This window comes from Arachis duranensis, chromosome 3, assembly GCF_000817695.3.
Source record: "Arachis duranensis cultivar V14167 chromosome 3, aradu.V14167.gnm2.J7QH, whole genome shotgun sequence".
In the NCBI taxonomy this organism is placed as follows: Eukaryota; Viridiplantae; Streptophyta; class Magnoliopsida; order Fabales; family Fabaceae; genus Arachis; species Arachis duranensis.
The window spans coordinates 65,759,458-65,812,774 of record NC_029774.3 but is presented as its reverse complement, the minus strand read 5'-3'; the positions used below and the strand labels follow the sequence as shown (position 1 = coordinate 65,812,774).

The 53,317-nt window shown below is 36.0% G+C and overlaps 1 protein-coding gene across 3 annotated transcripts; it reads right to left on the bottom strand.

The window, feature by feature from the left end:
* Nucleotides 1-11,177: 11,177 nt before the first annotated feature.
* Nucleotides 11,178-44,129, bottom strand: LOC107479483 (187-kDa microtubule-associated protein AIR9). 3 transcript variants are annotated; one of them, XM_021138492.2, is made up of 36 exons: nt 42,835-44,124; nt 42,287-42,358; nt 40,386-40,451; nt 40,215-40,286; nt 40,030-40,095; nt 39,863-39,925; nt 39,700-39,765; nt 31,789-31,888; nt 31,282-31,616; nt 31,058-31,172; nt 30,344-30,464; nt 30,023-30,198; nt 26,217-26,352; nt 26,016-26,116; nt 25,686-25,733; nt 24,639-24,820; nt 24,411-24,528; nt 24,121-24,248; nt 23,204-23,369; nt 22,179-22,297; nt 20,685-20,853; nt 20,495-20,579; nt 20,316-20,389; nt 20,110-20,232; nt 19,504-19,696; nt 19,291-19,412; nt 18,829-19,036; nt 17,145-17,218; nt 16,892-17,030; nt 13,957-14,129; nt 13,416-13,571; nt 13,152-13,283; nt 12,432-12,490; nt 11,858-11,890; nt 11,621-11,752; nt 11,178-11,523 (listed from the first exon to the last, which is right to left on the bottom strand). In XM_021138492.2, exons 1-36 carry the CDS (start codon nt 43,639-43,641, stop codon nt 11,347-11,349), a joined length of 5,106 nt encoding a protein of 1,701 aa, XP_020994151.1. In that variant the 5' UTR covers nt 43,642-44,124; the 3' UTR covers nt 11,178-11,346. The 3 variants fall into 3 exon arrangements, 2 of the variants coding, with proteins under 2 accessions (XP_020994151.1, XP_052114599.1); XM_052258639.1 differs by having other exon boundaries at nt 20,110-20,229; nt 42,835-44,123; XR_002372397.2 differs by lacking the exons at nt 11,178-11,523; nt 11,621-11,752; nt 11,858-11,890; ... (1 more) ...; nt 13,152-13,283; nt 13,416-13,571 and adding an exon at nt 16,420-16,627 and having other exon boundaries at nt 13,992-14,129; nt 42,835-44,129.
* Nucleotides 44,130-53,317: the final 9,188 nt, after the last annotated feature.

The following is a 53,317-nucleotide window of genomic DNA, read 5'->3' as shown; positions in this document are numbered from 1 at the left end:
GCATAGAGTTGATGTTATGACCATTGGTCATTAACTCAGAATAATGATTATTAAGATCGTCCGTTACAAATTTAGAATGAAGAAAAATAAAGTTAAGTTATGACTCATAATTCATAATAAAGACCGAACTATAAAGTGACAGATCAGTTACAAAATTTTGTAAAGAAAGGTGCCGTTCCACTCATCCTTACAATACTTTGATGGAGGATATCAGAATTTTGTCGGGAAGAACCACATAGCGAGATGGAGCCATTCTCTCAGAAAAGTCATTTCTACAACAGACCATCTAGTAAAGAAGGGACAAGACCTCCTTAGGTTGCATATTTTATTTCCTCCCTCTCTGATTTCATGCCTACCTTGTCTTTTGATTTGTTTGAATCTCTCAGATTGAGATGGTCCTGATTTTCTTTGTTTTGTTTGTTCTAGCTCTGTTTTTGGGGTCTATAACCCCCTTTGATTCACTAAAAAAAATCTATGGCAAAAAAGCAAGTTAACAATGCCAAAAGAATAATTTCCTGCCTCATGGTTTATGCCAAAATGTTCTTGTATTAGTAAGCTCTTTGAAGTATAACTCATCCCGAATGAAGTTGAATTGCATCCTCTTTGATAGATAATATACTTCGGTAACAAAGAATACATAGTATCAATACATGTAAAAGGCCCAAAAATTAATAGAGAACAATTATAACTTTGTGAACATCTTATGAAGAAAAGCCTGTTCTTACCTCCTCAAAGCTTTTCTATTTTTATAAGCTTATTACTGGACATATAACCTTTATTCGAGATGGCTACCAATATCCAGTGGCGGAGCATGAAAAAATTTTTTGGAGGGGACAAATAGAAGATAATTGTCAATATACTTTTGATATAGATCCCATTTAAGAAAAACTCGTCTAACATCATCTCTCTGATTTGGGTGATATTGCCAAATTTAAAGCCGTTTTCTAGGGTATCGTTCCAGAAAATTAAGGTCAAACTCATCAGATGCAACACTTTGAACTTTTGAAGGTTGTATCTTACTTTCTTCATGATTCATTAAAGTAGAAGAACTATCTACAGGTGTTGATACTGTAAAAGTTATATGTTCTCCTTCTTGAATATTAGCCTTCCTCTTAAAAATGCATCAATTCTTTGATTTTTTATAACTATTTTATATAAAAATTTGAATATATATCCTGTAAAATATGTAAAAAAGAAGTTAGAAGGACAAATATTAAAATTTATAATATTTATTAATTTTTTTATCAATTTATACAAATACAATAATATCAATACTTATTGAATATTCTAATTTTTTTATCATATAAAAAATTAAATTAAATAAACAGTAAATTACAAAATAATATTAAATTACATAAATAAAAATACCTAATTTTTTATATTTGAACTCAAAAGTAGAAGGAGTGTTACTTATTGAATAGAGAGCTGCGAAATGCGAATACACTCAATTCAATCCGAATCCAACAAGGTTTAAATGTTTTAAACTAAAAACTATTGTGCAATAAAAGCAAGAGATGAAGATTAAACTTTGCTATTTTAAGTCATAATAAAATATTTGAACCAACGAAAGTATTTTTATTTTCTAAAAAAGTACTACTAATTTTTTTAACAAAAGTTTGGGGGGCCATGGCCCCCATATCTTAACTAAGCTCCGCCACTGGTTTTTATATAGATAGAAAATAAAAAATCAAATAGTTTAAAAAATTATGTTTATAGTTTTTTTATGTCCTTCATATTTACAATTTTTTTTTAAATACTTCTAACATTTAATTTTATTTAATTTTGTCTCTAATATTTACAGTTTATTTAACTTTACCCATAGCACTTTCAATTTATATAAAAATTACCATTAGACATTTTTACTTTTTTCACTAATATTTTAAAATGAGTTAATCTCTATTATATCTTACTAATTTTACAACTAAAATATGCCACATGTCACTCTTTTATTGCAATTAAAATCAAATATTTTCTTCCAAAATTAAAGAGCTCTCTTTTTCTCTTTCTCATTCCTTCACACTGTAACACCCCGTTACCCTAAGCCTTACCTCGCGCCGTAAAGTGAAGGATAACAAAGTGTCACGACAGTTATAAGCTAAACGCATAGGTACGAATGGAACGAGACATAACATATATAAAACCTTGTAGATAGCTCTAGGATACACAAGGTAATAATTTAAGTAATATATATATATATAAGTGTGAAATACCAAAATGAGGACTAGTCACAGCCTGCAGAGTTTAGGCCGGCTAATCAAACTGAATACAACAGAGTTTTAAAGTTTAAAACAGCAACAACCTATCTCTCAAAGTTTTTCAGAAGTAAAACCTCTAAGGCAACAACGTTAAATATATCAAAAGTGAGAGTACTACAACAAAAGTAAAGTGAAATAAAACTTAAGGAAAATCATACTCTGCTCTGTCACTACATCTGCAAACTCACTATGGCGGGTTGCAACCTGCATCTCAAAAACAACAACAATATATGGTATGAGAACCGGATGTTCTCAATATGGTAACAGCACTCAGTATATAAGATATAAGGTTTCGGGACGCCAAAGGCAATCTTAGAACTTCTCAACTTGTAAAGATATTCAAGCTTAGAATAAATAAATAACTCAAACCATATATAATAAACAGGATTATCTAAACTTAGAGGATTTCTAACTAGTACTAATCACACCGCTGTATCCCATAGCCTTCACAAACCTAACCTTTATGCGATCCCATCGCCACCGCCTACCGAGCCTCCTCAATCCCAGTAGAAAACACAAGTAATGCAGACAAGTAAAGCACAAGTATAGTACATATATAGCAATTAGAACAATTAGCAAGTAAACATGTGTTTCATTTAGGCATAATAGAAATTAAGCAAAGCAAACAAACAGGTAGAAGATGCATATGATGAATACCTTTCCAATTGGCTCATGATATCATTTGTCGGTCCATAAATACCAACCCAACACATGCTTCCAGATGTAGCCTTCCCACCACTCCCAGAGATATAGGCTTTGCACACTCATGTAGTAGAGAAATCTGCCACGTCGGAGATATAGGCTCCGCACACTCATGCAGCAGGGAGTCTGCTACGCTAGAGATATAGGCTCTGCACACTCATGCGGCAAGGAAGGAAACAACAACAACTATCTCATCATAAATCATTCCAAAGATATAGTGTTGGGCACACTCTTACAGCAGAAAAACTGTCACGTCGGAGATATAGGCTCTGCACACTCATGCAGTAGAAAAACTGCCATGTCGGAGATATAGGCTCCGCACCCTCCCATATAATCCAATAATTTCATCATTTCTTTCCAAGTTCTTAACTCATCATAACCATCACCGGTTTCCAATTTCTCAAATTCATCATAAGCATTCCCATTTCTCAAAAAGCTCTTTAACATATACTTCACAACTTAGCCTTCACCAATTCAAGCTAGGATTTACACGGACCTTCCAAACCTATATCACCGGCTCTAAACTCATAACTAAAATAGCATTTTTATTTCTTTATCGTTTTCTCCCTTTATTCAAGACCCTAAAATTGAAAAAAAGGTTTTAGACAAGTGTTACAGAAGTTTGCAAGCTTGCCAGGAATGTAAAACGGTTAAAAACAAGGTCTTCATTGAAAAATAGGATCATGTGCGTATGCATAGGGTTGTGCATATGCACACCCAGAAGAGTTTTCCCAGCTTGTGCATACGCATGATGTTGTGCGTACGCACAACTTACAAATTTCACAGAGTGTGTGTGCACACTAGAGTGTGCGAATGCTCTCGACAGTAGGCATATCCATGTGTGTGCGTATGCACATTTTCAAAAATTTACAGGGTGTGCATGTGCACAAGGGTATGCGTACACACAAGTAAGAATGTGGCCCCTGTTCAGAGCACGCGCACAGCAGTGTGCGTGCGTACACAATTTCTGCAACATCACAGAAATCAGATTTTTGACACCAACTTCCAACGATCATACCATTTTAAAGCTCTTTGAATTATCTTTAATTTGATACAAAAATCATTCAATTTTAAAAATTGTAGCTCAAGATATGATCTGTCAAAGTTCACCAAAAATCCATTTTTACCAAAAATATCTAAACCTCCATTTTTACCAAACTCTCAAACCAAAATCACTTATTCCACATTCAAAATAGTCCTAATTACCTAAATCACATCAAAGCTTCTAAATTCCATCATTATTCCACTATACAACATCCAAACCTTAATATCCCAATTATCATCATTCATCATCAAATCATATAATCATCATCATTATTATTCCAATTCCTTCCACACAACACCACTACAACATTTATCAATTCCCATCAATAATACCAATCATCAATTTGTTCATCAATATCATAATCAAACTCTAACATACACAACTCATAAAATCTTCATCACAATTCACATGCCACATACACGATCCAATCCACCATTTATTTAATTCAATCATATTTTAAAGTCAACTTGTCTAAGTGTCTCGAAATATTACATATTACATATTATATAAAGGAAATCAAAATCATACCTTGGTGATAAACCCCATTTGTAGGGCTTATCTTATGCTTGATTTAGGGGATTTTATGACCTTTTACCCACATTTATTCAATGAAATAGCATGGTTTTATAACTTCTCCTTTAACTGTGCTTAAGAGTAAAAACATGCTTTTTAGGACTTAAAATATCTAAATCTAATTCTCCTTGATTCCATTAGATGCCTTGATATGTTTCTTAAGTGATTTAAGGTTTAGGAGGCAAAGATTGGATCAAGGAAATGAAGAAAGAAGCATGAAAAGTTGGAGAACTCATGAAGAAATGAAAGAACCGGAAAGCTGTCAAGCCGACCTCTTCGCACTTAAACAACCATAACTTGAGCTACAGAGGTCCAAATGATGCGGTTCTAGTTGGGTTAGAAAGCTAACATCTGGGGCTTCGAAATGATATAAGATTTGCCATAGTTGCTACACGTATGGTGGCGCGCACGCGCATAGTACGCGCACGCGCCGTTGCTGCCACCTGGTTCATCACTTAATGCAACACGTGGCCAGCGATTTTAGAAGCCTTGTGGGCCCAATCCAACTCATTTCTGATGCTATTTAAGCCAAGGATTGAAGGGGGAATGGGGAGACTCTCATACTTTAGAAGCTAGTTACCATTAGTTCATTCACACTCATTAGGATTAGTTTTAGAAGTAGTTTCTAGAGAGAGAAGCTCTCACTTCTCTCTAGGATTAGGATTAGGATTAGGATTAGTTCTTAGATCTAGATTTTAGTACATCTTCTTCTACTTCTATCTTCTCAATTCCTTGTTGTTACATTCATTCTTCTTCCATTCTTTTATTGTAATTTCCTTTATGTTGTTCTTATACTTTGTTGTAGATCTACTATTGTTCCTTCCATTTTCTTTCAATTCAATAAGAGGTATAATTCATACTAAATGTGACTTCTTTACTTTTCTATTGTTGATCTCTTGTTTTTGTAGTTGTATATTCCTTTAATTCTTGCAATTTATGTTGTTTACTTTTATTGCCTTTTATGTGTTTGTTGAAATGCCTCTTCTAGATATAGTATATATTTTGTTCATCTTGGCCTAGGTAGAGTAATTAGTGACACTTGAGTTATCTAATTCCTTTGTTGATTGGTAATTGGAGAGATTGCTAATTGGTTTGGAGTGCACTAAAGCTAGTCTTTCCTTGGGAGTTGGCTAGGACTTGTGGCTCAAGTCAATTCATCCACTTGACTTTCCTTTATTTAGTAAGGGTTAACTAAGTGGTAGCAATGAACAATTCTCATCACAATTGAGAAGGATAACTAGGATAGGACTTCTAATTTTCATACCTTGCCAAGAGCCTTTTATAGTTGTTAGTTTACTTTCTTGCCATTTATCTTTCATGCCTCTTATCAAAACCCCAAAAAATTTACTTTTCATGCTTCTTATCCAAAACCCCAAAACACATCACAACCAATAACAAGACACTTAATTACAATTCCTAGGGAGAACGACTCGAGGTTTGAATACTTCGGTTTATAAAATTAGGGGTTTGTTACTTGTGACAAAAATCTTTTGTATGAAAGGATTTTTGATTGGTTTGGAAACTATACTTGCAACGAGAATTCATTTGTGAAATTCTATACCGTCAAAAATCCAATCATCACTTAGCCGATTTCCACGCAACTCAAAACACCAAGCTCAATCTCAAAGCTCCAAAATCATCAAGCTTACTCCAACAAATATCAAACCTCAATCTAGGATCATAAAACATACCAACATCAAACCTAAGGTTCACTAAATAACTAAACACAAGAGTTTAGTGAAACCTTACCTTACCTACGAGATTAGGGATAAAATCCAACAATATTCCAATGCTAAATCACCCCTAAACAACCAAAATCACAAAACTTACTCAAAAACTAAACCAAAAATGAAGAATTATCAGGGCTGGAAATTGGAGCTTGAGTTTCAATGTCTTATCAACAAAGCTTTTCTTTAAACGAAGAGCTCAACGAGAGCTTTGCGTGGCCATAAACAGCTCGGCAATTAGAGCATCGTAGCTCAAGTTATGGTCACTGGAAGGTGGTTGTGAATAGTGACCAAATCCTCACCTCTCATCTCTTCTCAGTCGGTGCCCCTTTCTTTGTTTTATGGCAAAAAATGAGCTGAAAGCTCATTCTTTGGGCTAAAACCTTTAAGATTAGCGTCCGGTTTTAAATTCTAAATTATTTTTATCCTTTCAAAACATTAAATCAATTTTTAAAACCTTATTTTCCAAAAATACGCAGTACCGGACAGACTAGAGCCGATATTGCCGGCTTAATCACCGATACGCATTTTTACAAAAATCTTTCGCAAAAGATACATTTTCCAACTCAGAAAAATTTATTGAAATCAAATTTCATCTTTTTATTTTCAAAATATCATTTTTATATTTTCGAACCTATTTTGGTAATTAAATTATTATTTTATTAAAACAGCTTTACGTAAAAATTCTGGCTCTTACACACACACTCTATCTCTCTTATATATAATCAACAATGACTACTCTATTAGTCTATCTATTATTCTATTATATCTTACTAATTTTACAAATAAAATGTGACACATGTCACTTTCTCCAAAATTAAAGAGTCCTCTCCTCTTTTCTCTTTCTCTATTTTTCTCATTCATTCACTCACTTTATTTCTCTTATATTATTATTATTATTATTATTATTATTATTATTATTATTATTATTATTATTAATGACTAATTATAAATTTGACAATCAAAATATATAATATAATATTTTCTAATTACAAATAAAATTAAATTAAAATTAAAAGTGAAATATAGCTATATTGTATTACAAATTTGACAATCAAAAAGTGTGTCACATGTCACTCTAATTAAACTTGAGATGAAATATTTTCATCTAAAATTAATAAACTCCCTTTTTCTATCCTCTTATCTACTACTTCTCTCCTTTTCTCTATTTCTCTCGACATTTCTCACTCTATATATAGCTTATAATTTATATTTTATATTAGTAATTTGACAAACCAAGATGTGTTATGATATATTTTTTATTACAATTAAAATAAAATATTTCTCTCCAAAATTAACAAATTTTTCTCTGTTTCTTCTTCTTTTATCTTTCTCTCTCATTTTCTACCTCTCTTTACCTTTTTATTTTACAAAAAATAAAATTCATAAAATAATATAATTCAAATAAATTCATAAAATTACAAAGAATACATTAAATTTATAATTAAATATAATTAAAAAATAATTTTATAATATTATTCACAAAAAAATATATTATTATATTCTTTTTAGTTTTTTATTTAATTTTAAATTTTTACTTCTTATTTTTTTAATCTATATTTTTACTTCTCTTTTTTTAAATATTTATTATACATAATTTGAAGAAATTTCGATCCCAAAATTTGAAGTTACCCGATTGAGACCCCCTAATATTGAATCGTGACTCACATTTGCCCTTGCAGTGATCTCCATTAATGGAATGCTGATGTGGCATGTTAAATTACCATATCACAATGATCAAAATGACACTGTTTCAAAAGCGCACCCAATTTTCACTAAAAGTGACGTCGTTTTGGAGTCTGAGGAGTAAAAAATATTTGGTCTACACCATGATGATCAAAATAGACTATATTTGACTTTTTCTTCTTTTTCTTCTTATTCTTCTATTCTTCCTTTTTTACTTTCGTCTTCTTCTTGTTTCTTCGTATGCGTGACTTTCACAAAAGAAAATTATTTGTGATTGGCATTCATGCTCTCCCAAAATGTTCGAAGAGATTGTTGAAGAACTAGCATCGGCACAGCAACAAAAGCCGAAGAACAGATCAGGAACGAGTAGTGGCGGAGCTTGAAACAAAATTTTGGGAGGTCAGATAGAAGATAATTGTCAAGATATTTTTGATATGGACCCATTTAAGATAACTTGTCTAACATCATCTCTCTAATTTGGATGATATTTCCAAATTTGAAGTTGTTTTCTAGGGTCTCGTTTCAAAGAATTAAGGTTAAACTCATCAGATGCAATTCTTTGAACTTTTGAAGGTTGTATTTCACTTTTTTCGTGATTCATTAAAATAGAAAAACTATTTACATGTATTGATATTATAAAAGTTATATGTTATCCTTCTTGAATATTAGCCTTCCTTTTAAAAATGCATCAATTCTTTGATTTTTCATGATTATTTTGTATAAAAATTGAATATATATCCTATAAAATATGTAAAAAAGAAATTAGAAGGACAAATATTAAAATTTATAATATTTATTGAATTTTTTTTATTCTAATTTTTTATATTTGAACTCAAATAGAGGGAGTGTTGCTTATTGAATAGAGAGTTGTGAAATGCGAATACATTTAGTTCAGTCCAAATCTAACAAGGTTTAAATGTTTAAAACTAAAAACTATTGTGCAATAAAAATAAGAGATGAATATTGAATTTTGGTATTTTAAGTCATAATAAACTATTTGAGCCAACTAAATTATTTTTTATTTTTTAAAAAAGTATTACTAATTTTTTTAACAAAAATTTGGGAGTGATGACCCCTTGTCTTAACTAAGCTCCGCCCGTACCAATATCATATAATTGAAATCCGACACAACAGCTCAGAGCAACCTTATTTTTTTGTTGGGTCATGGCTCATAGCCAACTTTTAGGAAGGCATACACCGTATGTATTACTCGTACTTGGGTTTGTTGATTGCCTAAGGAGTGATTAGATCCTTGTGTGTTATCGTAACCCCAATTAAGTTTATACATATATATTTAAAGAATTACTAGAAGGTATACACGTAAGTATGTTAGTTTAGAAAGTCAAATGATACAAATTAGAACTAGTAGGTTTACCATGTAATTTTACCAAACCTGCTGAAAACTCTATCTGGTTCTCACTTCGTATTTGTTCTCTTGTATTTGCTTTCTTGTTTCTACACATATGGTAACAGTGATGATCTTCATCTACTTACCGAACGAAGATGAGTTACGTAGGGTCATGGAAGATCATTCCAATTTATAAAGAACTCAAGGTAATAATTACTTGCTTATGAATATGTATGTTTTCACAATTCATCAGGATTATATTATCATAATTTAAACAACGGTAATAAATATAAAATTCTAACATGAAGCCACAACTCAAGAAAGGTGCTGTGCTACTAAGGAGGTTACCGTGGTTATACTTGGGGGGAGGCGGCGGGGGGAGATAAAGTCATAGAGATGATGAAAACAGTGATGGTGACATGGTGTGATGGTGGGGTGATGATACAGGGTGTGTTTGGGGTTTACGTTGGAAATGAGAGAAGTACGTATAAGTGTTTTGGCAATTTTTGGAAACTCTGAACGCAGAAGTGCTTTCATGAAGTTAAAAATTGTAACTTTTACATTCAGCTTGATGGTAGTTGAGAAATTAGGTCAAAAATTTATTTCTTTTCTATCTATCCTACCCTTTATTTTCTTCTATAAAAAAATATAAGTAACTATATACTTTCACATGAGTTTTTTGGGTTCTTTGTTCCAATATTTTTTTTAATTAAGATCTTTTAAATTTGTTTCCATCACTAGTAAGATAAATATTTTAAATTTTATATTATTTTTAGTACTTTTTTATATTTTAATTTTTATATTTTTTACTGTATTTTTTTATTTATATGATAAATATTTTTTTTATTATTTTTTTAGTATTCTAACGATATATTTTTAGAATTTATACTACTTCCTAGTTAATGAGTTTTTTTTATCATTTATTATACCATTTTTTTATATGTATATTTTTTATGAAGTCTTTTTTTATTTTTATTTGGTTTTGTTCATATAATTTTTTATTTATTTTTATTGTATTTTTTCATTTATATGACATATTATTGATATAAATTTTTATTTTTATTAATTTTTATGGTATTTTATTATTTTTTGTTAATTTAAATTCTTTTTTTCTATCCTTTATTATATTTATGTTGTGTATAAAATTTTTTATTTTTTTATTTAATTTTATTCATATGAATTTTATTTCTCTTTTATTATAATTTTTTTGTTCATATGAAATATATTATTGATTTTATAAAATTTTTATTATGTCTTATTTGTATGATTTTTTTTCTACCTTATTATGTACTTTGTTTTTGTTTTGTATTAAATTTTTTATTTTTTATTCAGCTTTATAAAATTTGTAAATAAAATCTATTTAAATATCTAAAATAAAATGATAGGATAAGATAAAAATTTGTTTAAATTTTTCGGTAATTTTTCATCTAAAAATAATTTTAAATAGTATAATCTAAATAATATTTATTTAGTATAATCCATTTTAATATAAAAATTGTCAAACTTAATACAAATTTACTTTTCATTAAAATTAAATTTGTAAAATCAATTTTATGCAAACTCCCATTTATAAACTGTAATCCAAACACATCCACATAATTGTGGCTGTTAATAGTGGTGGTTGATCTATTGAAGGATGTGGTGACGATACTCGATAATGGTAAAAGTAGGGAGCATGGTATACGGTCACCACCCAAATAATAGAGTATGTATTTGCGTGCAGATGAAATCTATAATTAAGGAGGGAAAGGGGAGGGGGAACTGGAAAATAAGCGAATAAGTATTCGCAGTTAATTTCTTAGCTAGACAAGTATAAGAATCCTGGATTTGCAAAGCCACAATTGTTTTAAACTCTGCTCTTTTCTGGAATGTGAAATCCTTAAATACAATACACAATTGCATGCAATCCAATGTTTATTGCTTCAATAACGGTTATTTCAACATAATGCTCGGACCCATGATTTGCAAAACATGAAATAAATTTGACTATACAATGTGCAAGAAAGAATTTTATGTCTCTATCTTGAGAAGAGAATTGAGGGAAGTACTATTGAATCGCTGAGCAAATCCTCGAACAACAAGAACAATGACATCCCGAATGTGTCTGGAGTGCACCATCAAGTCTGCTTCGTTCTCACTGTCAACTACTATCTTTAGGCGATGTTGATCATTCCTGAAAAGCTCCACCTGATACATTTGATCAAACACAAGAAACGAAAGATACAATAATCAGGTAGTGATGGTTCTTCAAGGAAAATGAATTTCTATAGTTACCCAAACTTACATGAAAAGGAGGGGCGTAACTCCCACGGATTTCGGTAGTTGGAAAAGACGTTTTTGTGGCAGGCTTTACCACCTTGACTCTTTTTTTGTTTACTTCAAGGATTCGCCTCTCGTAAGTGCCTACTGTTGATATCTGAAAATGACACCAGAATTAAGTATTGTCCCAATGTAGCTTTATCAGAGATAAAAATGAATATAATACCTATGATTTAAAACAGAAACACCAGAATCAACCTACCTTTTTCGAATTCTGATCCTTGTCACACAAAACCTGTCAAAGATATCAAGTAATGAGCATAAGGACAGAAACTAAATAACCACAGGAGGGAAGAATAATATAAGAACACTTACTCAATTAAACACGGAAGGAAGCAAAAGAGAAAAAATTAAATCATTCTATCCGACAGAGTTGCTAAAGTTTGAGTTTAGTTTTGATGTAAGGATAGTGTAAAACATTTTGCGATCGTCCATTCACATCCATTCTTTTGGATAACCTTTCACGTAGTCAATATAAAAAGTAGTTATTTTTGCTGATACGACAATTTCTAATTGGATGTACGTGTAAAACTGCTTTACACTGACAGTGCATCAAAATTAAATTTGCTAAAATTTATGTATACTTGGACAATAAAGTTTTTACCCACAAAAATTACAAATTATCAAAGCTTCCTTCAAGCACTATATAACAGCATCAGAATTAAAACTTCGAATTTTGAAATGGCCTTCCCAAGTCAGTTTCATATTTTTTCTTCAACACTACGTTTTCAGAATATTTTTATGCCAATAAAATCAAACATAGATAGATATCCCACCTCAAACTTGACTGATCCAAGATCAAGATTCTGCTTCACTTCTCTAATAACATCAGGCTCTGCGAGTGCAAGGATAATCAGTCCCAGAGAACAATTTAACCAAAAAGAATTAGGAACATAGTTCTCCATAAACAAAACAGAAAGTGCAAAAGATGGTAGATAAAATATCAGATTGAAAGGTATGCACAAAAAAACCATCAGTTGGGTTTGCTAATAATATACAAGATAATACAGCAATTGTTTGCAAAGATCATCATCCACGAAACCGGTTTCCATATACCAGCTGTTATATCCAGCAACTAGATATTAATAAGAATATTAATACATGAATTAAACCTGAGGTTGCATCTGGGACATATTCAATCAGAAGTGGACTCATGCATCACAATCATACTTCCTAAGAATGGGATTCCAGAGGAATCAAATACTCATGCAAGATATGTTGGGAAAAAGTTGGTTTTCACAAGAGAGGTTAATACTCGTGCAAAGAAAAAATAGGGGTTTGATGGGGGTTAGGCATTTAAAGCGTTTTGCAAAATTTGATGAGCACATTTGAAATATTCGATAACATAAGCAAAGAAAATAATCTAACTGATTGCATTCACACTCTGAGATTGACAACTAACAAATCAGTTCAAATCATGGTGACCATATATGTATATGAGAAGATAATTTACTTACAGTAAGCCATCAGTAATTAGATAAACAATGTCAACTTACCAACTGCGATTGGCTCGGTGGATACAGAAATTGATTGTCCCTCTACTCCATCCTCTCTTACAGGAGTATAAATAGCCACCAACCTATAGCCAACATCATCAACATTAGCTTCATACATTCTGCTTGTTTCACCTGGAATCATCAGAAGAAAAGATTTCAAAGTATGAAATTTAGTCTCTATGGAAGATGTAAATCAATCACAATACCTCTCAAACCATTGAAACAAAAGAAAGATCAGTTTTGGGTAAGCTTGTAGATTTATACCAGGTATGGAGATTAGATCAGGACTTCCAACCATTGATCTAAGCCACTGAATTCTACTTTTTCCTTCCTTCCCACCATTATAAATGCCTCGAACAGCATAGAGATTGGTATGAAATCCCCTTCCCTCAATCTCCAACTTTTGGATTCTAGGAATCCCTATGAAATCACATATAATACTTATGAAGTCAGAAAGCACAGTAGAAGTCCATGAGAAACAATCATAAAAGAAACATAAAAGCAATAAAAACTATTTTTTCTCCTTCATTTCTTAGCAAAAGAAACACTGCTACACAAGGATGTATCCATTTACTTTAATGAACTTATAGGGAGTCCAAATAACATTAACTTTTCCTATCCACTTTATTATTCCTCTCCTGAATTTTATTTCCCATTAAATAACGGATATTTTTATCATTTAAGGCATCTCATGCACAAGCAAGACCGAACTAAATGGGATGAAAAGGTCTTTTTGTTGCCTTTTAGGGGTGTAAACTGAAAACGGAAAACTTGTATAGAATGTATATTGAATCAAAATAATTACCTGGTAATACAGGGGTGGTCTCAATGTACACCACATCACCTGTTCTTCCAAATACATCAGTTACGACACATTCACATTTCAACCGACGACCAATGTCCTCTAGTCGCACCTTATATGAGCAAGAACATTGATTGGGTAATGGATCATAGTCTCCCACTTCTGATGAACAAAACCTGCAGCATATTCATGAAATACACACGTCATGAACCTCAAACATTCACTCTGCCTCACACCCTTTACAATTGAAAAATATTTTACATGTCCCAAAAATGACTAGATCTCATTTGAGATAGCAAAATTAAATTTCTCATGATTATTAGGTTAAATCATTGGGAACAAGGGCATTATTACTTCATGGAGTAGCTGGGAGATGGTCCGTACTGGCTTCTCGACTTCAAATTGCTACATCTACTCCATAGTTTCCAGAATTTTAGGACTATTGACAATAATGCAAAGGCTTCACATGTTAGAGCCATTTATCTTTGCTAGATAACACTTTTAGCACATGGCACTATAGGCTGGGACATGCTTTACAAAAATGTATTTCTCGATGTATTAAAGAATTGAAAATTTTCATATATTAGGAAAACAGTTTCAGAAAATTAAGCATCATGTCTTAGCAACGATTATTGCCTTCTTCTCCCTCTACTATTACTTGTGAACATCCATTAGAATTAAATGTTAATATTTATTATATTTGCGGTCCAGACTTTTCTATCCAACAATAGATAGAGATACTAGATAGCATTCGTAGTGCATTCTCTAGATTCACTTGAGTGTACTACTGTACTTCCTAATACAAAAATCAGACAGTTCAAGCCATTTTGCAATTCAAAAGTATCTGATGAACTGCAGCATGGCACCAAAATAAAAGAAATCCAATTTGATTGGGCTGGGGATTTTAGAACTTTCCCAAATTTCACAGTAAAAGGGCACTCTCATAGACTTATTTGCCCTCACACTCATCGCAAGAATGATCTTGTTGAGCAAAAACATCGCCACATAACAGAAACTGCAGTGACATTACTAGCTCATGCCTTTTGCGATGAGGCAGTGACCACTGCCACTCACAATCAACAAAATCCCAATTTAAAACTCTTTTCCACAAGAACTTGGATTACACTCAATTCAAGGGGTTTGGGTGTTCGTGTTTTCCATTCCTAAGATCTCCCAACAAACACAACTTTGATTTTCACTCATCTTAATGCATATTTTGTTCTGATAAAAAAAAAAGAAACTTCTTTAAGATGAAAAGGATAATAAAGGTTCCACTATACAAAAGCAAAACAAAAGATTTATCTATAAAACATAGATTTCCAATCTCTTCTCAACATGTCAAACAGGGAACATCCCCTATAAAGCTCATGAGCTTTACACCAAACAGATGCTAGGCTTCAAATTCAATCTCATAAAACATGCTTGTTAGAAAACCTGTAATTGAGGATGCCTGCATTATGCTCCAACCGAATAGTCCAAATAGTGGTGAAAACAGCACAGAGCCACAACTTTTTATTACCAAATGCAACAAAAAGCTAGTCAACAGAAATTGGTCATGTGTTGCGGGGCACATCCAACATTAATTAAAGATTCTCAACAAATTGTTCCATAAGAAAACAGCCATCAGGCTATGCAAAACCAGATGAGAGTTTGACTCTGAATTTGCCTTGCACACAACGCACAAATCAGGGAGAGTCTTACGAGAATATCGAACTGGCAATTAGTCATTGGTACTAATTCTGTTAAGCACTGCCGTCCAATCAAAAGATTTGACTTTAGACTTTAGAGCGAGCTTCTATTTCCAAATGGTTTATCTAGATGGAAGTTGTGTTGCAGGAATAAGTAAGAAATCGGAAGAACGATTTACAACTAAAACTACCGGAGGAGTCAAGAGACCATATCCTTTTGTCAAGGTTAGAAGACAAAGAAAAGCCATCAAGGAGAAATAACAGAATCAAAAGTTCAGAGGATTCCCTATCATTAAGGTCACAAAAAAAAAAAAATGGAAGTCACCAAAGGAAGAGGAACCCTATGTAATCTAAAATGACCGAATGGGAGAATTATAAAAGAACGATAGACGATATAGAAGAGAAAAGGATATCCTGGGAATAGGCATTGTGAAGAGAACTTAGCCTTTCCTTAATACACATTTAGATATTCCTCATCTCATGAGCTAGCTTCTGAGTTTCAATTAGAACCAATAAATTCTAACAGTATAAGAATATGATCGAGATTGACTTATGACGGTATGAAAGACTATCCTGTATTTGATAGTGGTGACTTGCAACTGCACAATTAGGTTTTGTTTGCATAAACAATTATAAGAACTAGTCAACAAAGTAGAGGTTGTTAAATAAAAGCTTATGTCACTACTCCAGTCAAACAAGCTGAAAGCTTTCAGATAGGCAATTTGAAACTAATAGAATGATCTGAGTAAAGGAGTTAGAAGAATCTAGAAGCTGTTACCGCAGTTATAGGAGTTGCCGGCTAGGATAGGTTCCTCCCTAACAAGCTTAAGATTGTGAAGACCTTCCTGCCCCTATGATCAAGTATGCTGAACACTCTCCTCATCTATGTATAAATACTGGTTCATCACTCTGATTTGAAACAGATTCTCATTTCTACAATTCTCGGCTTCTCTCTCTTCTCTCTCTACTTTTGCTTCTCTGAAACTCTATTAGAAACTCAACAGAGTGGAATTTTAGTAATTTATTAAAAATTATATAAACCAAAGCTAATTTTAGCTTTTCCAAAAGCTTATATTCATATTCAATTCCGTACTAGATGAAAGCCACAAATAGACTCAAATAAATCCTAGATGAAAAAATGTAGAAAAAAGAACTATGGAATTTAAATTTCAAACTGGCAAAATATACAATCGTACATATACTAAGTGAAAAATATTAGCATATTGCCAATTTGGATTATAGCAACATACCATTGGTATCTTATCTCTTTTTTGTACTTGTTCCAAACATGTTGCTGAGCCTCACTGTTTGGAATCACTTCCACTGCTGTAAGTACATCACCTTCAACTGCCTTTCCAGTGAGAGCAAGCATCTCCACATATGGCAACTCTAAAAGACAATAAAGAAACCACATTTAATTTCCAAGATTGGTAACGTTGAGATCTGGACGAACAGAGTTCTTTTACCATTAGTAAAGCACATGCTTCAGCACCAAATAACTACCTGGGAGTACAATGTCAGTTGGGTTCGATAACCTGAGTTCTCCCACAACCAAATCAGAGCGAACTGGCGTGTATCTGAATAACCAATAATAATGGGAATAAATATCAATTATCAACATAATATGTTATCTCATAGAAATTCTAGGTTTAATTAGTAAAAGGCAAATAATGGTCGGAATAATATGACATTATCTAGATTTGGTGTATAATGATGTGACACAATACTAACTTAATCAGCACATATATCTATTATCCATTATGTATTGCATATATAATGGGGATTCTCCTTTATTGGTTTTCCTGTAAAATATCCTTTTTCATAAATTAATTATTCCTCCCTTAAAGGAAATAACATAAATAATTTTTCCATGTTTAGGAATTGAATCTAGGATCACTGTTAATGGGACTGACATACCTTCTATCTTGACCAATCCCATGTTAGTTACTATTTTCAGACATTATTTCGTTAAATAAAATAAATAACCAAAAAAAGTGTATTAATAGGCATGTTCCACTGGTCTTACTAATTAGGTTGATAGACAAAGATCCAATGTGCATGCTGAGAAAAATAACTAGCTTAAACAGCAATGCATATCAATATTGTTCATGCTATCAAATTAGAGACCCAAAACCAAGTGTCTTAGAGTTCAATCCTTGCCAACCCTAATGTTCAAATAAAAGGTTAAACTACAAGGTAGGGCTCACTGCATTGTCATTGCATGAGAAAGCATGATACAAAAACAATATTACAATACCTACACCTTCCCAAAGATTTTAAACTTCTGGGAGAGATGGGCAATTGCATAGAATAAGTACTATTGTATTATGAGTCCAAGCCCAAGATCACAAATAGAATAAGACTATTAAACTTAATTACATAAGGAAACATGAAAATCAGGAAAGAACAATTAAGATTGCTGCCAAAATTCAATTAAATTAATACATCTACGGATATTTGAGGATATTGACAACTAATAATAAAGACATGCAAAGATAATCCTAAGATGGACAGAGCATAAATTAAAGATTAATTAGTTATACAGTTAACTTTAAACAATATAGCTAACAAATGACTAGTGCAATAAACTGTTAGATTGCATATACAACACAACTATGCCCCAGCTGTCATGTTTGACAGTATATAACTGTTTCTTGTCTGAGCTTTCATTATAGAACGTGTTTTGGATCAGAAAAGCACCATGTTACATCCTTTGTCAAAATATATTGCCTATTGAATTTACAATGTCACCAAAAAGAATAAAAAGATTAAAAAAGAAATTACATTCAACAAGGCCCAACTTCCTCTAGACACTAAAGTTAAAATGGACTCCTATTCACCAATGCGCAGCCTCAACAAGCATCAATGCATTGTCCGGAACACCATCTAAATCAGTTCTTGCAAATGCTAAAGAAACATAAATTAAACCGTATTAACTAATAAATGTTGTCAATTAAAATTTAAAAAAAAAAATTCAAAAACGTTTATCCAGATCATGTAACAACACTCACGACTGAGTACATTAAACTGGTCTTAACTCTAATTCTCCACATTTTAAGCAACTATGATTCACTTATCTCTTTCACAATTCCAAGCTGAACATCAAAGAAACTTACATCTATCATGACATCACACACTATCATTATGGTAAAACATGAAAAGCATGATAGTAATATAGAGTAATTACCCAAACAATATACGACAACTGTAATCTGAATCAGTAACTTTGTAAGTTTTAGAATTTGCCCCTTCAATTAGTTCGATGGTTCCTTCATTATTTTCTCTATACCAGCTAAAGAGGCTTTCTCCTTCATATCCACCAAAATATACACCATCCCCAGAATAAATTCCCGAAGATAACTCTATCAGCCGGACATTAGAAACTATGGGAGGAGCTGCAAATTATCATGAGAATAAGACAAGAAAAGTTGCAAACACCAAACATGTCAGAGGTTAATAAAGCAAAAAAGGCTAAAGAAACAAATAAAAGCATAATCACACTCATCACAGGCACAAATGATACTATATAGAGTGAGCTTTCTAGATAACAGCACAGAATCCACATCAAAAGCATTTTCAAACCATGTGAAGAGATGATGTAATCAAACATAATTAAGAAAGAACATTCAACGATGTACTGCAGAGATACCTGGAGAAACTGGAGAACTGCACAATGAAATCAAGGGCTCTCCACATTTGCCGTCAGCACGAGTAGGCACCCAATACAAGGCCAGGTAAGATTCAACATCTATAAGTGATGGCGTATATGTTCTGCCATGACAAGGAAAATAATCACAATCCTAATTTTCAATACATATAAACCTTCATAGAGAAAAACACAGCAGAATATCCTGGTACTCACAGGTCTCTCCCGCATATTACGACATCAGAAGCATTTGATATATCCAGTAGGGCAGATCCTTCAAGCTTATTTTTTGTCCGATACCAAATGTATTCCCCAGCTCCTTCATGTCCACCAAAATACTTTTTAATCGGGACAAGCTCTGTGCCTTCACAACAGTTGGGAACTATGAGTTCGATACCCATAGGATCAGCTGTGCACAGAAGATAAAAAACGAATGACACTAAGGCACATATAATGGAACTTGAAAGAATAACATAGAAACAGAGCACAATGACAAGAAGCAACATCCAAGAGGGTGAAGATGAAAATTCAGTTCAGAATTTTTATGCAAGCATCAACAGTGTATACATATCTCCATGCATACATATATTTAAACCGTCAACTAATTCATTGATAGGAATAGGGGTTCAGAAATGCTCAATTTTTGCAAAGAACAAATCATTCTTGTAACCATGTATCAACTGAACTAAATCTATATTATCAACTATTTAAAGCAAGGTTAAAGCAATTAATGTTACTGGCATCTCCCGTTTTATATTAGCTCCACATAAAAAACTAGGGCCAGCAAAAATCCATCCATTGTCGAATTCAAGACCACCTTACCAGGAGAAATTACATCAGACACTATGCGCTTTGGGCTCCCTTTGATTCCATCTTTTCGCACAGGGTTGTATAATAATTCAATGCACACACCAATGTCCTCAAGTGTCAAATCCAAAAAATCTGCTAATTATTAATATCATTTATTTTGATATAGTGAGTATATAAAACAAATACCTACCCAAGGAACAATAACTACACAAACTCACCACAGCAACTAATTTTCTCACGTAGACCATTCTCTTTCACCCTAAACCACTCATTAGTGCATTCTCCTCTCTCCCTAAAAAGCATGCAATAAATTTCATGTCAGGATAAACAAGGATAAAAAACTTCGAAAATAGACATACGAAGCTATAAACAAAACAGTGGACCACAAAAGCCTTACCCTCCACTATAAACCGCATTAAATTTCAAGCACTTCCCTTCCATAAATGATCCAAGGAATTCCAGAGAATGACATTTTGGAATACCTGAATTGCAAGAGAATATAAAACAAAAATGCAATTGCATCCTTAAAAAAAATTTAAAAAATCATCTATGTATTGATAGCACACTAAAGAATTAGTGTTAGATACCAGGTATTATTGGTCCAATTTGTTCAGAAACAACCATGGGACCGCGTGCCCAATCGCAGCGGACAGGCTCACATGAAACAGAAATAAAGAAGCCAATGTCGTAAAGTGAGGGTGTATATGATTCCATGGTGGCACCCATTATTTCACTTTGTGTGCCATCAGAGCTGGTCTGTATAGAACCAAAATCAATATGTTGGTCAGTCCAGTGTCTAACTGAACAAAATACAGCAACATTATAGTATATGATCATTAAGATCTTGGTCCTGTTTTTTCACAATAGAATAGATATGTTTACTTCGCCTATTTTTCATGTTAAATCGTATGTTCAAGGTTTCTACACTATATATGTAAGGGAAACTACAACGTCCATAATATTGGCAAATACTTTGCATTCACTTTTATGTTACAATGTTGGTGCTTCAGGGAGAACTCTCCGTTTAGACCATTAGCAGCAAGAGGAAGAATTGAAAGGAAAATGTTTCTTGAATGAGGAAACCTTCACCATCTGTTACGTCAAGAAACCTAAGGTTACAATGTGTATACTATCTCTCTGAGGGATTTTAGAGCTTGTGACTCTCCAAAAGACTGCAAATGAAAGTATTTATTTCTTTCCACTTTATTCTTTCTTATTATATCTAATCAGTAACTAACATTTTGTAACTAAGTAATTAACTAAATCCTAAAAAAGATACCCTATCACTGCTCCCCCTCCCTAAACAAAAAAGACATCAATCTTATCCTCAAATATGTGAACTTATAACTAGATATTTACAAAACAGTTATTCTTGAATCCCAAATTTTAAAAACCAATTCCTCTTGCTTCTTCATCCAAAAGTCCCACTCCAAGGCTCTATATTTAATCTCTCTTAACAAAGCCCGTGATATGGAACCAATGTTGGCTCCACCACTGTTTGTGCAAAGTGCCATCACTGCTAGTGGGTACTGCTCAGATATCTGTATTGGAACCAGGAGTCACAGATTCTCTCAAAACTCACAAATCCGCTGGATTTCTGCCCAAGATTGGCCACCCATTGTCCACTTGCATGCAAAAGGGAAGTGTAAGAAGCAAAATCATTCATATGCCTTCACCTAATAGCATAACCCGTTGAAAATATTATATTAATCAATTTATATTTCCCAGGGCCACATCATGTGAGCCCTCGTGGCAAGCTTGGTCAACGCACATGTGGACATGCCCACATTATCTTGTACTGAAAGCTAGTGATGGTTCGTGACATGATCCAACAACCAAAATCAAAAGTAACAACACAAAATGAAAGAAAAATGACCAAAGATCCACAATTTTACCAGAAACCAGCAGCAGCAGCAAGTTCACTAATTTCCGTATTAATAAAAGTATTTGAATGTAATATCTAGGAGGAAATATATTTTGAAGAAACCTGATAAATTTGCAATATAGGATGTAAGATTTTGGTTTTACAAAAGTTTCAAATATGATTGAACACTTCAAACTAAAAAATTTGAAAAAAGTACCCTAAACCAGCGGTATGTTGAATCACCCTCTTCACCACCCCAATACTTCTTTTCAACGTTTAGCATTGTTCCTTCAACAGCATTTCCAATTATGCATAAAGAAAGTAGTCTTGGGCTTCCTGATCAACAACAAACAACCTCACTATAAGAATCAAAATATAGAGCAAGCAAATCAATCTCCAGACACAGCAGAAAGCAAAATAAACAATGTAAGTCAAGCATAACATTGTTGAACACTTACAATGATGTTGGTGAAAAAAGCACCAACACTTCGCTATTGTTGGTCGATTCAGCATAATATTTAGTCATGTATAATTTCCCCACAATAAAACTTTAATCTCATTTTGAATGAAATGTTAAACACAATACAGACCTTGTAGAAGAGATCTTTTGGTTGGGTTAAAAGCTACTTGTGTAAGGTTCCAGCTAACAGTTTCCTTCTTGGAAAGAATGATAATAATATTGGAAACCTGGTGTTTGATTAAGGGTTTTGAGGTTATTTCCAAAGCCTCTGTTAACAGTTTGGCAATAATCTTGTTTCCAGAAACCAAAGCTAACCATAGGTTTCAAATTTCATGACTTAGTTTGTGGTTTTGTTGTTTTGCAATTTCCAGCGATTTGTTGTTTTACAAAATTGACCGAAAGAATCAAATATCAAGTAGTATAAACAATCATTCCATACCATTTATAGAAATTCCCCATACAAAAACTACAGTTCATGCAATAAAAACAAAAATAGATTATCTAAAAACCTCATTTTCAAGTAAAATATCAAAATTAAAATATGTCTAACAATCTATTTCATAAATATCAAATATACAGATATCTAAACTATAACCAATTAATTTACTTTATTACAAGCACTTTTTTGTATAATTGCTTTAATGAAAATTATATAAAATAGAAATCAAATGCTTGCTTAAAAAACTCAATAGTTCCATGTCATTACTAAAAGATGTCTAAATTTCACAAAAATAAACCAACTTCTTCATTTATTCTCCCATATAGATCCATAAAGATGTTACCAGGGCGAATACGCTCCTGTCCCATGCAAATTCGTAGGTCACCCACAACACCATCATCACGAACTGGAGTACACTGGAATGAAATGAATTTTCCAATTGCTTCTTTAGTAATACAATACTGCAAACCTGTAACACCTGGTATCGACGAACCCACATCACCTTCAACCTGCTCATTCCAAAAGATATTTTATATTGAGAACGAAGGTATAGATATAGATAGACTGTTCTCGCTCAGAGAGAGAGATGAAAAGGTGTTCTGTTATTCTGTTGAGTGTGAGTTATAGAGAAATCATTTAACCTATGTTTGGAAGAGAGACTGAGATTGAGACACAGAGACTAGGAGACAGAAACTGAAACTAAATTAAGTTTCTGTATTATGTTTAGTGTAAAATATACAGGACTAAGTTATGTCTTAGTATTCTATTTGGTGCAAAATAAATATGGATATAAAATAAGAATATTTACTAAAATATCCTTAGTTATTAATGAAAATGTTGTTAAAATTTCAATCTCCGTCACCAGATATTTCAGTCTCTTATGTCTCCACTTTCTGGAGGTACTGAAACAACTGAAATTTTGTGTCCCGAGACTGAAATTTTAGTTCATCTCTGGCCATCAAACATAATATTGAGTCCCAGTCCTCCAGTCTCAGTTCCAATCTTTGGAAACAAACACTACCTTATAGAAATGGGGGCTTGCAAAGCAAGATATACTAAACAGTCCTGGGCAGTTGTTAACATAATAATAGAATTTTACTTATAATCTTATTCACGATAGCATTTTTTTCTATCAAAACAAAAATACAAGTTGTCTAATATTATCACTTGATTCAAGGAAGAATGCTGTGAGTTTTTACGTTAGCAATCTATTTTGTTAAATGAAGCTCAGCATGTTGTAACTATGACAGGATTGCATACCTCATGAAGATACCAATTATATATACTTTTCCCTTCATGACCTCCAACATATCCATATGAAGCTGTCAATATTCCACCTTCACTATAATCTCCAATAATAGACAAGAAATTCAAGCTTGGAGGTAGAGCTGTGAAAATTGTAGGAAGTTGTAAGATATAAGCTGGTTTAATTTTCAAGTAGAGATGATATTCTAGGAAATACATTATATGAAACATATGGTATTTATATTCTTGATAGTTTATGACAGAACAAAAACAAAGGAGGAGGGATAAGGGATGTAGAAACTCACTCTCAACTGCTCTATCAGATATTACAAATGCTGGTTCACCATAATCACCATCAGGAGTCATTGGTGTATATTTTGCAACAATGTAACAGCCAACAGCTCCAAGTGGTATGCGGAATGCCTGAACCAGTCAAAATCCAACAAGGAATTACAATGATATTATGCGTAAAAAAATCACACCTTGCTTTTCACGAATCATTATGTAATGATATAAAGCACAAAACAACTCACCTTTGCTATTTTGGAAGAACTTAAGGCCTCAAGACTGTTTTCATCCAAAGTTGAAGAATATGTCTTAAACCACTGAACTCTGCTAGATCCTTCAGTTCCTCCAGTAACAATACCAGTTGCAGTTACCTTGCTATTCTCTCGTAGGTCACCAATTATTTTGACATTGGTTACTTTTGGTGGTGCTGAAATTCAGATAGAAGCATCACAAGAAAAATCAAAGATAATATGTTGATTGTTAATGTGATTAGCAGCATTTGGTAAAAGAATCATCATCTTCAGATATCTCACATATTACTAGAAGAACTGAGAAGAATTACATACATTGGTTCACATATATGCAACAATAAAGCATTTAAAAGAATAAAAAATGCTTAATCAATGGTTACTTTTAAATTTGTAAGTATTCATAAATTTATACATATTTACATGCATTGCTGTTAGGATGCCTAATCCTCTACTCAACTCTTTTTTTTCTCTTCAATATAAATTCCTTTTGATATTAAACTGCAAACTTCGGCAAATAAAAAACAAATTTTATTTTCAAAACGCATAGGGTAAAAGTTAGAACCATTTCCCGGAACATTACACACTTGGGGGTGATCAATTAAAAGAATGAAAAGGGGCAGAAAAAGTTACTATAGAATCCTTTGTGAAACCTAACCATGCAATACACAGATCAAAAGATAACTAACTCCATCCCCTCATGGAATAACCTCCTATAATATTGTCCTTGAAGAAAACAGTCAAAATCCGATCCAATCCACCCAAAAGCTCAATTTATCGGCAGGTGGGTGACCACATGCGTGCAGGGTTGGACAGGGTTGAGGAATGTTTGATATCTCCAATCTAAATAGATGGGCCCACAAATGGTTGTGTGAGCGTGTGTGCGTGTGTGTGTGTTTGTATGTGTGTGTGAACAATAAGAAATGACCAAATCATTTCAAAGTTAAATGGCACTGGCTACTGTTAAGAGTATATCCAATAATGGTGAAGCAGAAAACAGAAGAAACAGGGCGGAGGGGACAATGTAGAGTGTTACTGAGGTACCTTGTTTGACAACGGGCGACCTTGCTGACAAAGATTTTCCTTCCTGACCTGAGAAAATATACCAATGAAGAGTTAAATATTTACATTACATGTATATACTTAAAGAGCAGCTGGTACACAAGCATCCCACAATAGCACAGAATCCGGGAAAGGGCCGCACCCAAAGGGTGTATTATAGACAGCCTAACCTGATAATTACATCAGTGGCTGATTTCACAACTTAAACCCGTGACCTTGAGGTCACATGGAGACAACTCACGGTTGTTCCAAGGCTCCCCTTCACATTATATGTATATAATTAATAAAATCACAGAAAATCTAGAAACCAACCTTCAAAATTAATCGGTATGTATACAAAAGCCAAACATTGACCAACATCCTCTTTGGCCAAGGTATATTCAGAAGTACCAGCTGACACTAACAAAAAGTCACTGCCCAAGTTTACCACAACGAATAACAGAAAAATTAGTAAAACAAAACACGAGAGAAAGGAGCGTGAATCCTATGAGGCATAATAAAATGAATACTCACCCTGCACTCTTGTTCTCCCGTAACCATTCAAACTTGCTGGGACCCTCCCTCCCTCCAAAATAATCACCAACTCCTTTAATGGTATTTCCTTCAACAACATCTCCAACTATTCTAACATTACTAACTGAAGGAGGAGCTGCAACGTGAAAGGAAAAAATGACAAACAAACCTCAGATAGTACCATGGAAAGTAGTTCAGCAAAATTGGTCCCTCCAAGATAACAGTTTGACAGCTTCGAAACCAAGAGATATTTCCAATTTTAATCTCATGACAATAGATTAACCCTTTCTTTACAATAATAATTTCCAAATAGAATCATTTCGTTAATTATAAGCCATTTATATCCAATATATACTTTCACTTCATGTTCATCTACATATTCCTAATAACAGAGGACACATTAGTACCTAAAAAAGAATTATCACAAGGAAATTAAAAATTCAATTAAAGAAAGTTCCCTATTCAAATGTGCCACCAAGCATGCTTTTTGCTGATGGAATAGTCCTAGTTCAAGAGTTGAGCAAATATATAAATGTAAAATAGGGTGTATCTTTAACATGGTGGTCAAAAATGGAGAACATACCACAACATTGGGTTCCTCAGAAATCAAGACAGAATCGTATAATAGCAAAGATTATCAAATATGATCTCTTGGGATTAGCACTGATATATATCATTATTTCCTTATTAGTATTACAATTTTACCATTATTATAAAAAGATGGTAGTATTCCTCTCATGTAAGTCACATCACGTACACATCACATAAGAATAATATATTCTTTCTCCCATCCTGTAAGCTACTATTTACTCTTATTTTCCTGGTTAATCACGGACTTTAACAGTGTTTAAGCATCTAGATGTATGCATCTTATAGACATGAAGGAACAATTAAAAAAATGTAAACAACAGGATTCAAGCAACGTTAATAAAACAGAGCAGTGTTATGAGTGTCAACTGTACGCGATTGAATATTTGGCAACAAAGCCAGAAAACATGAAAACATTATGTTTAATTAGTACACACGTTAGATATGAGAGGAATAATAATGAATGTAGACAAGAAGCTAAAATAGCAACTATTGTGTGAAGGACATGCAAAAAAAACACTTGTGAATAGTAAGAAGATCTCATCAAATTCAGTGTCATCAAACAATTCAAGTCAAAGAATGATCAAGAATAGTGGTAAACAAAAATCATTAAAGACTCAAAGTTAAATAACCTGTTCGATAAACATGATTTGCACTAAAACACCATCATTTTATCTACGTAGCCCATTCCATTTAACGGAAAAAGACATGTACATACTCCTATCCAACTGCAAGCAAATCTCGGGGATTATAGATCTTTCACGGTATGCAAACTAAAATTGAAGCATAGGGCAATCAAACCCTTCTCTTATAATGTGTGAAATGTCATAAAGAAATGGCCCCATGGTTATCCAGCAGAGTATATCATGTTAACCATCGCATGGAACATTTATTTCAGCATGTCACTCTAACAGCCTTCGATGCATTTTTCCTATTTATATCTATTCAAATAGCCATTTTTACCACCTTCAAAGTGTTCTCTGATGCCAACCACTACCAACTTATGAGTGTGCCACAGAGCCCATCATTCACCTTAGCACCACTTGCACGATAGGCTCCCCACTGTGCACGTCTCCATCCGCTCATCCATGTACCTACACGCAGCACTTCACTTCTCAAGCATCAGGTTACATGATCCTTTTGGCAACACATGGCGACGCATCGCTGAAATCACCCTATTCTCCACATTGTAAATATGCCATGCTGCTCACATCCAAACACTACTTGAATGCACCAGTTTTCATGTTTCCATTTTTTACCCTTTCAATGACCCATGTTTGTTGATCCTTTTCCAACAATCGCTGAAGATTCCCTGATGATTGAGCCAACTAATCTTTGCACCATGGTAGCCACTTTGGTTTGTCCATAGTGTTGTCATCTCGTCAAACTTGGCTAACCATGTGTGATTTTTTATTGTATGTATAGAAAATTTCTGATGCCTTCATTGAGTTTCTTACAACCATCAATCCTAATTCATTCGAATAGTTTAATTTCTATTTGGGAGTACCGATGAGTTTTGCCTCTTCAATTTCTCCAAAACATTGTTCAAGCTAATGGTAACTCTCACTCCAGCTACCTTCGTATACCCTTTTACGATCGTATTCAACGTTGAATTAAATTCATTTCCACTTTTCTCTTAATTATTTATTTCCTTTTACCGGGTACCAAGTAAATCAACATGGCATTGAATTATTATCACCCTCAATGATTTTCTTGCTGCAGTTTCTTCTTTTTGGATTATCCTTTCTTTTGCCATCTACCAAAAACACTTCCCATTTATCACACATTTTCTCATAATTCTTTTCTTTCTTTGATATTTCGTTTTAAACTTTCTAAAATAATTCTTCCAAAACCACTTTTTTGAAAGCATATTATGGCTCCATTATGGTTCACTGCCAATCTATTCATCATGCTGGCAAATCCAGCATTTTTTCTGCCTTGTACCAATTTGTTAATCTTGTTCCCAGACTTGTTTCTTCACTGCTTCAATCATAAATATTTAGTTCAAGATTCTCCCATGAGTTGGTAGTTCTTCACTGCCTGAAGTGCACTCTCTATTTAGCCACTGCATTCTCTGTTTCCAAGTGGATTCCCTGCGGTGTGGTAAGTGATTTCCCACACTTGGTAATCTCCATCTCGGTTGTCTTTTCTTTATCTCAAGGCAGTGCCCATCTTAACCTTTTCCAATTTGGTTTGTGATATATCTTTGCTTTCACAACGACTTAGCTTCCACCTTTCTGGATCTAATTTTGGCTTCCATTGCCATATATCTCTGCTTTCACAATGAGTTGGCTTCCACCTTTGTGGATATAATTTTGGCTTCCATTGCCAATCTCTATTCCCATTCCTACATTGAAGTGCAATGTTTGACCGATTTGTATGCTGGTGAGTTAACTCATTTCACATTCGTATTCTCCATTGGTTGGAATGAAGGCCTTTGTGACTCGGTTTTTCCTTCCTTTTTTAGATTCTAGTTCACTGTATTTTTCACATCTCGTTGTGGTGTACACTCGTCCATCTCGTGCTGGACATGCTAAAGTACACATTCTCCAACTTATGAAGAGAAGTCGGAGGATATTATTGTAATTAGGATTAGCAAGAAGGTTATGATAGTAAGTTACATGTCTAACACAATATAAGTCATGTAATAGACTAATTGTAATCATCATTTTCATTTGAGAAATTTATTTCCACTTATTTAAATATTTTCCTTCAAATATTTATTTCCTTTTTCATGGTGGCATGAAATTCAACAGAAGTTATTTTATATCCTTAAAGCTTAAGTGTAGCAAGCTTAAAACTTAGTAAGCTTTACCTTGTAGAGAGGTGCAACAAATAAAGAGAATATCCCATTATATCTCTATCATATCTCAAAATATCAAATATCTCTAATGATTGATTATGTTATTTTATGATTATTTCCTCCTTTAACGAGGATTATGGCAAATACCTTGTATTTCTACAACACCACATAATATAATAGCAACATATTTCATATTACTCAAGACTTTCTATTCTTCCTCTCCTAACTAAAAAAACCCATCGTCTCAACAGTCTCCACAACCTTTTGTGGCACTAAAATCTTCTTTACCCCAACCATAGCTTCTCCAAACCACAATCACCAGCCTCCTCTAGACAAGTTTCCTCACAAATGCTACCAAGCATGATTCAAAAGAAGCTCAAACATAAAGATAAAGATGATAAAATTTAATACTTACCGGCTTTTATAAAATCTGTATATTTATATTGAGGCTCTCCTTTAGCACCTTCCTCTGTTACTGGTGTGTACATGAAAACCAAACTTGAATCAACGTCATCTAAGGTAAGCTGATACTCTTCATCTTCTGCCCCAGCAATGACTACAGGACTGCTGTTCCATTTCCTCCGCAGCCAACTATATTAAGGAAAGGTAACAAAAGACATGGCGGAGTTGTATTACACAACTTTCTCAACAGAACATATATTTCATCATTTACACAGATGCAGATCAACACATGGAACCTGAAATGCAAGTACAGATGTAGAGAATGCCATCTCACCTAGCAACACCTTTTCCTGGAGTCCCACCACACCATGCAACCTTCGCACAGCCCTTGATGATACTTCCCTCTACTAGTTCTCCATGAACTTCAAGTGTTACAACCTTTGGAATTCCACTTCCTTGTGAAAAGTAAAAGCATAGAATAAGAAATGCATGAGAAATATACATGCTAAAAAATTGTTACAGAACATAAATATAGAAAGAAATCATACAGCTCCTTTTTCTTTTGCCAGAAAGAAACTAAACAGGTAAGCAGACATATAGTTATCGATAGCACCAAATAGCAGCACTATTGAGGCAAAAGGTTGTGTTTTAGAGTTGAGCATCCAAAACTTTATCTTCTTTTGTCATTTGGCACAAATAAAGGCAATGTCACAGCATTGCATCTATGGTGCCCCTCCATTGCTTTAAACCCTTCTCTTTTTTCATTTTGCTTGCAAAATTCTCTATTTGTCCTCACTTCTAGTTTGCCATACTAACAAAAGGGGGTGTTTCTAGTTTTCCCCTCACAATAGCTCACCTTCAAGCAACAACACAATAATTCAGGTTTGGAGGAGCTCATCCGTTCCCCAAAAGCAAAGTTACTTATGTTCATGCTTACACAAACCAACTTCACAAAGACAGCTAGGATATCCCACAATTCTCTCCTGACAAAGGCTATTCTATATAGGACATGTTAATAACTATCTGTAAGGATATAAGACAGGTCTACCTCGTGAAACTGGAGGAGAGACGGCAAATATAGAAGGATACTCTGTCTCGCCTAAACAGGGAGTGCATTCCACTTTCAGAATTTTACCAATGTCATCATGCTTTGGCCAGTAAATCTGGTAATCAAACACTTTATTGAGAACAGGGTATCGGGCAAATATATTTACAATAACAAAAAGAGGGTAAAACATAAACAATTTAAGGTAAATGTAGTCAACTCATTACCTCACCAGTAGCATCTGGAATAGAAACAAAATTTGAAAGTGTTTTGTCACCAGAAAACCATTGATATTTTAAGACTAATGGAGAGTCCACACTCACTGCACCATCAGGAATAACCGTGAAATGACAGTGACACACATCTTCTTCCGACGGTTTATCAATGGAGGCTTCTTTGAGGAGGAACCCAGGAGGGATATGATCTTTCCATTTATCTGCTAGAAAACGGAAAGTTGACTCTGCAGCTTGCTCAGGGCGACCAAACTCCCAACCATCTCTGATACAAAATGCTGTTTGTGCAGGATATCGTTTGGCTAATGCCATTTCCTCACGAGAAAGATCTGCAAAACTTCTTCAACTTATATTAATTCGTAGAATAACTCAGACAACAGTAGATAACACATACATTGGGTAATATTATTTCAGGGAATAAGAATCAAGAAGTTTAAACAATCAATTCCAGTCCTAACAACAGTAGATGATAAAGGGTAATGAAAAAGTTACCACCCATACCTCTATCGTTATATTTTTTCAAAGTGGGCCCAACTAGCAATATCGAAGCAGCTTCTAAATGAGGCATCTTAAGTATAGGATTCTCCTCCACACGCAAATGCTACGATACAACAAAATCATTGGAAGTAACCAATCAGTTCACATTTTTACTATGCATTCATGTAGTAATTTTCACTGATCGCAATCTCTAACATTGGATGTTGAAAATACTTGTATTACACAATTTACAAGTGCAGCCAATGATTTAAAAGTTTCAAACCAGGCACACGTGCACCAAATGTTTCTAACAGGACCACATAATGACTGACTGTCATATTACTCAACTTTTTCCTTTACGGGAAAATATTTCAACTGCATTTATAAATTAAGTCAAACATCCATAGAGAGTATTTCTAATATTACGAGGGAGGAGGATTAATGAAGTGTAGCTTAGCTTTCTAATTGGCACACGTTTGAGAAGGAAAGTCCTCTAACAAATCAATGAACTTTGCACCAAATTGAGGTCTATAAGGCTCTGAGATATGACAGAAGGTAAAAGAGAATTGAGGTAGAATCAGTATAGAAATTTAGTAGGAATTAGTAGAAGATAATAGAAATAGAAGAAAAAACAGAATCACTGAAAAGAGAGTATTAGTATGATAGTTCCCCAATTAGTGAAGAATTCTATTATGTAAGTGTGTATGGGCATATAAGAAATAACCACAATGATATTTGGCATTCGAGAGGCCAATTTCCCCCTCAATTCTCACTCTACTTTTTACCTACCCTCCTCCTCCCTTTTCTATTTATATACTCCTCTCGCCTCCAACAACTCCCTAAAACTCACTTCCCCCAAAAACTCCCTTCAAAATGTTGTTCTTCAATGCCTGAAAAGTAGATGAACCATTCGTGAGATCAAAAGGCATTACTAAGAATCATATTGCCCCTCATGGGTCTTAAATGCTGTTTTCAGAATTTACTCCTGCTGCATGCAGATTTGGTGGTAACTGGACTTCTAATCAAGCTTCGAAAATACCGCAGCCCCAACAACTTCATCCAATAACTCATCTATAATCAGAATTGGAAATTTATTAGGTACTATAATGTTATTTAGCACCCGATAATCCACACAAAACCGCCACCCACCGTCCTTAACCAAAATAACAGGACTAAAGAAAGGGCTCGTGCTAGGCAGAATGATATCAATTTGCAAAATCTCGGCCAAAATCATCTAAATTTCAGATTTTTAGCCATCCAACCAGAGCACCTAACACCAACTCAGGCTGACTCAATTCCATAAGTGCAGTAGGTTCCACTAAGAGTGCATTGAACTCCAATGAAGTCTGTTCAATTTTGCCTTTTCATCATCACAGCTCTATAGGTTTCCTCTCTTTTAACTTCAACAAATACTTCCCCAATTGAGGGTAGGATTGCTCGTCCAATAACTTTACCATGAACATCATCTAGCTCCACATTGAGTCCTACAAGAAATTGAAACATCCTCACTTATTCCACTGCTTGTTAGTGATGTTTAGCATCAACAGTTGAATTCTACTTGTAGGTATCGAAGTGGTAAGGATCCTTGCCACACCCACTTCATTCTATGGAAATATTTGGTGACACTATCACCCCTTGTCGAATGTCTCTAACTTGGAGAGTGAGATGATAAATCTAGGATTTATTCCCAAAATCATATGTAATCTCCTTTACAATATTCCACAATTCCTTGGAGGTCGTATAATACATATAGTTACGGCTGATATCTTCCTCCACTGAGTTCACCAGTCATGTCGCCACCATGGAATTTTCGGTATCATACACATTATATTGCCTGTCAAAGACACCAGGCTAGCTTCACTCCTCAGTGAGGTATCCAATCTTCCCTCTTCGATGAATGTACATCTAAACTGATTGGAATCACATATGGTAGTTCGACCAATTGAATCGCAACGTGGTGATCTGAATTAAATGGGAGTCACCACCAACCAATACCCGTTGCTCATATTTTGAATCAAATAGAGTGGGAGTGGCAGTCTCCTTCTATCCATAATTAATGGTTAAGGAACTGTTAGCCATGGCTATAAATCAAAGGCATAGTGCAAAGTCTTGCTCTAATACCACCTTGAAGTGTTTGAATATTGTGTTATGTCAAATGTGCAGAAAATCATCCTCTTTAGAGAGGGATTACAGAAATAGAAACTAGAAAACAAGAAAATACTAGTCTAAAATAAAAAGAAAGTAGTTGATAGGACCAATAATAGCAGAATGATCAGCTTTATTGATACACTGGGATGGCTAATTAGCTCTCCCTAGAAGGTTCTACACAGCTGGAACTATCAGCTCAGAGAGAGGGATTCTCTCCCACTTCTAACAGAACTCATAACAGAAAAACTAACCTCAATTTCACTATAAGCTAGCTCTTTATAATAACCTATCAGCCAGCTGGATATCCTAACAACTCCTATAACACTTCTACTTGACCTCTACTTACCTCTCCTTTTGTAACACAATCCAAACCTGTTAGTAGTAGGCGCCTCTCTATCAATACTCCCCCCTTGGACAACCACCTTGTCCCCAAGGTGGAGCTTCGGAAAGGCGGCCCGCAATGTCGCCGCTCGCTCCCAGCTGTCCTCACAAGGAGATAGGCCCACCCAGCGCACCAAATACTCCAAGGCTCCATCCTCTGTGGTTCGCGACGCTACAATCTGGGATGGCTGCATCACCAGCTCACCATCCTCAGCCAGCCCTGGTGGAAGCGTCTGTACCTGCTGCTGCAGCGGGATAGCCCTTTTCAACTTGCTAACATGGAAGACCGGGTGAAGTCTACACCCTTGAGGCATGGCTAACCTGTATGCCACTGCCCCTATCCTCTCAACCACTTCAAACGGTCCATAGTACCGAGGACTTAGCTTTTCATTGACCTTCCGCGCCAGTGTCCGCATCCGATAAGGTTGCATTTTCAAATAAACCCACTCACCCGGCTTGAACTCGACATCTCTTCGATGCCTATCCGCTGCTTGTTTCATCCGCTGCTGAGCATGCACCAAGTGCATCTTCAACTCTGCCAACACCGCATCCCTGGCTGCAGTCAATGCTGCCACCTCCTCAACATGTGAGGGAAACGTCTCTCCCCGGAAAAGAATAGGTGCCGGCACCCCATAAAGTGCTTGAAATGGAGTTGTTTGGGCTGAGGCATTGTAGGAGGTATTAAACCAAAACCCCGCCCATGGTAGCCACTCCAACCATTTCTTTGGGTAGCCCCCCACAAAGCACCGCAAATAAGTCTCCAAACAGCGATTCACCACCTCGGTTTGGCCATCGGTTTGCGGATGAAATGCCGTGCTGTACTTCAATTTTGTTCCTGCTGCTTGGAACAATTCGGACCAAAACTTACTCATGAACACCCTATCCCTATCCGATATGATTGACTTGGGGAACCCGTGTAGTTTAACGACCTCTTTAATAAAGGCTAGTGCCACCTCCTTGGCTGAAAATGGATGAGCTAAGGGGATGAAGTGCGCATATTTAGTTAACCGATCGACCACTACTAGGATGGTGTCCATACCTTTGGATTTTGGCAATGCCGCCACAAAATCCATCGTAACGTGCTCCCAAACTCGCTCCGGAATTGGTAGTGGCTGCAACAGCCCCGCCGGTTTCATTGCTGCATGCTTGTTTTGCTGGCAAGTGTGGCAGCCCGCAACATAATCCCTGACCCGTTGCCTCATGCCGCGCCAATGAACTGCCGCTGCCAGCCGCTTATAGGTTCGAAAGAAGCCTGAATGTCCACCCGCCCCACTGTCATGAGACTCAGCCAGCAAAAGTGGGATCTGAGAGGAGTTTGCAGGCAACACTGCTCTCCCTTGATAAAACAGCCGACCCTTGTGTAGAGAATACCCTGGATATCATCCAGCCCCTGCTGTAGGGCGGCCACAATCTTTTGTAGCTCTTGGTCGTGAGCCACCTCCTCTTCCACCGTTTCCCAGAGGTTCATATGTACTACCGAAATCGCCTTTGCCATCATTTGCCGTGACAACGCATCTGCTGCCTTATTCTCAAGGCCTGGCCTGTATCGGATCTCAAAATCCAAGCCTAACAATTTAATGGTCCACTTCAAGTAAGTTGGGTCCATGAGTCGCTGGTCCGTGAGGAACTTCAGACTTCGCTGATCTGTGAGAACAATAAAATGGTGACCCAACAAGTAATGCCGCCACTTTTGGACAGCGAAGACAATGGCCATCAACTCCCTCTCATATGCAGATTTTTGTCGGGCCCTTGGAGATAGTGCTTGGCTTAGGAATGCTATTGGTTTGCCTTGCTGGGACAGCACCGCACCCAACCCCTCACTCGATGCATCCGTTTCCAAAACAAAGTCTTGATTGAAATCCAGAACTGCTAGAGTCAGTAGGTCTGCCATCAGCCTCTTCAATCTCTCGAAAGCCTCCTGTGCCTTGTCATTCCATTCAAACGCATTTCGCTTTGTCAACTCCGTTAACAGCTTGGCGATTACCCCATATCCTTGCACAAACCGCCTATAGTAGCCGGTAAGGCCCAAGAATCCTCGTAAAGCTCGCTGGTCCGTAGGCACCGGCCACTCTAGCATCGCTGTGGTTTTGTTAGGATCCGCCGAGACCCCTTGTGCCGAGATAATGTGGCCCAAGTACTCCACCGAGCTCACTGCGAATGTGCATTTCTTCTCATTCAACACCAGCTGGTTCTCCACTAAAATCTGGAAAACTTGTTGGAGATGAAGGGCATGGCTAGCCATATCCTGACTGTAGATGAGGATATCATCGAAAAAGACTAAGACAAATTTCCGCAATAGAGGCTTAAGAATGTCATTCATCAAGGCTTGGAAGGAGCTAGGGGCGTTGGTCAAGCCGAAGGGCATGACTAGAAACTCATAATGGCCCTCATGAGTGCAGAAGGTGGTCTTGTGGATGTCTTGATCCCTCATCCGAATTTGGTGGTACCCCGATTTTAAATCCAGCTTAGAGAAAACTGCAGCTCCCGCCAATTCATCGAGTAGCTCATCAATGACGGGAATAGGAAATTTATCCGGCACCGTAATACCATTTAACGCCCTATAATCGACACAAAATCTCCAGCTGCCGTCCTTTTTCTTCACCAACAATATCGGACTCGCGTAGGGGCTGGAGCTTGGCCGAATTATCCCTGAGGCCAGCATTTCTCGTACCATTAGTTCAATTACTGCTTTTTGATGGTGCGGGTAACGATAAGGTCTTATATTCGGAACTGAAGCTCCTTCTATCAGTGGAATGGCATGATCATGGCAGCGATGTGGTGGCAGCCCCGGTAATGTCTGAAACACCTTAGCATGAGAAGCTAACACTGATTCGATTACCTGCGGCACCTGTGATACCGTAGCCGCTTGCAAAGTCATGGGCCATAGCTGGACCATAAATCCTTCTCCCCCTTCTTGAATGGACAAAACTGCAGATTGAAGGTGCATACCTCCATAGCACAGCTCCGGGTCCCCCTGCAACGTAACCATGTTGTCCCCATTCCGAAATTGAAGGCGTGATTTTTTGAAGTTTGCGAGAACGTCTCCCAACTTATCTAGCCACGCCAGTCCCAGGACAAATTCCGCTTCGTCAGTTGGGAAGATGAAGAAATCTTCCTTGATTGCCACTTCCTTGAATTGGAGCGTGACACCCAAACACCTTCCCTGTCCCCCTGCATTGGTACTGTCCACTACCCTGACCTGGAACTTAGGGGTGTTGTCAATTCTCAGGCCCAACTCGGTGATAATCTCTGGTGTCGCGAAGTTGTCCGAAGCTCCACAATCTATGAGAACGCGTACACGGCGGCCATTTACCTCTGCCCAGGCTTTGATTGACTTGTGATGTCCACTCAAGCTCATGAATTTGAGCTCCAATTGTTCCTGTTCCCCTGTTTCCGGAACTGCCTCATGTTGTAACCAATCCGCTTCAAAGTCTGGCTCCATGATTAAAAGCTTGAACTCTCTATTCTTGCAATTGTGATCTGCAGTGTATGGTTCGTCACAGAGGAAGCATTCCCCTTTTGCCCGCTTAGCTCTATATTCCTCGTTGCTGAGATGTCTCAATCCGCGCCGTCGCAAGGGATCCGTCGTAGACTCCACGCTGTTGCTTGCTGCAGAGTTGGACGTTGTAGCGTGGTGCACTGCTTTTGTGCCGGTTGAATTGGCAACGGCGAAGTTGGGGGCCATTGATTTACCGCGTCCCGATGCCCCTCGCAAGGCAGCGTTGCGATTTTCGACTTTCTGTGCCAGTTCCATTAACTCGTCCACTGACTGGTATGGGAACAGTTTACATTCTTCCCCTACTTCTGGTTTCAGCCGATTCAAGAAGAGATCCATCAGCAATTCTGGCGCAATTCCACGGAGGGGCCGCGCGTGAAGCACGAACTGGTCAACGTAGTCCCGCACTGAGTTCGTCTGTTTCAGCTTCAGCAGCGCTTGATAAGGGCTCTGTAGCCGTTCTGGTTGAAAATGCCGTAGCAGTGCCGCACTGAAAAACCGCCACTGCAGCACCGGCGCCGTCGCCTCCCACCACCTGAACCACGTGAATGCCCTTCCTTCCATTGCAAAGGTGGCGACCGTGAGCCATTCCTCCTCTGGCACTGTGCGCAGCAAGAAGAATTGCTCCATGCGTTCAACCCAAACCACCGCATCGTCTCCGCGGAAGATCGGAAGTTCCAGCTTTCGCCATTGCTCCGGCGCGCCGCGACTTCCAGCCGATGAGCCTGCAGCCAGGTGCGATCCCGGTGAACCACGCTCATTCCGATTAGGCGCGCGATTTTCAAACGCATCAATTCGGGAATCGAAGCGCTGTAGCGTCTCTCGCATCGATCGGAACATCTCATCCATGCGCGATTCAATTGTGTCAAATCGTGACTCCATTTTCCTCGATCTCGATTGCAACATTCAGCGTGGGGATCCTCAAGCTCTTGATACCAGTTGATAGGACCAATAATAGCAGAATGATCAGCTTTATTGATACACTGGGATGGCTAATTAGCTCTCCCTAGAAGCTTCTACACAGCTGGAACTACCAGCTCAGAGAGAGGGATTCTCTCCCACTTCTAACAGAATTCATAACAGAAAAACTATCCTCCTCAATTTCACTATAAGCTAGCTATTTATAATAACCTATCAGCCAGCTGGATATCCTAACAACTCCTAAAACACTTCTACTTGACCTCTACTTACCTCTCCTTTTGTAACAGAATCCAAACCTGTTAGTAGTAGGCGCCTCTCTATCAGAAAGATTTCTAATTCTAATCATAAAACTTCCTAAAATAAGCTAAGCTAAAAAGGAAAGAATATCACAACAAATCATATTTAGGAAACAATTCATTAAACAAATCAAGGAATCTGATTAGATTTGATGTCCTTGACATCCAGTCGACAATTAGTATTTATCCAATTAAGAACTGCAATCCAAGTAAGAGATTTGACCGTGGAGAGAGATTTAAATTTGCAAACAAGTTTATCGATGTTTATTGTTGGTTTTCAACAAGGATTGGATTACTCTTTTGACATCCCTTTGTTCATTGCAAATGGTCAACACTTAACAGTTCCATTATAATTGATAGACATCAGCATGCTTTGTTCCAAATTTTATCCTTAAGAAGAGGGGAAGGAGGGACAACCAATCACACCAAACGGTAAAATAGAAAGAACCCAAGCATCACACCCACAAACTATACATTTTCCCTGGTTGATTTTCTTAGAAAACCAATAGTTCATTTCATCACAACAATACAAAAACTAAAAGTATAATCCATATTCTAATATTCTATTGTCTATGACTCCATTCCATATACATTGAGAGGATGACATTTCACACAATAAATAAGAACTTTGTCAAACAATATGACTAATTCATACACACAATGCATGATATGCTTAAGCCATGTTATACTAACCTCAAGAACAGGTAAATATGGGAAACCCTTAAGAGTGGAAATTCTGTTTTTGCTGGCAGCTAAGACCTGCACCAAAGTCCAAATACATAGATTAATATATAATCCAATGTGTGTGTATATATATAAGCCAATATATTGTCACAACTGAATGAAACAAAACAACCTGCAGTCGAGGTTGACTTGCCATAGTGAGAGATTTCAATTTATTTTGAGCTACTGAGAGGAACTGCAAAAACAGAACAAAATCAGAAAGTTTATAAAACACTTAAGTTGACAAACGAGTTAAGACATAATTAAAATCATGAAGTATGCAGAATTATTAAAGCTTGCCTCCAAGTTAGGAAGTTGCGGGAGACTTGCCAATGATGTAATTTGATTTCCAGCAAGATAAAGTTGCTGCAGAAAAATTTATCAAGTAACAATTAACATTGTAAAACTTTTTCCAAAAGCAGCAATATGACAAACACATTACACATGCATACAAAAATACAAACCCAAGAAAGAAGGCAACACACCTGCAGTACTTTGCAATTCTCAAGAGGCTCAAATCCAGGCCCTCTGAAGTCATTAAAACTCAAATCAAGAACCTGGCAATAAATAATTCTTTTAAGCATTTAGAAGATAACAAAAATTCTCAAACTAAACCTCAAAATCTAAATAAATTACAAATTAAAAGTATACAAAACCTTCACTCTCGTCAATATTTCAACTCCGTCCAATGTAGAAAGGAGATTGTCACGAAGATAAACAAACTGTCCAAAAAAATTAAAAGTTAATCAATAGAACACATTGGGGTACATAAAAGAAATAAACCAAAATTCTACAATTAACACTATGTAGTCCATGAGAGCAAGGAAAAATGGAAAACTTATTTTCTTTTCTGATAAGAGAAAAATATTTTTGAGATGAAGATAAGAATGATACAAGAAAAAGTACCAATAACATAGCATCCCAATCTCCAAACATGTTTGAGAAGTAAAGTCTGCTAAAATGTCATGTCATTTGCACCAAATAGACACCAAAGACCTAGCACTAACCTACAAAACTTGATTTTTGAAATTTATTTTGAAGGTGTGGGAATTGTGCCCTGACTAGAGACTTCGAATAGTTGTATACATATAGCACAATCGTACAAAGATTTGGCCTCCTTTATTTTCAGAAAAACCAAAAACCAACAAAACTAATCCACAAAACTGATTTAAGGTCACAAGGCATACAGAACAATCACCAAATGTAACAATGTATTCAGTATAAGTTCAACCACATGATAGTAAAAGTGAAAACAGACCTACTTTTGGAAAAACCCAAAGTCTTCCAATTTCCCTAACACCTCAATCTTTATTTCACAATCTTAAAGAACAAAAACCTAAACCTGTTGCCGAATACAATATCAACTAACCAAAATCATCTCACTAGGGCCAACTGTTCAATGTGTCTAAGACCTGTTAGAAAGTGCTTTGCTTCATGTATTCCAGTTGTTCAGTAATTAAGAGAAAAACAAAAACGGACCACCAAGAAAAGTTATGCTTTTTTCACAACTTCTCTTCCTAGCAATTAGCAACTGAACAATTTGCACTACTGTTTCTCAATACAAACTAGAGTGAGCTCAATCATAACAAACAACTTTCATTCCAAATAAATTTGTGTCCATTAAATATCAAGAAAAATGGAAAACAATACTAATAAGATAGAAAATTACAATGTAGGAGAAGGAGAAGAGATCCTCTATACAAGAACAAATAAAGTAAAGAAGGCTAGCAATGGAGGACAACATTCCAATCTCACAACATATAAGATGGAAACTCCTCTACACAGACTATGTGCTTTACACCATACAGAGGCTAAGCATCTAATCTATCCCACAAAACATCTCCGTCTGAAAATGTCATGGAAAGTGCAAGAATTGCACTATAACCAAGTATTCCAAATGATAGCATATATAAAGCACTGCCACAAGGATTCAGCTGCCCCCTCTCTTCCCCAACCTCAAACATTGTCAAAAGAATCTAACTTTAGGTTACCAGACATACCCAACACTGACCAAAAATGCCAAACCTTACTCGTACATATAACACTAGAATATGATTGTAAATTTGATTGTCTTTTTCTGGTTAAAATAGTAAGCAAACAACCATTCTCGGAATATATTGACATTTGTCAAGATGAAATCTTGAAAAGAAAAGCAGCTCTACCAATAAAAGTTACAGTTTTCTGCACCTTTTAAGAAGCACAAAAGTGTTCTTTGTAAAATAATCAATTAAGAATGGAATATAAGAGTGATCAACAATAATAAAACCTAAAATGTGCTTTCTATATAGTTCTATCAAATTGTAAAACAAATTCTATCTTTCACAAAAACGTCTAAAAGTAAATAATTTTCTGTATTATCTTATAATATAATTTATCAAAGCATATTCAGGCACACCCTCCTTAGAACACCACCTCTGATAAAAAAAAATAAACAAAAAATAAAAAAATCTGACAAACGTAGCTAATATCTGGCATGAGTTAAGATTTCAACATAGACCATAAAAAAAATCAGAATATATATCATAATCTTAATGAAACAACCAAATGACATATTTACCTCTAAGTTTGAGGACAAGTTTAATCCACTGGCATTCAGACTGCGAACTCTGTGTCCCCTAAGATCCAACCTCTGATAATAAAATATCACAGATGGATCCAGAATTAGATAACACAGTACGAAGACTAGAAAGTTCCATCACAGTATATCACAAAATTATAGGCAGGGAAGAGATTGAAAACAATAGTTCAGCATCAAATATACAAATGACAAACTACAATTAGGCCCCCCCAAGAGATATGGAATCAATTGATGAGACCATTTCACGACCTGTATTGGCTCAAGTATGCCAAATATCAACTAACATTTGCAGTTTCATAGAGGTAAAGTATAATGATTCCTAGTGTGACAGTCTAAAAGATTACTGTACAAGCATTAGATTTTTCCAGACACAACAGCAACCATACTTTCATTCACATACATATAATTCTCTCTTTCGTTGCCAATTGCTGCACTTACGCATTAGAGTTAACAGAAATTCATTCACTGAGGAGAATCTAAATACTTGTGATATCACCTAAAAGTATTCAAAAAGACACGAGTCATACCACATCATCATTGGCCTTATTATCAACCTGTGGAAGAACAATAAACCGTGAATCCCGGGTATCAGGCGTGCCTACTTTCCTCCTCCCAGACAGGCTAGAACTCCTATCAATTGAGCTGGCCGATGAAGATAGAGACCCTGCTCTTGACCCGCTGGAAACCGAAGGCGACCGCACCACTGATGGTGATGAAGCCTGCAAAACCATCCTCCTAGAAGAACCACCATGGCCGCTGCTGGCAGTACTATCCACCGAAGAACGAACACTCGTCGACGAAGAAACCGACAATGCCGGCCTACTCAACGGCTTCTTGACAACATCCACCTTACTCACTGAAGTCCTCAAACCTAGTCCAACCGGTGATCCCAGTGCAGGCTTCGCCGCAACTCCAGCGCGAGGTGAAGAAGTAACAGAACTTCGCCGGAGCTCCGGCAATGACCTCCGCGTCATTTCGGTGCTGCCCTTGACGCCTGCAGCAGAATCCGCACCGGCTTTCCGTTTTTCATCAGAGATAGACGGCTTCTTCGGCAATCCACCGGTGCTGTTTCGCCTTGGCACGGAAACCGAAGAAACAGAACCGGTGGATGAACTTGATCTCTTAGCCGCCAAAGCCGAAGAACCCGAACCTAAACCTGAACCCGAACCATTTCGAGGTTCCGTTACTCTCTTTCTTGCGGGAACTGAACCGCCAGTGTTCGCGGCAGTTTTCGAAGAAGCTCGTTTCCCTGCTTCCAAAGAGGCCTTTCTTTCAGCAGTTTGGGGATTTTCTGGCTTTACGACTTCGCCTTGATGCTCTGAAGGCTCCTCCATTTATAAACAGCGCTTCTGAGAAATTTTCCACAACTGAAAAATAAAATCAAGAAAAGAAAAACATGGAGAAATGCAGGCTTGTAAGACTTAAAATGAAGCGTTTATAAAGAAATGCAGGCTCCGCAACAAAACGGCAGCATTTTGGGTAGGATCTAACATCTAAGAAGCACAATGCTTGTTAAGGGTACTAAACTACAGGTGACTAGGTGAGTGAATCGTTTTATTTTTTGTTGTGACCAAACTAGAACATTAGAGATCTAGGATTAGAAGAAGACGCAGGAGCTGAAACCGAGGCTGAGTCATAGAAAGAAAAATTAGGAAGAATAAGAGAAGGAAGACTGGAAGAGAGTGCGTAGTGCGTAGCATAGCCATGGAAAAAGCAGAAAAAGGTTGGGATGGGGGGAGAGAGAAAGAGACAGAGGAGCTGGAACCAGTGTGAGGTGTGAGACAGAGTAAAGAAAAGGGAGCAAAAACCGAAGAAAGGGGACCCTTATGGGACCCAATGTGGGTAAAGTGGAGTTTTAAAAAATTTTAAAAGCTATCTGTCCATCACACCCGCGAATTGAAGAGCGGGTCTGGGAGACGACATGGGGCAGTGGAAGCTTAAGTTCAATAATTAGCGTAAGATATAGGTTCTTTTCTAATTTTCACACATTATAATAAGAAATTTGGTGGAACGTGAAATCAACCCTATTTTATTTTATTTTATTTTATTATATTATTCTTTAAAATATTAAATATTACACAATGCTAAGTATAAATATTTTATATTATAAATATAAAACAGACATCATTAAAAAGGAAATTTAAGAGATCTCAATATCACATAAATAAAGAAATGCTAGTACTAATAAATTTTACTAAATCTAATAAGAAATTAATTACTATACTTTGAAGTTTGAACAAGTATAGATAGGATTAAACAAATAGAATAAAAATTTTGAATTAGTTTCTAACTATTTTGTTTTGAATAAATGAATTTCTAAAAAGAAATAAAGAAAATGGTTTTTATTCTTTTAGAATAATAGACAAATTAATCTATTATTTTTATAAATATTATATGAATTTAATTTTAGCACATTATTAGTATAAAGTGATTTTACACATGTATCTAATCATATAAAATTATATTGACAAAAATAATTTATTTTTATATTAGTCACATAAATAGTCATTTAAAATAATAAATATAATTATACAACTGTATAAAATATTTTATACTGACAGTACATCAAAATTAAATTTATATTATATAATAAAAAGATTAAATTATCTAAAATTTAAAATATTAATTTATTAAGTTTTTATTCCAAAATAGTTTATAAAAAGATCAACATCAATTTAAGATACCATTTTAATGAAAATTTTCATTCCCTTCAATCAATTTATCTTTAAATTTAGATTAATACTCTAAATAGATTCCAAATGAATTTTTATTTGGAAGCATTTATTTCAAAAAAAAAGAATATTAGAATTCGTTTTTCTTAAATTTTGTGTTGTAAGATAGATAAATAGATTTTTCTACCACTTTAACCTATTTGCAACGAGCAAAGAGATTTAAAGTAACATCATCAAATAGCTGATGTACTTATCACAATAACATATATCAAGGTTGAAAACAAATAAACCAATCTATCTAACATAATAAAAATCTTATAAGAGAAACACATAATTTTTTATGATAAACACAAAAAATTTATAAGAAAATCATAGAAAAAAATATGATAATAAAAGAAGAAGCATAAAAAAAACCTTAAAAGAAGAAGCTAAAAAAAGTTCTAAATAAAAAATACAAAAATTTTATAAACAAAAACACAAAATTTATGCATTTTTTATTTTTTATTTTTTTCTTTCTCTTTATCTCTCTCCTTTTCTTTTTCATTTTCTCTTTTTCTTTCTCAAAGAAAGAAAAAAAAATGAACCACAAAATGAGAACAAAAAATGTGAAAGAAAAAAAGAAAAAAAAAAGAAAAAAGACTAAAAATATAGGAGACAAAGTAACTAATTTTATTATAGAAAATGAAGACTCAAAAATTAGAAAAGAAAATAATCGAGTCACAATTTTGTTTTAACAATAGTTTTTGTTTGTGAACATTTTGGATTAGTGACTTATTAGTCTAATCTGATTGAACTTAGTTTAAAAAATACTTAGCCAAATAACATGAATAATTTCAAAAAGAGGTAAATACCAAATCAGTACCCGAAAGATTCTGACGCTAATAAAATGGTATCTGATTTTTATTATTGACAAAATAGTCTCAAAAAGATTTTAAAATTTGACAAGTGTGTCCCCGAACTCGCCGGAGCAAATATCCGGCAAATATAATGCTGACATGGCCACCGTATTTTGGTGACATGGCAAACTACCTCCCAAACCCTAAACACTCCCTCCCCAATGCAGACTCCCCTTCCATCTCCCTCACCATCGCAGCCCTCACATGGAAGACCGGGTAGATCTTCATAGAGGGAGGGAGTTGTACTTTGTAAGCAACCTCCGCAACACGTCCAATGATCTCAAATGGCCCTTTGTATTTGGGGATTAAGCCCTTATGAATCTTGCGAAAGGTTCTGAATTGTTGTGGAAGAAGTTTAATCATTACCTTGTCTCCCACTTGATAGCTTGCATGCCTCCTCTTCTTATGTGCCCATTTCTTCATCCTCTTTGCAGCTTTGTCAAGGTAAGAACGAGTGACATCTGCTTATTCTTCCCATGACTTAATCATATGATAAGCTCCAGGGTCCTTTCCTGAGTAAGAGAAAGAAAGAGAGTGAGGTGTAAGCGGCTGTTGTTCAGTCACAATCTCGAATGGACTCTTCCTTGTAGACTCACTCCTTTGCAGATTGTATGAGAATTGAGCAATGTCTAGGAGTTTTGTCCAATCCTTCTAATTAGCGCTTACGAAATGCCTCAAGTAAGGCATTCACTCTCTCAGTCTGCCCATCGGTTTGAAGATGGAAGCTTGTTGAAAAATGAAGCTCCGACCCAAGAGTTTGAACAGCTCTGTCCATAGTCGTCCTGTAAAGCATGGATCTCGATCACTACTGATACTCTTAGGAAATCCCCAATATTTCACCACATTCTTGAAGAATAGTTGTACTGCCTCCTCTGCGGTGCAGTCAGTAGGGACGGGTATAAAGGTAGCATACTTCAAAAATTGATCCACTACCACAAGAATATATCTAAACCCCTCAGACTTCGGTAAGATAGAGATGAAATCTAGAGAGACACTTTCTCACGGTCGCCCTGATGGAGGCAGAGGTTCCAACAACCTACTTGGTGTCTTATTTTCAATCTTATCTTGTTGGCACACAAGACAAGTCTTCACATAACTCTCCACTTCATCTCTCATTTAAGGCCAACAATAAGAAGATTCAAGGAGTGCCAAGGTCCTTCGCTGACCTTGGTGACCAGCCCACTTGGTGTCATGGCATTCTCTCCTAATTTTTTTCTTAGATTTTCCCATTTAAGGACGTATAATCTTCTCCCTTTAGTGTAGAGAAGGTCGTCTTCTAGCCAAAATCTTTTAGTCTTACCTTCTCTAGCCAACTCCACCAACTTCTTGGCTAATGGATCATGATACAACCCTTCCTTGATGGTATGCACAATATCTCCTTCGACCATGGAAATGGCTACCAACTCAACCTTGCAGCTCAGTGCATTTGCTACCACATTAGTCTTGCCAGGCTTGTATTCAAATTTGAAATCAAACTCAGCTAAGAAATCTTGCCACCTAACTTGTTTGGGGCTTAACTTCTTCTGAGTTTGGAAGTAGCTTGTAGCCACATTGTCTGTCTTGACGATGAAGTGTGAACCAAGCAAGTAGTGACACCAAACTCTCAGACAATGCACCACCGCGGTCATCTCCTTCTCTTGGACAGTATATCACCTCTCTGCATCATTCAACTTGCGACTCTCAAAGGCAATAAGATGTCCTTCTTGCATCAGAACCCCTCCAATAACGTAGTCAGAAGCATCAGTGTGGACTTCAAACACCTTTGAGAAGTCGAGTAGTACTAGTACTGGTGCTTCTGTGATAACAGCCTTCAACTCATCAAAGGCCTTTTGACACTTCTTTTACCATTCCTAAGAGTGATTCTTCTTGAGAAGATCAGTTAATGGTGTAGCCTTAGTGGAGTATCTATTGATAAACCTCCGATAGTAATTAGCCAACCCAAGAAATGACCTCAATTCAGATACCTTGTTTGGCAGCTCCCATTCTTTGATAGCCTTCACCTTTTCTTTATCCATGCAGAAAGTTCCATCTTTAATGATATGTCCCAAGAAGTGTACTTCGTCCCTTGCAAAGGAACACTTTTTCTTCTTCACATATAGGTTATTTTCTCGCAAGATCTTAAACACGGTTCATAAGTGTTCCACATGTTCCTCCAAAGTATTGTTATAGACAACAATATCATCCAAGTAGACCACTACAAACCGATGAAGGTAAAGTCAAAAGATCTCGTTCATCAAGGTACAGAAAGTCACAGGAGCATTGGTCAAGCCAAAAGGCATCATCAACCACTCATACGATCCATACCTCATGACACACGTGGTCTTAGGTTCATCACCGTCGGCAATCCTCACTTGGTGATATCCTGACCTCAAATCCAGCTTTGAGAACCACTTGGCTCTACCAAGTTGATAAAATAAATCGGCTATCAAAGGAATAGGGTATTTGTTCTTGATGGTTACCTTGTTAAGTGTAACGACCCAACTTCTAGCATGTCTAGATCAAACTAGAAATTGAATGTTACCAACTTGTTTTTTTTTCTTTTCTGTATTATTAATTAATAAATATAAGCCTGTACGTTGTTAAAACACCGCAAATTTTACAAGTAAATTTTTTTTAAAACAAGAATAAATTAAAGTCGCATACCTTCCATATATCAAGGGATAATTAAACATTCACATACATAAAACAAAAGATAACAGAATATGGAGTAACACACTATAATATACATCATGTTACAGAAGTGGCTCAATTATATAAGCATATAGCTATAGTACAGCACCCCTAAGTCAGTGACTCATATAGTATGTACATATATGTACATAAGACGCCCCAGGGCCTGGCCTGACCAAAAGCCCCTAAGCTGGCACCCAGGCTAGCCTAACTCTATGATATGCCTATTCCCTCTAATCATGCTAACAAAAGTGAGGGAGACACTCTAATGTACTGAAGTTAGACTAGGCGTCTCAAAAAAATCTCCTCAATCCTGGTCCAGAGTACCTCACAGAAAACCACCGGGCGAATGGTGATGCTCGCCTGCTGGCGCCTCGCCTGGCTCATCGTCATCGCTGTTAGAGGAGATAACTATGAAGTTAGGATCTTCCTCTGGATCTTCTTCTTCCTCGTCCTCTTCTTCTGCCGGAGTGATAGCAGAGGAACCACTGCTGGCCACAGGAACCATAAAAGGATAGCTACCAAACAAAATACAGTCGGGAGAAGGAGGTGGCGCCTCCATGATCTTATCATACTCATGTCCCTGCTGCTCATCAAAGACAGGAGGCTCGATCGGCTCAGGTAAAGGATCAAGCTCGGGTGGCAACACAGGAACACCCCACTCATCAAGGACAAAAGGTGCAGGAGGTGACTCATGGATAGGCTGGGCAGGTATAGGCTCATCAGGTAGAGGAGGTTTAGGTGGAGGAGGATAGTCAGGTGGAGGTGGCATCTGCTCCTCAGGATGAGGTATCCCAGGTCCGCCAGGGTGTAACCAAGATAAAGGAAAATCATAGGGTGCATCAGGATTAAAGTATGTTGTCCTAATAGGGTACTGGAAAGGTCTACCACAAATTACATAATTACGGATACGAGGTACCGTACAGTAGATGTAATATTCGCCGCGCACCGGGTCCTCGTGGATGTACAGTGGATCAATCTCGTAGAATAAGACTCCTGTGTCCATCTGTAGAGGTGTAAGGGGTAAGAACTGGGGAGTTCTTAGTAAGGTCAGGGTTTACAGTTAAGTTCATTTATAATGTCCGTGGTCATAGAAGTATAAATAAATGTAGAGTAATATGTACATAACAGCAACATAAACTAACACATGAACAAGAGAGAAAATAGGAAGTAAATGCACATTCACACATTAATATGCAATCACACAGTTATGCTCAAACAAACAAGGAATAGAACAAGAACACAAGAAGATAAGCAATAAATAATGCACAAACAAGTCAGATAGGGCCTTCCCAGAACTTAATCCCAGATTAAGTACTGCATACCCTCTACCAAGTGCTCTCGACTTGCAGGGCTGGTATTTGCTCAGGTCTCAGTATACCGCAGGTATACGAGTCAGGCCTCTACCAAGCATTCAGCTTGCAGGGCTGGTACTACTCTACCGCAGCCTGTCTGGGAAGCAACATCACAATACGGGCGTCCCCGCACAACATTCACAAGCATTGCCCGAAGGCTCATAATTCACATATAACCATACTTTCTATCACTTAGCAATCATCATAAATCAAGCATTACAACATCACAGAAAGCTCATTTTACAATTCTCTGTTTACTCTGTAAGGTCAGGTACACAACTATATCACTTTTAACTCCTTTTCTTTTTAACATAAACACAGGTTTCAAAATCTTGTTTCTTTACCTCATATACCTCTATATCTTCTCTTATACCTCTTCTTAGGTGTTTAGTAAAGGAAATTAGAGAATTCTGGACTCAAAACTGCCTTCCTGAGACTTTTAGGAAAAACTGTCTTTTTATCAATATTTTATTATTATTAATTAAATAATATTATTATTAAAATAATATTATTAATAAAATAATATATTAATATTTGATTATTAAAATAATAATATTTTATTTAACTTTCAAAAATTGCATTTTGACCCCAGACTTCTTGAAAATTGCACTCTGACCCCTATAACTTTTAATAATTGCACTTTAGCCCCTCAACTTTTGATTAATTGATTTTCAATCCCAAACTTTTTAATAATTGCATTTGACCCCAAAACTCCATGAATACACATTTTCATGTTCTTCCAAAAACCAAAACATTTTTCCAAAAGTTCATCAGATTTCTGCTTGATTTTCAGCTAGTTTTTCAATCTTTTCAGAAACCGATTTGAACCCGATTTTTATCAAACCAAAGAGGAACTTTTCAGCCATTAAATGCACATCAAATAAGCATCAAAAATCATGATTTTCATGGCTGGAATGTCACGTTTTCTAGCAGCATCAACAGCCACTTCAAAACCATCATAAACATGATTTTCAAGCATTAAACAACAAGATTTCATGATCAAACCATCACACAAACACCCAAAATCAAACCTCAAGAAACAAGATCTGATTTAACACTTCAAGAACACATCCAATCATTGATTAATTTACCAAACCTTACCTCCTTTGCTGTTGTCCAAGATTGCACCAAAAATAAGCTTCCAGAAGCACTTTTACGCCTATTTTAATATCAACAACAACTTTAGAATCTTATGAACCATGAAGGCTGAAGCTTCATGATGATGAAAAGAAGGTTTTTCTCACCTTAAGGTAACTAGAAATCACATTTTCTTGGAGCTTTTGGTGATTGAATAAGAGATCCTAAGAGAAAACATGAAGAAAACATCATCAGCTTGAGTTCCCACCATGGATGAAACTTCAAGGAGGAGGAGCAGCCATCATGCCTTGATTTAATCCATGAAAATTGATATAGAAATGAAGAGGAGGCAGCCTTCATACGTTGATTTACTCCATGAAAAGTGACATAGAAATGAAGAGGAGGAAGAGGTGAACACTTTGGTAAGATTAGATTTTTGATAGGGGTTCCGGTTTGAGAAAGAACGGAGAAAGAAGCTCAGGTGTTCATGGAAGTTTCATGGTTTTCTTTTATGGTGTTCTAAGCTTTTTCAAGAACAAAAATGATAGCCAAGCTGTCCAAGGGAGGCCGTGGCTTTTGGATGATGATTATCCAAAAGTTACTTGTCAAAATATCTCAGAAAAGGATAATTACTAAAGCTAGATGTATTAGAACTTGAGTAATTACACTGCTAATGGATAAACATTAAGTTACTTAGTGTAAATGACACTAGTAACTAGATAATCATAAGAATAAAAGATATATGAGGAAGCATTAGCAGTGTTAAGTTCATCTAAAAATGCCGGTATTATCCGTTACCGGTAGATTTCTAGCTCAGTTATTATATTACTAAACATAGATCAACATTAATCACAGTAGAGAAGATAATAATATAATATTCGAAATAAAATAATAATATATGAATATTATATTAATATAATTTTTCTCTCGAAATTCGTGACCAGCTCGTCACATAGAAACTAACCACGGAAATCAGAATTTTGAAATTCGGGCCCGAAGTGGCTCAAAAACGCAACTCTTCGCGACGTGCCCTCTTAGATTAGGAGAGGTGTCCTGTGAAATCAAGCTGCTGACTCAGCAGCTTGATGACGCAGCACCTGTGCAGTGGAGGTGCTTATATGCATAGAAATTCCTAAAAATTCTGTAAAAATTCTATTTGATCCCGAAAAAGCACCGTTTCTTCGGGGCTAGGCCGTTACATTAAGTGCTTGATAGTCGATGCATAGTCTCAACGAACCATCATGCTTCTTTTGGAACAAGACTGGTGCGCCATAAGGTGCCTTCGATGGACGAATGAACCCAACATCTAGTAAATCCTTGAGTTGCTTCTTCAACTCCTCAAGTTTTGGCAGTGCCATCCTATAAGCTATTGAGGCAGGCGGCTTTGCTCCTGACTCCAATTCAATCTTGTGGTCCACCTTCCTCCTAGGTGGTAGTTGTTTTGGCAATTCAGGAGGCATCACATCCTTATTTTCTTCAAGGACTTCTTTGATTTTGGGAGGAACGTCTTCTCTTTCAAGTGTTGACTCCTCTTGTAATAGAGTCAAATATGTAATCTCTCCCTTCTTGAACGCTTTCTTGAGTTGCATAGCAGAGAGTATCAGTGGTTCTCTAGCTTTAGAGAATGTAGGAACCATGCATGGAGACCCTTTCTCCATGACGCATACTATGTCATAGTATGACATAGGTATTATATTTGCCTTCCTTTGCAAATCAAGCCCAATGACTATTTTGAAATCGTCTATGGGTGTTACTGAGAAATCCACAAGACCCTTCCAAGAACCAAGAGTCATCTCAACCCCTTTTGCTACTCCCTTAAGAGGTTCACCCTTGGTATTCACAGGTTTGAACCAGCCATTCTTTTCGGTGATCTTCAACCTAAGCCTCTTTGCTTTATTAGGTGTGATGAAGTTGTGTGTATGGTAGACCCCTGGTGCGCGAAATTGTGAACAATACTTTTCACAACTCTCATAATCCCCGGTCATGAACCCCAAAAACTTGGTGGGTCAGTACCATGGCATTACACAACTTCGCACAACTAACCAGCAAGTGCACTAGGTCATCCAAGTAATAAACCTTACGCGAGTAAGGGTCGATCCCACGGAGATTGTTAGTATGAAGCAAGCTATGGTCATCTTGTAAATCTTAGTCAGGCAAACTCAAATGGATATGGTGATGAACGCATAAACATAAAAGATAAAGATAGAGGTACTTATGTAATTCATTGGTAGGAACTTCAGATAAGCGCATGAAGATGCCTTCCCTTCCGTCTCTCTGCTTTCCTACTGTCTTCATCCAATCCTTCTTACTCCTTTCCATGGCAAGCTTATGTAGGGTTTC

Coding starts and splice junctions, on each gene's coding strand:
- LOC107479483 (XM_021138492.2), bottom strand. CDS start 43,641: ATGGAGGAGCCTTCAGAGCATCAAGGCGAAGTCGTAAAGCCAGAAAAT. Junction 30,199..30,343: donor CCAGGAAAAGGTGTTGCTAG/GTGAGATGGCAT, acceptor TCCTTAATATAG/TTGGCTGCGGAGGAAATGGA. Junction 19,037..19,290: donor CAGTTCTCCAGTTTCTCCAG/GTATCTCTGCAG, acceptor GATAATTTGCAG/CTCCTCCCATAGTTTCTAAT.